At 46.2% G+C, this 70,731-nt stretch overlaps 6 protein-coding genes across 10 annotated transcripts in view; 3 read left to right on the top strand and 3 right to left on the bottom strand.

Moving 5' to 3' along the window:
• Window positions 1–44,955: 44,955 nt before the first annotated feature.
• LOC123113744 (OVARIAN TUMOR DOMAIN-containing deubiquitinating enzyme 4) lies at window positions 44,956–48,550 on the bottom strand. Of its 4 annotated transcripts, none has more exons than XM_044535054.1 (7): window positions 48,234–48,550; window positions 47,064–47,581; window positions 46,805–46,926; window positions 46,676–46,716; window positions 46,451–46,549; window positions 45,840–46,037; window positions 44,956–45,322 (listed from the first exon to the last, which is right to left on the bottom strand). In XM_044535054.1, exons 2-6 carry the CDS (start codon window positions 47,560–47,562, stop codon window positions 45,887–45,889), a joined length of 912 nt encoding a protein of 303 aa, XP_044390989.1. In that variant the 5' UTR covers window positions 47,563–47,581; window positions 48,234–48,550; the 3' UTR covers window positions 44,956–45,322; window positions 45,840–45,886. The 4 variants fall into 4 exon arrangements, with proteins under 4 accessions (XP_044390989.1, XP_044390987.1, XP_044390988.1 ...); XM_044535052.1 differs by having other exon boundaries at window positions 44,956–45,290; XM_044535053.1 differs by having other exon boundaries at window positions 44,956–45,290; window positions 48,238–48,550.
• A 977-nt stretch (window positions 48,551–49,527) lies between these two features.
• Window positions 49,528–52,490, bottom strand: LOC123113743 (phosphatidylinositol transfer protein 3). 2 transcript variants are annotated; one of them, XM_044535050.1, is made up of 3 exons: window positions 52,184–52,490; window positions 50,124–50,419; window positions 49,528–50,041 (listed from the first exon to the last, which is right to left on the bottom strand). In XM_044535050.1, exons 1-3 carry the CDS (start codon window positions 52,283–52,285, stop codon window positions 49,687–49,689), a joined length of 753 nt encoding a protein of 250 aa, XP_044390985.1. In that variant the 5' UTR covers window positions 52,286–52,490; the 3' UTR covers window positions 49,528–49,686. The 2 variants fall into 2 exon arrangements, with proteins under 2 accessions (XP_044390985.1, XP_044390986.1); XM_044535051.1 differs by having other exon boundaries at window positions 50,124–51,586; window positions 52,184–52,488.
• A 4,056-nt stretch (window positions 52,491–56,546) lies between these two features.
• LOC123115136 (uncharacterized) lies at window positions 56,547–57,833 on the top strand. The gene is made up of 4 exons (XM_044536386.1): window positions 56,547–56,791; window positions 57,045–57,262; window positions 57,380–57,544; window positions 57,654–57,833. The coding sequence occupies exons 1-4, from the start codon at window positions 56,572–56,574 to the stop codon at window positions 57,831–57,833; spliced, it is 783 nt and encodes a 260-aa protein (XP_044392321.1). The 5' UTR covers window positions 56,547–56,571.
• Window positions 57,834–57,946: 113 nt separating this feature from the next.
• LOC123117239 (uncharacterized) lies at window positions 57,947–58,966 on the top strand. The gene is made up of 2 exons (XM_044538045.1): window positions 57,947–58,127; window positions 58,239–58,966. The coding sequence occupies exons 1-2, from the start codon at window positions 58,006–58,008 to the stop codon at window positions 58,798–58,800; spliced, it is 684 nt and encodes a 227-aa protein (XP_044393980.1). The 5' UTR covers window positions 57,947–58,005; the 3' UTR covers window positions 58,801–58,966.
• A 4,020-nt stretch (window positions 58,967–62,986) lies between these two features.
• Window positions 62,987–67,875, top strand: LOC123113742 (uncharacterized). Its single transcript, XM_044535049.1, has 2 exons — window positions 62,987–63,294; window positions 67,307–67,875. The coding sequence occupies exons 1-2, from the start codon at window positions 63,094–63,096 to the stop codon at window positions 67,514–67,516; spliced, it is 411 nt and encodes a 136-aa protein (XP_044390984.1). The 5' UTR covers window positions 62,987–63,093; the 3' UTR covers window positions 67,517–67,875.
• Window positions 67,876–69,421: 1,546 nt separating this feature from the next.
• LOC123113741 (uncharacterized) overlaps window positions 69,422–70,731 on the bottom strand; it is a 2,334-nt gene continuing 1,024 nt past the window's right edge. Inside the window, exon 1 of the mRNA XM_044535047.1 lies at window positions 69,422–70,731. This exon is cut by the window's right edge and continues 1,024 nt beyond it. Within this exon, the coding sequence (XP_044390982.1) occupies window positions 69,798–70,731 (934 nt within the window). The 3' untranslated portion in view covers window positions 69,422–69,797.

The raw sequence follows: 70,731 nt of genomic DNA, 5'->3' as shown, positions 1-70,731 counted from the left end.
ATATTATTTTTAATTCCTTTTTTTTAACAAAACGTTCTGGGGCTGGGGCCCCCATGTTAGTGGCCCCAGGGGGCCTTAACGGGTTAGCGGGCAGGAGGGCGACGGGCGCCGGGGCGAGCGCTCACCCGCACGGAGTGTGGCGAGGCGAGGCCAGTGGCCAAGGCGACCGCGGTGGCCGGCCGGCGTGGGGAGACGAAGTGCGGGGCCGGCGACGAGCGAGCTCGCGGGCGACAAAGGAGGCGCCGCCGGAGTGGGGCCGTGCGGACGGGCTGGCGTGAGGGGCGAGGCCACGGCAGCTGCAGCAGTGGGAGGCGCGGGCGCGCAGGCCGGCGAGGCCGCATCGCTGGTGAGGTGAGGCTGCGCACGCGCGGGCGGTTGCGGGGCGCGCCCCGGGCGCGTCGAGGAGAGGGCGTGCACGACCGGGCGCACCTACAGGCGCGGTGAGCGCGTCGAGAGAGGCGGCGGCCAGCGGCGACTACGAGCGTTGCACAGCGATGGGAGCAGAGGAGAAGGGAGGGAACGGATGGCGGAGCTCACCAAGCCCTATAGGTGTGCTTAAGTAGGCTCGAGGAGGAGTCGGGGAGGTCCGGCGACGAAGAGGGCGGCGGTGGTGGAGACGACGACGTCCGAGGCGAGCGCGGCGATGGCGGTTCGGCGTCGAGATGGGATCGGGGGGGGGGGGCTGCCCCGATCCAGATCGGGCAGGGAGGGAGATGAGGGAGCGAGGTGGAGGGCGACGGGGTCCTCAGGCGGGGGGAGGGGGCACTCCGGGCGGCGTCTTGGCGGCGGCGATCGAGCCCCCGATCCAGATCAGATCGGGAGGGGGAGGGGAGAGTCGTGGGGAGTGGGGGGTGCGGTCGGGGGAGTTAGGGTTTTCCCTAGAGGGGATATGGAGGGGGGTTTGGGCCGGTCTGGTTGGATGGCCAGCTGGGCCGTCTGGCCCAGTTAGCCAGGGGGCCTCTTCTCTTTTTTTTGTAGTTTTGTTTTCTGTTTTTATTGTTTTCCTTTTTCTTTATTTTCTCTACTGTTTTAGCTCATTTTTAAAAAATATAGGCCTTATATAAAAACATGGTTTCTTCATGACAAATAGTTAGGGAATATTTTCAACACATCGAACATTTTAGTTTTGACTTTTGAAAACTTTAATAGTTTTAACTTTAATTCAAATTTAGAATTTGAATCCGTTTCGATCTAACATGGAATTATCAACAATAACCGAGGTGACGTGGCATCATTAACATGGGATTACTGTAGCCTGATTACCCGGGCGTCACAAATCTCCTCCACTACAAGAAATCTCGTCCCGAGATTTAAGAGGGGGACTAGGGGGAAAGGTCTGGTTACGAAATCCTAACGAATCTTCTCGTCTTTGGTTGCTCTTCTCGAAGAGGTCGATCCATTACATTGATGTCTTCAGTTCTCCGCTTCGGGTCATCATGATGAAGTTATCGTCCTTCCTTGGGGATCTTCATCGTACTTACGGAAAGGATAAGGGGTAGCTTCAAAAGGACAGACCTCTACAAGGTTGACTATCTGGTCGATAACACCGAGGAAGGTGGCGGAAGTTACTCTCGAATTGAATCTTAAGAAAATATCGAGAGCAAAGTAAGGAGGTACCATGAGAAGTTTCAAACGGATAGGCAAGTGTTCGATGCCTAATCAGCAGGTGAAAGGGGTTCAGGGCAACGAGAATAAGTATTGCGTCTGATACCAAAATAGATCACTTGGGACGGCGGTCCGTGAATTACATACGAGTCCACTCGCGAGGAATAACTTTGGGAACAGGGGTTGTACAGGAGAGTCAGGTTTCGATCCTGTGAAACTGTGGGTTATGGGCCCACCATGTGGATTAACAGTAGGAAGGGCGGTGACGTTTTGCACGATCATGATAGCAAGGCATGTCAGAGAGTAGCATGTCAGTTATGTCGACAACAATGTTGGTACCAAGGGCGAGGGACGAAGAGAACCATTTTCCTGCTCGTTGAAACGAGGCGGGCCAAGAGGCAAAGTTCTCATCCATCGGCGGTTACCGAAATGTCATCAACAATAGAAACAGGGTCTCACTGGCAGAGTTGTACACCAAGGTGTTTACATGAGCAGAAGAATCTTACTGTTTAGATCAGATAGATCACAAGAAAGGTTAAACAAACCAATGGAAAAGAAAATGTGATCCTCAGGTTAAACAGAACAAATGGAAAGGAAAAATGTGTTTAAACACATATTTCAGGGGTATATCCTTCCCAAGGACAAGCAGAGCATGATATCCTTGATAGGATATAAGGTAGAAAATCCTTTCAGGTAAGGGGAGAGAAATTTCATGACATTACTCACACAACGGTGTTAGGATAAATGATAAATAAAATTTAGCATCGTGCTTCAAATGTTCCTGTTGAAAATCGGAGTACCATTGACATGCTTCTAGATAGCATTGACAAGGTCTTCAGGTGAAGATCAGACTTTGGAAACACGAAGGATCCATCAGGAATAACTTGTAGAATAAGTCTTACAATTTCCTCCAGGAAGAATGGTTGTCCTTGCAAAAGAAATTATAACGATAGGTCCTCCACCCAGCGGGGGGGGGGTGCTAGGCATGACATCATGTTACCGGGTCACGTAGAGATCAATGTTACAACTCTTGGAGGTATGTCCCAACCATCATATCTGACCGAGATTCAGATCCGGTTGGTGTCAGGATACCTCAGACTTAGGATACCTGAGAAGAAAAGGTGCAACGCAAATTGACGAGATGACATTGTAAGATTCTCGGGGAAATGAACTGTGAAGTGATTTCCGTTATCAAGAGTCCATCATTAACCCAAGGAGAGGACAAGGAGGTGTCTGGTGAACTCAACGGCAATTCACCGAGATTCCTAAAAGATGGATGTCCACAATTAAGTGAACAAGGAGATAACATTGGTCAGATCAAATGATATAAGGAAATATGCTCGAGGAAAACATACACAATTAAACATTGGTTGAAAGGTGCGTCCGAAATATGGGTTGGGTTGCACGACCGACGTCGGAAATGGTGATTCAATAATCAATAGTCTAAGAATGAATGGCCAACCATTAACTTCAAAGCAAGAGGGTTCCTAGAAGGGCAGAATCCAAACAGCACCGCCCACTTGTTGGTACCCCGGTTGGAATCAACACGAGGACCCAAGAAAGAATGGTGATGGTGAGAAGTATCACCATACCAAGAATTCTTAAGAGGTGGTGTAATTCCCACGACATTCTTGACATAAAAGGTGGTAATATCCAAGGTAAAGAAGAACAATGCTGGGTAGCAAGGAACTCAAGGTACAACACAAAACAAGAACAAGTCTGTGTTGGAGGAAAGGTAGTAGAGTGGTCGATGATAACACTAATCATCGAGGGCAAGGATGGTATTTCTCATCATGAACTCAATTGACATCCTGGAAGAGCTCAGAATGCCGATGATGATCACGACACAATTGTTGAGAGATTTCATGAAGATGTAATCGGTCGGCGATGGCATCAAGCCAAAGGAATGATGAAGTGAAAGGTTACTGAAACCAAGGGTATGACACAAACTCGAAACAAGCTCGTAGTTCAAGGCGAAGTGTTAAGACGAGGAAGATCGACGTAAGCTTAGCTCATCGTCGAAAATTGGTGCTCCGAGAATAAGGACCAGGTAGCACGGTTAGAATCATCACGTCAATGATATAGCCAAACAGGCTAGGAATGGCGTGATCGGGTTCAAACTCGTACTTATAGAAGCTTACTGAAGAGTTGTTGAACCGTAGTGCGGACTTGGTTCAGTTATCGGTGTCTTTGAGTGTTTAATAACTCAGAGCCCGTGAAAAATTGGGATCAGTGGGAAGGTAGCACTTGATGAAGAACTCATAAGAGGTTATGCAGTTCCATGATAATCTCGAGATACCAGGGGTAACACTCAACGACAGATCAAAGTAGAGGTTGGACTGGGGTAATGCTCTGCAGAAGACAAGTACTCTAACTTGTCTGAGAAATAGAATCAAGGGAGAACAACATGGTCGGAACCACGGTTGCATAGGATCAATTCACAAATACCAGATGATATTTATCAAGAAAATAGTTATTATTACAAGAAGTTTCCATGATAGGATCTACATCGTGTCCATGGGCATGAACACAAAGTTCAAGGTCGACTCCCACTTCTTCAATGTATAACCTTCCATTCACTTCTCGCTTTGATAAAGGCATTGGTGTTGAAAGTTTTACCTGGTGAAATACCAGATGAGTACGACTCGTGAAAACTTCCGAGTTCACACATATAAAGGAAGGCATAGGTTCAACCCGGCAGGGTATCATGGAAACATATACCACAAGCTTCAATAGTAAATACCACCAGCTCGAAAGCAGAGCATGGTTGGCAAAAGGAAAGGATACAATTTACCAAAGGCATTATGTATCGGAGAAGGAACTCACAAAGTGATTAATTATGAAGGACACTGTCAGATAATAATCCAACAGTGGATATGGCGATCCACGATGGGGCTGATATGAGTATCGATACTCAATCAGAGGAAGAAAGATTGCAAATGCATCGGTTTATAGAACAGCTGAATAGTTCAACGCTTAATTAGCAAAGTAATTATGATTTTCAAATCAAGGGATCAGGAGCAAATGCTCTGATCAAGAATGGATAAGCTGAATAGAATTAGGGATACAATCAACGACAATTGGACTGGTCGAGAACCAATTCCAGTTAAAAGAATGGCAGCTCAGCCAGAAAGGTAATTTATAAGGATCAATGATGATTGCGTGTATTCGCAAACATATTGAGTCATTAGACCCAAAATGATAATGACAAGGAATGTCAATAAGACTACGAGACTTATGGGATTAACCATAATGCGAGCAAGCAAGAATTTCAAGAGCCAAAGGCTCCAGAGGATTTTCGGAAGATCGAATAGTATTTAGACTTTTGTGAAACACATGAACAACTGGGGATGAGCGGATACTCGATAAGTGCGAGAATTATCCATAGGGGTATTCAGGTGACAAGGAACAGCAAGGCGATAAGCTCAAAGGATTATCGAGACAACGACGAGTGTTTCGAGGTATCTGGTAATAACAAGACCAACTGGGGATGAATGTAAGAATAACAACTGCAAGTAGTTATCCATAAGGGTTGACGGTGGAAGGGGAATTGCAAATGCGATGAACATAAGTTCTCGGGTTAACAACGGAGAGTATCTTCAGGGTCTTCACGTGCCGCAGACGATCATCATTAATAAGGGGCTCTCCGGGTGAAAGTGATAACGAGATCCTAATGTTGGATTTAGCAAAAATCATTTAACCCGAATAGAAGAGAAATAAGAGTCCCAGAGTATAGGTCGAGGAATAAAAGATCCTAATACCACCCAATGGCGACGTGGGCCCGTAAGGCACACAGCCAAGTTAGTAAAAGTTTTGCAATGGCTAGACTCAACTTCGGCCGAGGAGTTGGAAAGGGGATTCCTACAGGCAGTCGGCTCTGATACCAACTTGTGACGCCCCCGATTTAATCGTACACTAATCATGCATGCAAATGTGTACGATCAAGATCAGGGACTCACGGGAAGATATCACAACACAACTCTAAAACATAAATAAGTCATACAAGCATCATAATACAAGCCAGGGGCCTCGAGGGCTCGAATACAAGTGCTCGATCATAGACGAGTCAGCGGAAGCAACAATATCTGAGTACAGACATAAGTTAAACAAGTTGCCATAAGATGGCTAGCACAAACTGGGATACAGATCGAAAGAGGCGCAGGCCTCCTGCCTGGGATCCTCCTAACTACTCCTGGTCGTCGTCGTCAGCCTGCACGTAGTAGTAGGCACCTCCAATGTAGTAGTCGTCGTCGACGCTGGCTCCTGGCTCCTGGACTCCAGCATCTGGTTGCGACAACCAGAAAGAAAGGAAAGGGGAAAAAAGGGGGAGAAAGCAACCGTGAGTACTCATCCAAAGTACTCGCAAGCAAGGAGCTACACTACAAATGCATGGGTATATGTGTAAAGAGGCCATATCAGTGGACTGAACTGCAGAATGCCAGAATAAGAGGGGGATAGCTAATCCTGTCGAAGACTACGCTTCTGGCAGCCTCCGTCTTGCAGCATGTAGAAGAGAGTAGATTGAAGTCCTCCAAGTAGCATCTCCAAGTAGCATATCCAGGTAGCATCTCCAAGCGCATCTCCAGTCGCATCGCATAGCATAATCCTACCCGGCGATCCTCTCCTCGTCGCCCTGCGGAAAAGCGATCACCGGGTTGTCTGTGGAACTTGGAAGGGTGTGTTTTATTAAGTATCCGGTTCTAGTTGTCATAAGGTCAAGGTACAACTCCAAGTCGTCCTGTTACCGAAGATCACGGCTATTCGAATAGATTAACTTCCCTGCAGGGGTGCACCACATAACCCAACACGCTCGATCCCATTTGGCCGGACACACTTTCCTGGGTCATGCCCGGCCTCGGAAGATCAACACGTCACAGCCCCACCTAGGCAAAACAGAGAGGCCAGCACGCCGGTCTAAACCTAAGCGCACAGGGGTCTGGGCCCATCGCCCATAGCACACCTGCACGTTGCGAGGGCGGCCGGAAGCAGAACTAGCCCCCTTAATACAAGAGCAGGCTTACGTTCCAATCCGGCGCGCGCCGCTCCGTCGCTGACGTCTGAAGTGCTTCGGCTGATACCACGACGTCGGGATACCCATAACTACTCCCACATAGATGGTTAGTGCGTATAGGCTCGTAGCCGACTCAGATCAAATACCAAGATCTCGTTAAGCGTGTTAAGTATCCGCGAACGCCGAACAGGGCCAGGCCCACCTGTCTCCTAGGTGGTCTTAACCTGCCCTGTCGCTCCGCCACAAAGTAACCGTCGGGGACCGTCGGGAACCCAGGCCCACCTCTACCGGGATGGAGCCACCTGTCCTTTCAGCCCCCAACTCCGTACAGTATCACAGGTAATGTAACAGTGTAAAGTATATAGTATATGCCCGTGATCACCTCTCGAAGTGATCACAGCCCAGTAGTATAGCATGGCAGACGGACAAGAGTGTAGGGCCACTGATGGAACACTAGCATCCTATACTAAGCATTTAGGATTGCGGGTAAGGTATCAATGACTGTAGCAGCAATGACAGGCTATGCATCAGAATAGGATTAACGGAAAGCAGTAACATGCTACACTACTCTAATGCAAGCAGTATAGAGTAGAATAGGCGATATCTGTTGATCAAAGGGGGGGCTTGCCTGGTTGCTCTGGCAAGAGAGAGGGGTCGTCAACTCCGTAGTCGAACTGGTCAGCAGCAGCGTCGGTCTCGTAGTCTACCGGAGAGAAGAGGGGGAAGAAATAATGAATACAGAGCAAACAAAGCATCACAAAATATAACAAGGCAATACGCGGTGTTCGGTGTGCCCTAACGCGGTAGTAGGTGATACCGGTGAAGGGGGAAAAACATCCGGGAAAGTATTCCCGGGGTTTCGTGTTTTCGGGCAGAGGAGCCGGAGGGGGAAAGTTGCGGGATCGATAGGTTAGGGGTGTGTGGCGGACGAACGGACCGCATATCCGGATTCGTCTCGTCGTTCTGAGCAACTTTCATGTAGAAAGTATTTTCATCCGAATTACGGATTAAAAGATATGATTTTCTAAAGATTTAAATCATTTTCTGATTTTAATTATTTATTTAAATTCAACATTATCCAAAACAGTGTTTGCTGACGTCATCATGACGTCAGCATGACGTCAGTAGTCAACAGAGATGTTGACTGGTCAACTGACGTGTGGGTCCCACTAGTCATTGACTGTTTAGTCTAATTAGTGTGTAACTAATCTAACTACTGTTTAATTAAACTAATTAGTTAGTTAGGTTAATGTAATTATGATTAATTAACTTAATTAATTTCTTAATTAAATTATTATTATCTATTTATTTATTTTATTTATTTTATTTATTTTATATATTATTTTTAATTCCTTTTTTTAACAAAACGTTCTGGGGCTGGGGCCCCCATGTTAGTGGCCCCAGGGGGCCTTAACGGGTTAGCGGGCAGGAGGGCGACGGGCGCCGGGGCGAGCGCTCACCCGCACGGAGTGTGGCGAGGCGAGGCCAGTGGCCAAGGCGACCGCGGTGGCCGGCCGGCGTGGGGAGACGAAGTGCGGGGCCGGCGACGAGCGAGCTCGCGGGCGATAGAGGAGGCGCCGCCGGAGTGGGGCCGTGCGGACGGGCTGGCGTGAGGGGCGAGGCCACGGCAGCTGCAGCAGTGGGAGGCGCGGGCGCGCAGGCCGGCGAGGCCGCATCGCTGGTGAGGTGAGGCTGCGCACGCGTGGGCGGTTGCGGGGCGCGCCCCGGGCGCGTCGAGGAGAGGGCGTGCACGACCGGGCGCACCTACAGGCGCGGTGAGCGCGTCGACAGAGGCGGCGGCCAGCGGCGACTACGAGCGTTGCACAGCGATGGGAGCAGAGGAGAAGGGAGGGAACGGACGGCGGAGCTCACCGAGCCCTGTAGGTGTGCTTAAGTAGGCTCGAGGAGGAGTCGGGGAGGTCCGGCGACGAAGAGGGCGGCAGTGGTGGAGACGACGACGTCCGAGGCGAGCGCGGCGATGGCGGTTCGGCGTCGAGATGGGATCAGGGGGGGGGGGCTGCCCCGATCCAGATCGGGCAGGGAGGGAGATGAGGGAGCGAGGTGGAGGGCGACGGGGTCCTCAGGCGGGGGAGGGGGCACTCCGGGCGGCGTCTTGGCGGCGGCGATCGAGCCCCCGATCCAGATCAGATCGGGAGGGGGAGGGGAGAGTCGTGGGGAGTGGGGGGTGCGGTCGGGGGAGTTAGGGTTTTCCCTAGAGGGGATATGGAGGGGGGTTTGGGCCGGTCTGGTTGGATGGCCAGCTGGGCCGTCTGGCCCAGTTAGCCAGGGGGCCTCTTCTCTTTTTTTTTGTAGTTTTGTTTTCTGTTTTATTGTTTTCCTTTTTCTTTATTTTCTCTACTGTTTTAGCTCATTTTTAAAAAATATAGGCCTTATATAAAAACATGGTTTCTTCATGACAAATAGTTAGGGAATATTTTCAACACATCGAACATTTTAGTTTTGACTTTTGAAAACTTTAATAGTTTTAACTTTAATTCAAATTTAGAATTTGAATCCGTTTCGATCTAACATGGAATTATCAACAATAACCGAGGTGACGTGGCATCATTAACATGGGATTACTGTAGCCTGATTACCCGGGCGTCACAAAAACTCTAGAGGGATCGGTCTTATCGAAGGTCGAACAACTCATGATCAACTCGCAGAGTGGGACATTGAAACATCTCTTGAGCTGAGACACAAAGCATTCGTCCATAGGGATGGAGTGAAATACATGACAAAGGTTCACTAGGTAGGCAATAATTCCACACCTAAGAAGGTGGTGAACGGTTGTCAACGTAGCAAGGAGTTGAGTTGCCATGATACCATAACGATGCACCTTAGGGAAGGTGACTCATAGAAATATCCCCTTAAGTGGCAAAAAGAATTACCTTTGATTCAGAGATCATTGAAACTCTTTATACCAGCTTAAGGCAAATCACAATCGATCATTTGGAGGAGTTCGGTAGAATAACATACTCGGACTAGAATGGATGATGTGGATTACCTTGTTGTAAACAACACAAGGGATGTTTGTAGTAACTGGGGAGAAGCTCAACAGTAGAGAGTGAGTCCACTGTTTGAAAAGTTATAGCATAACCGAGGAAACTGAGAGGAATCCCAGTTAGTGCCGATGATAACACCTAGCGCTTGTGCGTGCTCTCAAGAACTTGAGCATTTCCATATTCATCAAGGTTTTACCAACATCCGTGTCAAGGATCCTGCAACACAACGTACTACCATGATGAACAGCGATGGATGATGCAGATGCAAAGGAAGATGACCTTCTCAGATTTCACCTTAGCGGGGCCAAGGGAATAAAATCTGGATGATCGACCGAGAGACATTTAGCACTACGCTTCTAATGTTCTCCTTGATGTGCTACCGTAACCCATTCATAGATATGGTTTGATATCTAGAACATCAAGTAAAAGGTCGGACTTCGGGAGCACAAGAATCCATAAGGGACAACTAGGGAGTAAATCCTATGAAATCCTTATGGGTAGTGACCAAACGACTTAATCAAGATACTACAATAATAGTACTTCCAGCTAGATGCGTCCACTTCACTGGAACCTATATCATAGTTCTTGGAAGAAGTTCCAACCATCATATCTGCCTGAGATTCAGATCTGGTTGGTAACAGGATAATTCAGACAGCATGTCTGGAAAAGAAAGTTTGCAACACAAATCGACGAGATGATGTTGCGAGATTCTCAGGAAATAAACTACGATAGCAAGCTCCAAAACATGAGTTGGTTCTGCTACAATCCTGTGAACACGCCGTCCAAGACAAGCATGACCACATAGTAGTCTTATAGTAAACACTAGCGAGTTCAAGTGGGGAACCATCATTGAAATAACAAAGTCATGTGCATGTCATTCTGGGCCCTTCGGGAATAGCATTTGAACTTCTTATCCTTGAACAAATCAATCACTGGCTTGGTGTGCTAGGGACACATATAAAATGAAGGTTGCAAGTCTCCAAACCACAAAATACTTCGCACGTATGCATGACTGATTGGGATGATTCCAAAGGAGGCAAAACAAACTTTCTCGAATTCACGACGGCAACTTGCATCAGATGCATGTGAATTAGAGGAAGTCAGATCTTTCATCCGGACATATGCTTCATGAACGGAACATGAAGATAATGCATATATAAGTTTCCAACACTAGCTTAATGTTCAACAAAATTATGGAGAAGACAAGGATGTTGTCAATGGGTTCGACAACAATTCATCCAGGTTTCCATAAAAATGGAATTTCGTTATTATGAGAACAAGTGATAGTATTGGTCAGACCCAAGATATAATGGTGTATGCTCGGGGAAACAACCACGAGTAAGACAACATTATGAATATCGTTGGTTCTGATTTGATTTGGCGATAACCCATACCCAAATCAAAGATTGGACAAGATGATAGATCCATTAACTGATCACGAGGGTCAATCGATGAAAATACCATCTTCCTTCAATACGCACACACAAAGATATCCCTTGGAATGAACTGAGTTGGACAGGTTTTTATCTTCCAACTCTCCAAGTTGTTTTTTAGCTTAACCAACTAGCTCAGGGGTATCCAACACAGATCCTTGGAGAAGGGGTGGTTTACAGAAAAACCAACTTGCTCATGAGCTCAACATAGCGGTTAGGTGACGACCTGGTGATACTTCTGAGAAGATATTCAGAAAATCACGAACCACTGATATGTTAATAAGCTCGAGAACAATCTTGCCTTTCAGAGCAAGATGATATGAATAATAGAGCGAGGAATTGACTCAATCCTAACTCATTGATCGGAGAGTGCACCGAAAATAAGGACTAGGTAGCACGATTAGCCTTAGGGTGATGATTCAATAATCAATACGCTAAGAATGAGGTTATTGTCCAATTAACTACCAAGCAACGGAGTTGCTAGAAGTATTGATTTCATACATCACGGTTCACTTGTCGGCATTCCGGTTGCAACAACACGGGAGCCGAGAAATGAATAATGAGGGCGAGAAGTATCACTGTATCAAGAGTTCATAGGATGGTGTGCAATTCCCATGACATTCTTGATGTAAAGATGGTAATACTCCAAGGTAGGACAGAACAAGAGCTAGATTAGCATTTTGATGCGCGGAACACAACTGTTTTGACCCAATCCTAGAAATGGATAAGGTACTGGAGTTTGTTTCTCCTAGTCATTCCGGAATAGAATGGTTTGACGGACCACAAGGGTAATAAGCATCGATGAATGAATGCATACATACGCTTGACGATCAATTGATAGATGAAGGTCAGAAGACAACTAAAGGGGGACAACTCAAAGGAACATATGATTTTCTGAGTTATGGATGCATGGATTAGCATGTCGAACCAAGTTCAACATGTTTCTTCCGGATAACCCATGCAGAGAGGTAGGTTTGGCAGAATCGTAATATAGAGGGGGAACTTATCGAGAGCACTCTTGTCATGATCTCTTGGTTCAAGGAACTTCTGCCAAGGATGGTTCATGGTATTTAGAAGAATGATATACCACGGACCTCGAAGACTGTCGCAAAGGTTACTAATATCCTAAAGGTATGAGCAACACTAACAACATGAAGTAAGTAGGGAAATCTCGGGTTCAGAAACCCAGGAGTAGAATACCTACTACTAAGTGGCATCACGGGATGCTTTCGTGAATGATGGCCAGAATCATCACAATGGGAACACAAAACATGGCTAGATTACTAGATGATCCCCTAAGACACCTAGGGTTATAATAATAATTCCAACACATATGTCGAGGCAATAGAATACCTCAACTCAACAATTAGTGTGATTAACCTGGCCTAAAGGAACATCGAAACCAGAGGGAAAGGATTTTGCAAATGCATCAGATTGTTTAGAAACCTGGGATGACTCGGACAGCATAACGGCTGTAAATGCTCAAAATGATTTGAGACATGCTACAAAAATGGTGGCATAGCCACTCAGAAGCACAATATCAAGGTTCTGAGGCCGGCTATGAATACACGGAAGTAGTAGGAACCAAATTGAAGCTTAGAACCGTCAATCTTATAAGTCCATGGATTAATAACACGTGATCCTGATAGACAGAAGAGAAAGCCTAGTTTCTTAACCCCGAAGGAAAGATAAGATGACTCAGATCAGAAGGCATAAGGTATAAGGAGTAAAAAGAGCCTTACGTTCCATCCCACAATCAATTCTCTTATATAACTAAAGAATTTCTAGACTCAACTTCGACCAGTTTGGCTTGGTAATCCTACAGGCAGTCAAGCTCTGGTACCAAAACTATCAGGACCCCGACTCAAAGCCACACCGATCTAGCATGTAACACCTCATATCACTTTGCGGCCTCACCCACGGTATTCCCATGGGTGTCGCCTTACCTTGCCCGGGACCGTTTGTGCCTTTTGGCACACGTATATGATAGTGTCGCTAGCATCCATATGACCAGGAGCCCTGGCTGACATGGCTAGTCATGAACCCAAAGTGGCACTAACTTACAAGGACAGGCATACATGACCCAACAACAAACGTGTCGGTCATCAGCGAGTGAATCCGGGCTGTAGCAACTGGGCTAGCAGGACTCCGGTAAACACCGCGTGACATTTCCCCGAAGGGACAGACACATGAACGAAGAAGGACACATGCCGGCCAGCCTAAGTGTTCCGGAGCAGTAGCAAGCTACCACCAGTGGAAGCACTAGGAGACATTTCCCGGTAAGAGAGGCTACCAAGGATAAACAACTAGGTTGTCAGATCCCACACATACCAAGCATTTCAATAACATACACACAATATGCTCGATATGTGCAAATACAACATGGCATCACAACATGACTCTACGACTCAAGTATTTTATTCAATAGGCTACGAGGAGCGAGATATTACAATCATGGGTCGTGACGGTGTCCTGGACTAGGGGGTACTCACCACGTCGTCTCCTGATCAGTTGGATTGGGCCGAGGACCCCCATGGCCGTATACTCATGGGCCAGTCCGAACAGCTGCCGCATACAAGGAAGAATCAACAAGACTTGGCGATCAAGACAAGGACTCGTCCCCCACCGGCGTATTCGGCTAGGACTCTTGTTATCCTAGGCCTCTGGTGCATTATATAAACCGAGGCCAGGCTAGTCGATAGATATACAACAATCAAATCATAGGCTAGCTTTTAGGGTTTAGCCTCCTTGATCTCGTGGTAGATATACTCTTGTAATACCCACATTATCAATATCAATCAAGCAGGACGTAGGGTTTTACCTCCATCAAGAGGGCCCGAACCTGGGTAAAACATCGTGTCCCTTGTCTCCTGTTACCATTGATCCTAAGACGCACTGCTTGGGACCCCCTACCCGAGATCCGCCGGTTTTGACACCGACATTGGTGCTTTAATTGAGAGTTCCACTGTGTGATCGACGAAATGATCAATGGCTCAACTGCAGGTCAACTGCGACGTCGGCTTCTTCGTCACCAGCTCGACTGGTCACCTTGGCTTGACCGAGGACTGCGGCCTACCTCCGATTGTCATGTTCGGATGAAGGCCTTTATCAACACCAACTCCGATCTCTATCAAGATCATGGAGGAGTCATCAATGGACCTCGGGGGCTCAACGTCAACATTACCCTCAGGCGACCGTGCTGTTTTTCTGGACAGCAAACTTGTATCCGCTGCCACCGCCTCCTCGAGTGTCGCTTAAACGATTACTTCGGTGGAATTATGCGGAATTAAGTCTACAACGACCCTGCAAAAATTTCGTCGAGTTCCGATGGAGGAATCTCCGGCAATCTCCAATATACTGGAGCCCTGTTGAATCTGGACAAGAATCTGGACGAGTTTAGGGCGTGGTGTCCGGCATCTAGCTCGGATGTACTTTGGAAGATCCAACCGTTGATTTGCTGCGGAATTACCATATCTACCACCTGCCAAAAATTCAGCTCGATCCGACCGTCCAAACTCCGGGAAACATCCGATTAGTGCGTCACTTTTTGGATCTGTTTTCTGCGCGAGAACGAATCCGACCCAAATTCGTGTTCTTTATGAACGGGATCTCGAACATCCTTTTTGAAGGAAGTTTTCATATGGGGTGTTATGTTTTATTCTCAAACACATCCCAGTAGTATTAAAAGTATTCTTGCAATACGAACTTCACCGTCGCGCCGGTGTCAAACCAGCCCGACAACATCACTCCACGGCGGCCGACCTGCGTTAGACACGTCGTCGCTTTGTTGAGCCGAGCTCAATTTCTTCGGATCATCATCTTGACAAGCCGAACAAGAGTCCGGCATCGCGAAGGATAAATCATCACCAACATCGCCACCCCACGGATTACACGGAGCAGGCATACCGGCATTGCCGCACGGTCGCTTCATCAAGCCGGCATCGACCACGTCACGACCTGCATCGGCAGGGCCGCGCTATTGCTTCTTCAAGCTGGTGTCCATCACGCCGACCTACTTCAACATCTCGGCTGGACCAGGGGCTTCGCCATCTCTTCATCAACCTACTCCGGACACTTCGGCGTCACTAGTCGACTAGGCAATGGGTGCGCGGATCGAGTCCCAATTTTGGGAGTCACCTTCCTTCGGATTGCTACAACAAATAAACCAGGTGCTATTAATCCTAGTATTTCTTTTTGCTTGTTTGGGTTAATTTTTTCCAAGGAATTATTACTCTGGTTAGTCCATCATATGTACACAGGTCTATCAAATACTGGCCGCATTATCGACGGTCGCACGATAGCTCGGTCAGTTTCCGTACATAGTCCGGCGAACGCCGCATCTGGAACTCGGACCGACCTGTGAATCCAGGCTTTGCCACGCCTTTATTGCATTACGCCGACGACCTGCATCGACATCGACTTCGGCGACAGGCCATATTTCTTTTATTACTCACTTTGCATAAATTATTTATTATGCAACGATTTTTTTTACTATTATCTCTGGTTTGCACTATTTTTTGTGCACAGGAAAATGATCCAGCCGGACTATATCCTTTGACGTCACCTCGGCTGGACGGGGGGGCTTCGTCAACACTTCATTACCCCATGCCAGGGACTTCGGCATCACTCTGCCGTCCTGCATTGACCATGCTATGTCACCACTTCACAGTGCCGAGCTCTTTGCTCCGCCACCTCGGGACCGGCTTGGGGGATGGAACCTTGTCCCGCATCAAGCTCGGACCGCATCGTCAATACCGAACACATTAACCAGCTAAGTTGCCTTCATGCTCAAAGTTTTAAAATTTCTAACTTGTGTTCGGTTCGACCAAGCATTATACTTTCTCGGGAAAAAGTTGCTTATCTTCCTTGTCGAAACTTTGTTCACACACACTTGACGCGCTACCCGCGCTCATTATACCTGGGGGCTTCTTTAACAGAAGCTTATTAATTCGGGCTTTATGCCCAACACATGTGTCACACTTCCGCATGTACCTTTTATTCACCATTATATGCATCGATATGACTTAAGTTTTGGCCAAGCTGGGTTGCCTGGCTCCTGTGCTTACCCCTACGTTCCCGATTGTTTGGCTAGGTGGTAAAGGGAGCACCTCTGCGATTGTTACTGCCGGGTCAGCCGGATGTGTACCTCAGACTGGGTGAAGCCGAAAGCTAGCGTTCTTAAGGGAATACTCGGTCGGTGAACTAAAAGATGATTTCTTACCTATTTATTTACCTGCCCCCAGATGTTTTTCTGCTCTTTTCGCAGTCCGGACATGCACTTTAGGGCATGCCTCCCAGGGAAAGGAACCCCTAACGGAACTATTCTTCCTGGAAGATGTTTCTTACTAACCATGTAATATAACATAACTAGTTGGGCACTTGTCTGATAAAGCACTAATGACCCCTACGCCTGGTGTCCACGCATGCCCCGGTTTTTATAACCGCGAGGGTATTCGGACATACTCCGGACTATTGGGTCCAGAGGTTGAAGCGAAAAGGTCCGCTACGACAAACGATCTACAATCCGGCTAGAAGGCATTCTACATGTCACCTTACATTATCAACTTTTACCCAAGTCACTTGGGGGCTCTTATGTTTATTTGAGCCATTTCATACTAAGTGTTTCTCTTCCTAGTCGTTGCAAAGTTATTATTATTATTTATCACTCCTTTTTTCGACACAAGTGTGCGGTCACTAGCCGGGGAGCCTAATTTCTCTCTCAAAGCCGCTAGAGTTTAGTTTGCTAAACTGGCCTAGTAATAAGTACTCCGTCTCCGGGATAGGAGGTTGAAGCCGTAGGCTGACCCGCTTGAAGTTTTGAGATAGGATGTGTCATGTTAAAGCACGGCAGAAGCACCTTTTTTTTCTAAAGTCCAATTTTCGGATTAGCACCGAACACTTGATCTAGTTCAGACATTAATCTTTTGAATAAGTTTTTTGGCTTTTCGAGCCCATGGCACTTTTAAACTATTTGTGTGTTTTCAGCACAAGTCTTGCAGTGCAACGCCGGACACCTTTTGAGATTCGGCAAAAACATTCTCGGATATTGCTATATATGCATCAGTTTCGAATTGTGTCTTCGGTCAATAGTTGGGTTGCCCGGCTCCCGCGCTTGCCTCCTACGTCCCGCTTTGTTCGGCTAGGTGTGCAAAGGGAGAACCACTGCGATTGTGCTTCCAGCTCGCATGGTCAAGCACCTCAGTAGAGAAAGTCGAAAACTGACTGTCACAATAGGTGTAAACTGGGCAGCGATCCGATGACTATATTAAATGACGGGCCATTCATTGGCCGAAGTGTTTCCGGCTTGACCTCGATTGTCGCCGAACACTATCGGGGGCTATTAACTGGCCTCCCAAACTAAATCCTCGATATTTTGCTCTTACATTGGAGCAGAGGTTTCATGATCATGCTTAGCATGACAACCCAAAGAAAGGAACCGATAGTGGGACTATTTTCTCTGGAAGACATTTCTTCTGTTAAACAGTAATATAACATGTCTCTCCGCGTACCTTTGTTTATAAAATTGTGTGGCCAGATTGCCTTGTTTGTTGTAAATCTTTGCCCTCATAAAGGCTTTATAAAGTAGGACAAACACTCCTCGACTATTGGCTGAGGAGGTGGAAGCCGATGGTCGGTCAATAAAGTTTTGTACAATGCGGATCCGAGCATTAGTGACGTAAAGTACTTGGATACATAGAGTCATTACACATAATTTGTGATTTTACTATGGATATCGATCCTTAATTCGGCCTCCCGTGCCCGCATTAAGGCTCGGGGGCTACTGGGCTTCGGGCTTATTATTTATACAAATATTAAAGGGGCACATCGATCCCCTGATCTGGTATTGCCACCCGACCAGTGTCTCGGGGGCTACTGCATTGCCTGTTTTATGCAGAAAATTTTAAGTGCAATACAGTTTCCGAGGAGATTTTGATCCTCAGGTTGGTCGGCCGCACCCAACCCGAGTCTCGAGGACTGAGCACGCCGCTTTTTGTGTCCCGAAGTATTCTGCCGAGCTAGGACTTGATCCTCAGACCGATTTTGCAAATCAACCTGAGTCTCAGCGGCTACGGGGATCAGCGGTCTTATGTCATCCTTCATGTGCATCTCGGGTTTTAGACCGATACCCACCATGAGGGCTACTGGCTATATACCTCGTCAGAGAATAAATTGCATCAATAAAAAACATTGACCAAAAATCAGCCCATGACCGAGGTGCTTAACCACCTCGGAAGCAGTCCGGCATAAAGCTCGGGCGCTAGTGGCTGGCTCCATAGAGGGCATTTCCGACATTAAGCTCGGCTAAACTCCTTCAAACTTCTTTGAACCAAGGTGATCTACGACACCTCGGATACAGTCCGGCGTTGGAGCTCGGATACATAGTTCGGCGTTAGAGCTGGGAAGCAGTCCGGCATTGGTGCTCGGCTGCAAAAGATACCTCGAATGCAGTCCGGCGTTGGAGCTCGGACGCAAGAGGACGTTGCCGCCCGGGAACAACTTCAAACCCGAGGTGTGGCATAAAAATAACAAGGCATTGATAAAGGCCGGAAACTTAAAGGGGCTCCTCGGATACCCGATGTATAAACTCGTCGAATGCATTTCGACGATCCTCAAGATCGAAGATGAGAAGATTTGTTGAACCAGTTTTCAAGACCGGCAACCGAAGATGAAGAACAGTTCGGAAGAATCGAGGAGCGTCCCTAACTTGAAGACCGGTTCAGGGGGCTACTGATGGTGTCCTGGACTAGGGGGTACTCACCACATCGTCTCCCGATCAGTTGGATTGGGCCGAGGACCCCCATGGCCGTATACTCATGGGCTAGTCCGGACAGCTGCCGCATACAAGGAAGAATCAACAAGACTTGGCGATCAAGACAAGGACTCCTCCCCCACCGGCGTATTCAGCTAGGACTCTTGTTATCCTAGGCCTCTGGTGCATTATATAAACCGAGGCCAGGCTAGTCGATAGATATACAACAATCATACCATAGGCTAGCTTCTAGGGTTTAGCCTCCTTGATCTCGTGGTAGATCTACTCTTGTAATACCCACATTATCAATATCAATCAAGCAGGACGTAGGGTTTTACCTCCATCAAGAGGGCCCGAACCTGGGTAAAACATCGTGTCCCTTATCTCCTGTTACCATTGATCCTAAGATGCACTGCTTGGGACCCCCTACCCGAGATCCGCCGGTTTTGACACCGACAGGTCGCATGACCCAACATTCAGAGCATGCAAGTCAAAGCACACATGGAAGCTTAACATGTCTGAGAACAGACAACTATAAATGGAAAAGGCTGAGAAGCCTGACTATCTACCAGATCCTGCCGAGGGCACAAGATCGTAGCTGAGGTAACAAGCTAAACGTCGAAGTCCAAGCGAAACTACTAGCGAGACTGAAGTCTCTCCGCAAAAACATAAAATAGGCAAACGTGAGTACAAATGTACCCAGCAAGACTTACATCAGAACTATCTACATATGCATCAGTATCAACAAAGGGGGTGGTGGAGTTTAACTGCAGCAAGCCAGCTTTGACTCGGTGGCTATCCTGAACTACGACTGCAATGTAACTCTTTTGAGGTGGCGCACACGAGTCCACATATTCACCATATCAATACACCACTATGGATCCGCTCCCGTCTCCCTACGAGAACGCCATCCATGGCACTCACGCTTATCTTGCGCATTTTAAAGTATCCACTTCAAGTTATCTATGAACTGTACAGGCAACCCAGAAGTCCTTTACCGCAGACACGGCTATTCGAATAGATAATGTTAACCCTGCAGGGGTGTACTTCTTCACACACACTCTCACCACTTATCGCCGTTTACACGACATGTACTCGGCAACCTTCAAGCGGAAGCCCCGCGAGGGTGTCGGCCACGACCTGTCTAACCACACAAGTCTCTCGTCCAGGTTTATCGCCTATTCGGGTTCCATTCGCAAGGAGATCCGCCCGGGGTGTCGCTCACGGCCCCAAACGATGTGAGCAGGGTTCCCAAGCCCACCTCGACGGGTGGATCTAGGCTTGGTACACCGTGCCATGGTGCCTAGTCTGTCCCAAGCCCTCCTGTACCGGGTGCCACTTGGTAGACTACTAACACTACCTACAAACACCAGAAACTAGTTGCAACTCCTGGACAGAGATCATGTTGATTAATAAGTCGAGAGGGGCACTTAAGCATTCCAATGTGTGGTAGTAGTTGTTCATGGATCACAAACACAGAACTCAGTTCCTAAGGACGGCTTCAATGAGACAACCCACCATGTACTCCTACATGGCCTCTCACCGCTACCTTTACCAAATCGTGTTCACACACTTAGCTCACACACAGTAGGACATGTTTCACAACATTCCAGTTCATCCCCGATGAATCAGGCCTGACTCAACTCTAAGAAATAGCAGGCATGACAAACAAGCATGAATGAGTAGGCACATCAGGGCTCAAACAACTCCTACTCATGCTAGTGTGTTTCATCTATTTACTGTGGCAATGACAGGTCATGCAGAGGATAAGGGGTTTAACTACCGCAACATGTAGCAGTTGAATCATTGTTGTCCTAATGCAGTAAAAGAGAGCAGGAGCGAGAGAGTGGGATTGTATCAGAATGAACACGGGGGTTTTGCTTGCCTGACACTTCTAGAGAAGATATAGCTCTTCATCGGTGTCATCGAACTCATCGTCAGAACATCATCTACTAAGAGGGGACAAATACCGGCAACACAGAAGGAAACACAATCAATGCAATGCACAATATGATGCATGATCATGACATGGCAAAATGAGTGTGTTGGCCTAGTGCAACTACAACCAGATGGATTTGGGTCATTTTGAACCAAAGGTTCAATCCCAAACTCAAATTATGAATTTAATTAGTGCCTTATCATGTTTTGATATAAACAACAGGTTTAAGTTGCTTTATCATGCATGAAACCAGTGCAGATGGATAGATTGGATTTTTTTGATCATTTTTCATATATAATTTATCTCATTTGGAGTTACGGTTGATTTTATATGATTTTTAGAAGTTTTGGATATTTTCTGAAATAAATAAATCATTTTGATTTATTTTAATTCCAGAAAATACTTACTGCGTCAGCATGACATAAGGCTGAGGTCAGCAGGTCAACGGGCGGTCCAGGTCAAACTGACCAGTGGGTCCCGTCTGTCAGTAGTTAATTAAACTAACTAAGTTTAGTTAGCGTTTAACTAATACTAACCTAGTTTAGTTAGTGGCCTAGGGCCCACACGTCAGTGACCCAGGGGGTCAAACTGGGTCCACCCGGGGTCAACGGTCAGCGGGGTCAAACTCGCCGGCGACTCGACGCCGGCGAGGCCCGAGACGGCGGCGCGGCTCGGAAATCGCCCACGGGTGTCTAAATGGGCGGCGGAGAGGCTCTACGGGTGCAGCGCGACGAGGCGCGTCTAACGGGGCAAGCGGGAGCAGCTGGGGTGGACCGAAACGACGGCGACGTCGAGCTTTGCGGTGGCCAGAGTTTGGTCAACGGTGGGTTAGGCGATGCAGGGAACGGCAGGAGCCACGGGTGGTCGCGGTCGACTCCTGGGAACGTGCTGAGCACGGTGGCGCGCTCGGTTGCGAGCTTGCACAGCTGTGGCCACGACGGCGACGTGCGGTGGCGGCGGCGGGTGCGGTCGAGCTCGGTGCAGTTACTGTGGTGCTCGAGAGCGAGAACGGGAAGGGGGAGGAGGAAGAGGAGCTCACGGGGAGTGGGTTGAAGCAGACGGCGAGCTCGGGAAGGGGCCGGAGCAAGCGGGGCGGCGATGGCGATCTCGGCGGACCGAGGTTGAAGAAGACGGCGGGGACGGCGATTCGGGGCTTCTGGCATCGCTTGGATCGGTGCAGAAGGCGTAGGCGACGGTGGCGAGCCGATGGATGCGTCGGGGAGGCGAGGAGGTGGCTCAGGGCGCGGCATCGATGAGCGGCGGTGACAGTGGCGCTCGGGCGCGAGAGGGAGAGAGAGCAGAGGAGGGGGGAAGCACGAGAGAGAGTGAGAGCGATCCAGAGGGGGTGCGTGGCGCTGCGAGAGACGTCCAGGGGGGAGGAGGCAGCCAGGCAGGGAGGAGGTGGCCGGCGTGTGGCTGCGCGCCGGGCACGTGCCCCTGCCTACTGGCGCGAGGTGGAAGGCGACAGGGAGGAGGCGGTGGTGGACTGGGCCGGCCAGCTACAGTGTTGGGCCGGTTGGTGGCGCCTGGTAAGTTTATTCTCTCTCTCTTTTATTTTTCTTTTCTATTTCTGTTATTTTGTTTTGATTTATTTAGAACATCAAATCATTTTTATAACTTTCTATAAATTGTGATGTGAGCTCAGGTCTAGCCCAAGTCACATGCAACTTACAAAAATGTTTGAGCTATATTTCTTATATAATAGAAATAAATCCAACTCAAATATGTCATTGATTTAATTCAAAAGGCCCAAAATAAATATTTCAGTCACTCCAAAAATATTGGTTTGCATTTTACCTCATGCCAATATTTTCATAGAATAACAGGAACATTTTCTTGGACTCATTTGATGAGATTTAAATGTTGGTTATTTTTACAGGTCTTCTGAGGCTTTTGAAAATTCCTCAATTCAAATTTCATTAGAATTTAGACATGATGCTCACATGAAGGGCTAGCCTAGTGCATACCAGAACTAGGGATGTGACACTCGACCTCTCTTGTTTTTGTAAATATGATGAGTTCATCATTCCTAATTCAGCCTATTATGAATAAACATGTTTGAAATAACAATTAGAGATTATAGTTGCTTATGCCATGCTAAATTAGCCAGGAGCTTATAATGGTTTACCTTGCGTGCCAACATGTTATTAAAATGGTTCTGATGTGGTATGATAGGGTGGTATCCTCCTTTGAATGATTCGAGTGACTTGACTTGGCACATGTTCACGCATGTAGTTGAAACAAATCAACATAGCCTTAACGATATTTATGTTCATGGTGGATTATATCCTACTCATGCTTGCACTCAGTGTTGATTAATTTTAATGCATGTTCATGACTGTTGTCGCTCTCTTAGTTGGTCGCTTCCCAGTCTTTTGCTAGCCTTCACCTGTACTAAGCGAGAATACTGCTTGTGCATCCAAACTCCATAAACCCCAAAGTTATTCCATATGAGTCCACCATACCTTCCTATATGCGGTATTTACCTGCCGTTCCAAGTAAATTTGTATGTGCCAAACTCCAAACGTTCAAATGAAATTCTGTTTTGTATGCTCGAGCAGCTCATGTATCAACTAGGGTTGTCTGTATCTTCCATGCTAGGTGGGTTATTCTCAAGAGGAGTGGACTCCGCTCCTCATTCATGAGAAAATGGCTGATCGGGATGCCTAGTCCCATGATCAAAAGATCAAATCAAATCGAAATAAATTAAACAAAACTCCCCTAGGATTGTTGCTAGTTGGAGGCACCCGTTGTTTTGGGCAAGCCATGGATTGATGCTTGTTGGTGGTGGGGGAGTATAAACTTTACCATTCTATTTGGGAACCACCTATAATGTGTGTAGCATGGAAGATATCGAGATCTCATAGTTGTTATGTTGACAGTGAAAGTATACCGCTTAAAATGTTATTCATCTCTATTTCAAAATCGAGCTCTGGCACCTCTACAAATCCCTGCTTCCCTCTAAGAAGGGCCTATCTATTTACTTTTATGTTGAGTCATCACCCTCTCATTAAAAAGCACCCGCTGGAGAGCACCGCTGTCATTTGCATTCATTACTATTAGTTTATATTGGGTATGACTTGACTGGATCTCTTTTACCATCAATTACAATGTTTATTCAGTCCTTGATCTTTAAAGGTGCTCTGCATTTATGTTTTGCGGTCTCAGAAAGGGCTAGCAAGATACCATCTTGTTATATCATATCATGATTGTTTTGAGAAAGTGTTGTCATCCGAGTTCTATTATTATTGCTCGCTAGTTGATTATGCCATTGATATGAGTAAACATGATACCTAAGTGTTATTGTGAATATGGTTAGTTCATAATCTTTGTTGGAAACTTGAATGCTGGCTTTACATATTTGCAACAACAAGAGCAAACAGAGTTTGTAAAAGTTTTTCTTTATCACTTTCCGTTTATCAACTGAATTGCTTGAGTACAAGCAAAGGTTTAAGCTTGGGGGAGTTGATACGTCTCCAATGTATCTACTTTTCCAAACACTTTTGCCATTGTTTTGGACTCTAACTTGCATGATTTGAATGAAACTAACCCGAACTGACGTTGTTTTCAGTAGAACTGGCATGGTGTTATTTTTGTGCAGAAATAAAAGTTCTCGGAATGACCTGAAAATCCACGGAGCAACTTTTCAGAATTAATAAAAAATACTGGCGAAAGAAATAGCGTCAGGGGCCCCACACCCTATCCACGAGGGTGGGGGCGCGCCCCCTCCCCCTGGGCATGGCCCCCTGCCTCGTGGGACCCCTAGACATTCACCGACCTCAACTCCAACTCATATTTGCTTTCACGGAGAGAAAAATCAGAGAGAAAGTTTCATCGCATTTTACGATACGGAGCCGCTACCAAGCCCTAATCTCTCTCGGGAGGGCTGATCTGGAGTCATTTCAGGGCTCCGGGGAGGGGGATTTGTCGCTGTTGTCATCATCAACCATCCTTCATCACCAATTTCATGATGCTCACCGCCGTGCGTGAGTAATTTCATCGTAGGCTTGCTGGACGGTGATGGGTTGGATGAGATTTACCGTGTAATCAAGTTAGTTTTGTTAGGGTTTGATCCCTAGTATCCACTATGTTCTGAGATTGATGTTGCTATGACTTTGCTATGCTTAGTGCTTTTCACTAGGGCCCGAGTGCCATGATTTCATATCTGAACCTATTATGTTTTCATGAATATATGTTAGTTCTTGATCCTATCTTGCAAGTCTATAGTCACCTATTATGTGTTATGATCCGACAACCCCGAAGTGACAATAATCGGGATACTTCTCGGTGATGACCGTAGTTTGAGGAGTTCATGTATTCACTATGTGTTAATGCTTTGGTCCGGTACTCTATTAAAAGGAGGCCTTAATATCCCTTAGTTTTCACTAGGACCCCGCTGCCATGGGAGGGTAGGACAAAAGATGTCACGCAAGTTCTTTTCCATAAGCACATATGACTATATTCGGAATACATGCCTACATTACATTGATGAATTGGAGCAAGTCCTGTCACCCTATGTTATAACTATTACATGAGGAATCGCATCCGACATAATTATCCATCACTGATCCAATGCCTACGAGCTTTTCACATATTGCTCTTGCTTTTTTACTTTACCGTTGATGCTATTACAATTACTACAAAACTGCTACTGTTACTTTTGCTACTGTTACCGTTACTTCCATACTACTTTGCTACTAAATACTTTGCTGCAGATACTAAGTTATCCAGGTGTGGTTGAATTGAAAACTCAACTGATAATACTTGAGAATATTCTTTGGCTCCCCTTATGTCGGATCAATAAATTTGGGTTGAAAACTCTACCCTCGAAAACTATTGCGATCCCCTATACTTGTGGGTTATCACCGCCTTTGGTGTATGTGTTGGGTGTAGGAGTGGAGTGAAGCACCGCGAGGAGGGCCGGATCCCAGGGTGCCGGCGGGAGAGCGGCGGCCGTAGCAGGGAGAGCGGCGGCCGCACCAGGGGGCGCGGCGGCGGGGTACCCCCCGAGGCGACGTACATCGCCTGATGAGCGCCGGGGCGGGGGCCGAGTATGCCGGCCGGGACAGGGGCCCGCGGCACGGGTATCGTGTATGCGTGGACCACCCTTGTCTAGGGGTTGGGCGCGGCCGCTCAGGGGGGCGGGGGCAGCTTCTGCTGATGTGGATGCCCCCCCCCCCCGCGGCGATGATCAGGGGCAGGGGGCGGCGGCTGGGGCGCTAGGAAGTAGGAGGTCACTGGCGGCGGTGGAAGCCGCGGTGGCTGCGGAGCCGTGGGTGGCGCGACGCGAGAGGTTCCCGCGGCGAGCGTGATACGTCTCCAACATATCTATAATTTTTGATTGTTCCATCCTATTATATTATCTGGTTTGGATGTTTAATGGGCTTTAATATGCTCTTTTATATTATTTTTGGGACTAACCGATTAACCGGAGGCCCAGTGCCAATTTCCGTTTTTTTGCCTATTTTAGAGTTTTGCAGGAAAGGAATACCAAATGGAGTCCAAACGGAATGAAACCTTTGCGATGATCTTTCTTGGACAGAAAGCAATCCAAAAGACTTGGAGTCGAAGTCTGGACCACCACGAGGAAGCCACGAGGCAGGAGGGCGCGCCCAGGGGGTAGGCACACCCCCACCCTCGTGGGCCCCTCGTAGCTCCACCGATATACTTCTTTCGCCTATATATACTCTTATACCTTAGAAACATCAGGGAGAGCCACGAAACCACTTTTCCACCACCGCAACCTTTTGTACCCGTGAGAACCCATCTTGGGGCCTTTTCCGACGATCTGCCGGAGGGGGAATCAATCACGGAGGGCTTCTACATCAACACCATTGCCTCTCCGATGAAGCGTGAGTAGTTTACCACAGACCTTCGGGTCCATATTTATTAGCTAGATCGCTTCTTCTCTCTCTTTGATTCTCAATACAAAGTTCTCCTCGATGTTCTTAGAGATCTATTATATGTAATACTCTTTTGTGATGTTTTTGCCGAGATCCGATGAATTGTAGATTTATGAACAAGATTATCTATGAATATTATTTGTTTCTTCTCTGAATTCTTATATGCATGATTTGATATCTTTGCAAGTCTCTTCGAATTATCGATTTAGTTTGGCCTACTAGAATTATCTTTCTTGCAATGGGAGAAGTGCTTAGCTTTGGGTTCAATCTTGCGGTGTCCTTTCCCAGTGACAGTAGGGGCAGCAAGGCACGTATTGTATTGTTGCCATCGAGGATAAAAAGATGGGGTTTATATCATATTGCTTGAGTTTATCCCCCTACATCATGTCATCTTGCTTAATGCGTTACTCTATTCTTATGAACTTAATACTCTAGATGCATGCTGGATAGCGGTCGATGTGTGGAGTAATAGTAGTAGATGCAGAATCGTTTCGATCTACTTGACACGGACGTGATGCCTATATTCATGATCATTGCCTTAGATATCTTTATAATTATGCGCAGTTCTATCAATTGCTCGGCGGTAATTTGTTCACCCACCATAATACATGCTATCTTGAGAGAAGCCACTAGTGAAACCTATGGCCCCCGTTTCTCTTTTGTATTATATTACATCTTTTTTATTTACATCGCATCTCATTTACTATTTTGCAATCTTTACTTTCCAATCTATACAACAAAAAATACCAAAAATATTTATTTTACTATCTCTATTAGATCTCACTTTTGCGACTTACCGTGAGGGGATTGACAACCCCTTTATCGCGTTGGTTGCAAGGTTCTTGATTGTTTGTGCAGGTACTAGGTGACTTGTGCGTTGCCTCCTACCGGATTGATACCTTGGTTCTCAAAAATTGAGGGAAATACTTATGCTACTTTGCTGCATCACCCTTTCCTCTTCAAGGAAAAACCAACGCATGCTCAAGAGGTAGCAAGAAGGATTTCTGGCGCCGTTGCCGGCGATCTACGCCAAGTCAAGACATACCAAGTACCCATCATAAACTCTTCTCCCTCTCATTACATTATTTACCATTCGCCTCTCGTTTTCCTCTCCCCCACTTCTAAAACGATTTTTGAAAACTTTTGCCTTTTCTTTTGCCCTTCTTCCGTTCGATCTTGTGTTACCATGTGTCTTCTTTTTGCTTGCATCTTTGCTTGCTAAAAGTTTATGGATCCTCATCCACTCGCTAATCTATTTAAGAGATACAATTATGATGAACCTATTGCTAGTGAGTTGAGTGCACTAGATTATCTTTATGAAGTTTTGCTTGAAATTCATGAATCTAAAAATTGTGATGAAGAAATCTATGAAGTGATTCATGATAGCTCCTTGAATAAAAAGAATGATCACAATGGTTTTACTATAAATTCTGTTTGTGTCAATTGTGCTAATAACATGCAAAACCCTAATCTTGGGGATGCTAGTTTTGCTATGTCCACTACTTGTTGCAATGATCATGATTGGGATGATTCTTCTTATAATCTTGAAAATTTATTTAGGCCCCGTGATAAATATGAAATTGATAATAATGTTTGCAATAATATTGAAAGTGGGTTTGAGAGAGTGTCAACTTTAGATCCCACATATTTGGAGGATGTTCAATCTTATGAAATTTTTGATAAAAGTGGGTTTGGAGAGGTCACGACTTTATTTTATGATAGTCCCACTATTTGGAAAGAGTGTCAACTTTGCATGCATGAGGATCATGAAGAGAAAAATGTATGTGATAGTTATATTGTTGAATTTGATTATGATCTCACATGTAATTATTATGAGAGAGGGAAATATGGTTATAGAAATTTTCATGTTACTAAATTACTTCTTGTTATGTTGTGATTGCTATTGTTTCTTTTCGCTTCCTTGCATATGCTAGTTTTTGCTTGCCTTGATAATTTTTTTGCGTATAAGATGCCTATGCATAGGAAGTATGTTAGACTTAGATGTGTTTTTCACGTGTTTTATGATGCTCTCTTTGTGCTTCAATTCTTGTCTTTCATGAGAGCATCATTGAAATCTCTTTGCCTAGCTAGGGGCGTTAAACGATAGCGCTTGTTGGGAGGCAACCCGATTTTATTTTTGTTCTTTGCTTTTTGCTACTGTTTAGTAATAAATAATTCATCATGCTACTGTTATGATTGTGTTTTTTGTGTTTTAATTAGTGTTTGTGCCAATTAAAGCCTTTAGGATCTTATTGGATGATAGTTGTTTGATCTTGCTGAAAAAGACAGAAACTTTGTGCTCACGAAAATAATTTTCATAAATCACAGAAAAGAGATTTTGCCCTGATTCTTTTTTATAAGATTAATAGACAAATTACCCTGGTCTTCCTAATTTGGTAATTTTTTTGGAGTTCCATAAGTATTTGAACGTTATAGATTGCTAAAGACTGTTTTGTTTTTGACAGATTCGGCTTTTCGTGTGTTGTTTGCTTATTTTGATGAATCTATGAGTAGTATCGGGGGGTATGAACCATAGAGAAGTTGGAATACAGTAGGTTTAACACCAATATAAATAAAGAAAGAGTTAATTACAGTACCTTAAAGTGGTGGTTTATTTTCTTATACTAACGGAGCTCATGAGTTTTCTCTTGAGTTTTGTGTTGTGAAGTTTTCAAGCTTTTTGGTAAAGATTTGATGGATTTTGAAATAAGGAGTGGAAAGGGCCTGAGCTTGGGGATGCTCAAGGCACCCCAAGGTAAAATTCAAGGACAAGCAAAAGCCTAAGCTTGGGGATGCCCCGGAAGGCATCACCTCTTTCGTCTTCGTCTATCGATAACATTACTTGAGGCTATATTTTTATTCACCACATGATATGTGTTTTGCTTGGAGTGTTTTGTATGATTTGAGTCTTTGCTTTTTAGTTTACCACAATCATCCTTGCTATACACACCTTTTGGGAGATACACGCATGAAACGTAATTTATTAGAATACTCTATGTGCTTCACTTATATCTTTTGAGCTAGATAATTTTGCTCTAATGCTTCATTTATACCTTTTTAGAGCATGGTGTTGGTTTTATTTTATAGAAATTATTGATCTCTCATGCTTCACTTATATTATTTTGAGAGTCTTTTAGAACAGTATGGTAATTTAGTTTGGCTATAAAACTAGTACTAATATGATGGGCGTCCAAGATGGGTATAATAAAAACTTTCATATAAAGTGCGTTGAATACTATGAGAAGTTTGATTCTTAATGATTGTTTTGAGATATGAAGATGGTGATATTAGAGTCATGCTAGTAGAGTAGTTGTGAATTTGAGAGATACTTGTGTTAAAGTTTGTGATTCCCGTAGCATGCACGTTGTTGGAAATATGCCCTAGAGGCAATAATAAATTGGTTAGTATTATTATATTTCCTTGTTCATGATAATCGTTTATTATCCATGCTATAATTGTATTGATAGGAAACTCAGATACATGTGTGGGTACATAGACAACACCATGTCCCTAGTAAGCCTCTAATTGACTAGCTCGTTGATCAATAGATGGTTACGGTTTCCTGACCATGGACATTGGATGTCGTTGATAACGGGATCACATCATTAGGAGAATGATGTGATGGACAAGACCCAATCCTAAGCCTAGCACAAAGATCGTAGTTCATATGCTAAAGCTTTCCTAATGTCAAGTATCATTTCCTTAGACCATGAGATTTTGCAACTCCCGGATACCGTAGGAATGCTTTGGGTGTACCAAACGTCACAACGTAACTGGGTGGCTATAAAGGTGCACTACAGGTATCTCCGAAAGTGTCTGTTGGGTTGGCACGAATCGAGACTGGGATTTGTCACTCCGTGTAAACGGAGAGGTATCTCTGGGCCCACTCGGTAGGACATCATCATAATGTGCACAATGTGACCAAGGGGTTGATCACGGGATGATGTGTTACGGAACGAGTAAAGAGACTTGCCGGTAACGAGATTGAACAAGGTATCGGTATACCGACGATCGAATCTCGGGCAAGTACAATACCGTTAGACAAAGGGAATTGTATACGGGATCGATTGAGTCCTTGACATCATGGTTCATCCGATGAGATCATCGTGGAACATGTGGCAGCCAACATGGGTATCCAGATCCCGCTGCTGGTTATTGACCGGAGAACGTCTCAGTCATGTCTACATGTCTCCCGAACCCGTAGGGTCTACACACTTAAGGTTCGATGACGCTAGGGTTATAAAGGAAGTTTGTATGTGGTTACCGAATGTTGTTCGGAGTCCCGGATGAGATCCCGGACGTCACGAGGAGTTCCGGAATGGTCCGGAGGTAAAGATTTATATATGGAAAGTTGTTGTTCGGGTTCCGGAAAAAGTTTGGGTTTTTTCGGTATTGTACCGAGAAGCTTCCAGAAGGTTACGGAGGATTCCGGAGGGGTCCGGAGGTCCGGGAATTGTTCCACCACGTCCAATACAGTAGCATGGGCTGTAGGGGGGCGCCCTAGCCTTAATGGGCCAGGGGCACCAGCCCCCCCAAGGCCCATGCGCATGGGAGGGGAAAACCCTAAAGGGGAGGGCCTCCACTTGACTTGGGAGGCACTCCTCCCCCCCTTGGACGCCGCCCCCAACCCTAGATGGGATCTAGGGGGGCCGGCCCCCTCTTACCCCCACCTATAAATAGTGGAGGGGTGGGAGGGCAGCCGCACGACAAGTTCTGGCGCAGCCCTCCCCCTCTCCCAAGTACTCCTCCTCTCCCGCGGTGCTTGGCGAAGCCCTGCAGGATTGCCACGCTCCTCCACCACCACCACGCCGTTGTGCTGCTGCTGGATGGAGTCTTCCTCAACCTCTCCCTCTCTCCTTGCTGGATCAAGGCGTGGAAGACGTCACTGGGCTGTACGTGTGTTGAACGCGGAGGTGCCGTCCGTTCGGCACTAGGATCTCCGGTGATTTGGATCACGACGAGTACGACTCCTTCAACCCCGTTCTCTTGAATGCTTCCGCTTAGTGATCTACAATGGTATGTAGATGCACTCTCCTTCCCCTCGTTGCTAGTTTCTCCATAGATAGATCTTGGTGACACATAGGAAAATTTTGAATTTCTGCTACGTTCCCCAACAGTGGTATCAGAGCTAGGTCTATTGCGTAGATTCTTTGCACGAGTAGAACACAAAGTAGTTGTGGGCGTTGATTTTGTTCAATATGCTTACCATTACTAGTCCAATCTTGTTTCGACGGTATTGTGGGATGAAGCGGCCCGGACCGACCTTACACGTACTCTTACGTGAGACAGGTTCCACCGACTGACATGCACTTGGTGCATAAGATGGCTAGCGGGTGCCAGTCTCTCCCACTTTAGTCGGAACGGATTCGATGAAAAGGGTCCTTGTGAAGGGTAAATAGCAATTGGCATATCACGTTGTGGTTTTGCGTAGGTAAGAAACGTTCTTGCTAGAAACCCATAGCAGCCACGTAAAACATGCAAACAACAATTAGAGGATGTCTAACTTATTTTTGCAGGGTATGCTATGTGATGTGATATGGCCAAGAAGAATGTGATGAATGATATGTGATGTATGAGATTGATCATGTTCTTGTAATAGGAATCACGACTTGCATGTCGATGAGTATGACAACCGGCAGGAGCCATAGGAGTTGTCTTTATTTATTGTATGACCTGCGTGTCATTGAATAACGCCATGTAATTACTTTACTTTATTGCTAACCGGTAGCCATAGTAGTAGAAGTAATAAGTTGATGAGACAACTTCATGGAGACACGATGATGGAGATCATGACGATGGAGATCATGGTGTCATGCCGGTGACGATGATGATCATGGAGCCCCGAAGATGGAGATCAAAAGGAGAAATATGATATTGGCCATATCATGTCACTATTTGATTGCATGTGATGTTTATCATGTTTATACATCGACGGTAGTAAATAAGATGATCCCTCATTAAAATTTCAAGAAAATGTTCCCCCTAACTGTGCACCGTTGCGAAAGTTCATCGTTTTGAAGCACCACGTGATGATCGGGTGTGATAGATTCTTACGTTGACATACAACGGGTGTAAGACAGATTTACACACGCGAAATACTTAGGTTAACTTGATGAGCCTAGCATGTACAGACATGGCCTCGGAACACAAGAGACCAAAAGGTCGAGCATGAGTCATATGGTAGATACGATCAACATGAAGATGTTCACCGATGATGACTAGTCCGTCTCACGTGATGATCGGACACGGCATAGTTGACTCGGATCATGTAATCACTTAGATGACTAGAGGGATGTCTATCTGAGTGGGAGTTCATGAGATGAACTTAATTATCCTGAACATAGTCAAAAGATATTTGCAAATTATGTCGTATGCTCGCGCTTTAGTTCCACTTTTTAGATATGTTCCTAGAGAAAATATAGTTGAAAGTTGACAGTAGCGATTATGCGGACAGTAGATAACTTATGTCCTTAATGCACCGCTCAGTGTGCTGAACCCCAAACTTAGTCTGTAGATGTTGCGAACATCGGACATGCACGTTTTGATAACTACGTGATAGTTCAATTAAACGGTTTAGAGTTGAGGCACCAAAGACGTTTTCGAAACGTCGCGGAACATATGAGATGTTTCGAGGGCTGAAATTGGGATTTCAGGCTCGTGCCCACGTCAAGAGGTATAAGACCTCCGAAGATTTTCTTAGCCTGCAAACTAAGGGAGAAAAGCTCAATCGTTGAGCTTGTGCTCAGATTGTCTGAGTGCAACAATCACTTGAATCGAGTGGGAGTTGATCTTCCAGATGAGATAGTGATGTTTCTCCAAAGTCATTGCCACCAAGCTGCTAGAGCTTTGTGATGAACTATAACAAATCAGGGATAGATATGATGATCCTTGAGATATTCACGATGTTTGACACCACGAAAGTAGAAATCAAGAAGGAGCATCAATTGTTGATGGTTAATGAAACCACTAGTTTCAAGAAGGGCAAGGGCAAGAAGGGGCACTTCATGAAACGGCAAATCAGTTGCTGCTCCAGTGAAGAAACCCAAGGTTGAACCCAAACCCGAAACTAAGTGCTTCTGTAATAAGGGGAACAGCCACTGGGGCAGAATTACCCTAGATACTTGGTAGATAAAAAGGCTGGCAAGGTCGATAGAAGTATATTGGATATACATTATGTTAATGTGTACTTTACTAGTACTCCTAGTAGCACCAGGGTATTAGATACCGGTTCGGTTGCTAAGTGTTAGTAACTCGAAATAAAAGCTACGGAATAAACGGAGACTAGCTAAAGGTGAGCTGACGATATGTGTTGGAAGTGTTTCCAAGTTTGATGTGATCAACCATCGCACGCTCCCTCTACCATCAAGATTAGTATTAAACCTGAATAATTGTCATTTGGTGTTTGCGTTGAGCATAGACATGATTGGATTATGTCTATCGCAATACGGTTATTCATTTAAGGAGAATAATGGTTACTCTATTTATTTGAATAATACCTTCAATGGTCTTGCACCTAAAGGAATGGTTTATTGAATCTCGATCGTAGTGATACACATTTTCATGCCAAAAGATATAAGATAGTAATGATAGTACCACTTACTTGTGGCACTGCCATGTAAGTCATATTGGTATAAAACGCATGAAGAAGCTCCATGTTGATGGATCTTTGGACTCACTCGTTTTTGAAAAGTTTGAGACATGCGAACCATGTCTATTGGTGTATACGCATGAAGAAACTCCATGCAGATGGATCATTTGGACTCACTTGATTTTGAATCACTTGAGACATGCAAATCATACCACATGGGCAAGATGACTGAAAAGCCTCGTTTTCAGTAAGATGGAACAAGATAGCAACTTGTTGGAAGTAACACATTTTGATGTGTGCAGTCCAATGAGTGCTGAGGCATGCAGTGAATATCGTTATGTTCTTACTTCATGGATGATTTAAGTAGATACTGAGTATATTTACTTGATGAAACACAAGTCTGAATTATTGAATGGTTCAAGTAATTTCAGAGTGAAGTTGAAGATCATCGTGACAAGAGGATAAAATGTCTATGATATGATCATAGAGATGAGTATCTGATTTACGAGCTTTGGCACGCAATTAAGACATTGTGGAAATTGTTTCACAATTAATACCGCCTGGAACACCATAGTGTGATGGTGTGTCCGAACATCATAGTTGCACCCTATTGGATATGGTGCATACCATGATGTCTCTTATCGAATTACCACTATCGTTCATGGGTTAGGCATTAGAGACAACCGCACTCACTTTAATAGGGCACCACGTAATTTCATTGAGACGACACCGTTTGAACTGTGGTTTGGAGAAACCTAAGTTGTCATTTCTTAAAAGTTTGGGGCTGCGACGCTTATGCGAAAAGGTTTCAGGTTGATAAGCTCGAACCCAAAACGGATAAATACATCTTCATAGGATACCCAAAATGGTTGGGTATACCTCCTATCTCAGATCCGGAAGCAAAAGTAATTGTTTCTAGAAACGGGTCCTTTCTCGAGGAAAAGTTTCTCTCGAAAGAATTGAGTGGGAGGATGGTGGAGACTTGATGAGGTTATTGAACCGTCACTTCAACTAGTGTGTAGCAGGGCACAGGAAGTTGTTCCCGTGGCGCCTACACCAATTGAAGTAGAAGCTTATGATAGTGATCATGAAGTTTTGGATCAAGTCACTACCGAACCTCGTAGGACGACAAGGACACGTACTGCTCCGGAGTGGTATGGTAATCCTGTCTTGGAGGTCATGTTGCCAGACAACAATGAACCTACGAGCTATGGAGAAGCGATGGTGGGCCCGGATTCTGACGAATGGCTCAAGGCCATAAAATCCGAGAAAGGATCCATGACTTTGGAAGAAATACTTGATGGTCGTAAGGCCATTGGGTACAGATGGATTTTAAAAGGAAGACAGACAATGATGGTAAGAATCACCATTAAGAAAGCTCGACTTGTCATTAAGATGTTTTTCGACAAGTTCAAGGAGTTGACTATGATGAGACTTTCTCACTCGTAGCGATGCTAAGATTCTGTTGGATTTATATTAGCAATTACTGCATTATTTATGAAATCTTGCATATAGGATGTCAAAACATTGTTTCCTTGACAGTTTTCTTGAGGAAAGGTTGTATGTGATACAACCAGAAGGTCTTTGACAATCCTGAAAGACGCTAACAAATATGCAAAGCTCCAGCAATCCTTCTAAGGACTGGAGTAAGCATCTCGGAGTTGGAATGTATGCTTTGATGAGATGATCAAAGATTTTGGGTTTATACAAAGTTTGCGAGAAACTTGTATTTCCAAAGAAGTGAGTGGGAGCACTATGGAATTTCTGATGAGTATATGTTGTTGACATATTGTTGATCAGAAATGATGTAGAATTTCTAGAAAGCATATAGGGTTATTTGAAAAGTGTTTTTCAATGGAAAACCTGGATTAGGCTACTTGAACAATAAGCATCAAGATCTATATGATAGATCAAAATGCTTAATAATACTTTCAAATGAGCACATACCTTGACATGATCTTGAAGGTGTTCAAGATGGATCAGTCAAAGAAGGAGTTCTTGCCTGAGTTGTAAGGTATGAAGTTAAGAGTTAAAGCTCGACCACGGCAGAAGAGAGATAAAGGATGAAGGCCGTCCCCTACGCTTCAGACGTAGGCTCTATAGTATGCTATGCTGTGTACCGCACCGGAAGTGTGCCTTGCCATGAGTCAGTCAAGGGGTACAAGAATGATCCAGGAATGGATCATTGGACAGCGGTCAAAATTATCATTAGAAGAATAAGGAAATGTTTCTCGATTATGGAGGTGATAAAAAGTTCGGCATAAAGGGTTACGTCGATGCAAGCTTTAACACCTATCTGAATGACTCTGAGTAGCAAACCGGATACGTATAGTGGAGCAACCATTTGGAATAGCTTCAAGTGGAACGTGGAAGCAGCATTTACAATATGACATAGAGAATTGCGAAGTACATACGGATCTGAATACTGCAGACCCGTTGACTAAAACTTCTCTCATAAGGAAAACATGATCAAACCCCAGAACTCATTGAGTCTTAATCACATGGTGATGTGAACTAGTTTAGTGACACTAGTAAACTCTTTGGATGTTGGTCACATGGCGATGTGACCTATCAGTGTTAATCACATAGCGATGTGAACTAGATTATTGACTCTAGTGCAAGTGGGAGACTGTTGGAAATATGCCCTAGAGGCAATAATAAATTGGTTATTATTATTATATTTCCTTGTTCATGATAATCGTTTATTATCCATGCTATAATTGTATTGATAGGAAACTCAGATACATGTGTGGGTACATAGACAACACCATGTCCCTAGTAAGCCTCTAATTGACTAGCTCGTTGATCAATAGATGGTTACGGTTTCCTGACCATGGACATTGGATGTCGTTGATAACGGGATCACATCATTAGGAGAATGATGTGATGGACAAGACCCAATCCTAAGCCTAGCACAAAGATCGTAGTTCGTATGCTAAAGCTTTTCTAATGTCAAGTATCATTTCCTTAGACCATGAGATTGTGCAACTCCCGGATACCGTAGGAATGCTTTGGGTGTACCAAACGTCACAACGTAACTGGGTGGCTATAAAGGTGCACTACAGGTATCTCCGAAAGTGTCTGTTGGGTTGGCACGAATCGAGACTGGGATTTGTCACTCCGTGTAAACGGAGAGGTATCTCTGGGCCCACTCGGTAGGACATCATCATAATGTGCACAATGTGACCAAGGGGTTGATCACGGGATGATGTGTTACGGAACGAGTAAAGAGACTTACCAGTAACGAGATTGAACAAGGTATCGGTATACCGACGGTCGAATCTCGGGCAAGTACAATACCGTTAGACAAAGGGAATTGTATACGGGATCGATTGAGTCCTTGACATCGTGGTTCATCCGATGAGATCATCGTGGAACATGTGGGAGCCAACATGGGTATCCAGATCCCGCTGCTGGTTATTGACCGGAGAACGTCTCGGTCATGTCTGCATGTCTCCCGAACCCGTAGGGTCTACACACTTAAGGTTCGATGACGCTAGGGTTATAAAGGAAGTTTGTATGTGGTTACCGAATGCTGTTCGGAGTCCCGGATGAGATCCCGGACGTCACGAGGAGTTCCGGAATGGTCCGGAGGTAAAGATTTATATATGGAAAGTTGTTGTTCGGGTTCCGGAAAAAGTTCGGGTTTTTTCGGTATTGTACCGGGAAGCTTCCAGAAGGTTCCGGAGGATTCCGAAGGGGTCCGGAGGTCCGGGAATTGTTCCACCATGTCCAATACAATAGCATGGGCTGTAGGGGGCGCCCTATCCTTAATGGGCCAGGGGCACCAGCCCCCCCAAGGCCCATGCGCATGGGAGGGGAAAACCCTAAAGGGGAGGGCCTCCACTTGACTTGGGAGGCACTCCTCCCCCCCTTGGCCGCCGCCCCCAACCCTAGATGGGATCTAGGGGGGCCGGCCCCCTCTTCCCCCCACCTATAAATAGTGGAGGGGTGGGAGGGCAGCCGCACGACAAGTTCTGGCGCAGCCCTCCCCCTCTCCCAAGTACTCCTCCTCTCCCGCGGTGCTTGGCGAAGCCCTGCAGGATTGCCACGCTCCTCCACCACCACCACGCCGTTGTGCTGCTGCTGGATGGAGTCTTCCTCAACCTCTCCCTCTCTCCTTGCTGGATCAAGGCGTGGGAGACGTCACCGGGCTGTACGTGTGTTGAACGTGGAGGTGCCGTCCGTTCGGCACTAGGATCTCCGGTGATTTGGATCACGACGAGTACGACTCCTTCAACCCCGTTCTCTTGAACGCTTCCGCTTAGCGATCTACAAGGGTATGTAGATGCACTCTCCTTCCCCTCGTTGTTGGTTTCTCCATAGATAGATCTTGGTGACACGTAGGAAAATTTTGAATTTCTGCTACGTTCCCCAACACACGTATGGTGAACCATTATGTGATGAAGTTGGAGCATGATCTATTTATTGATTGTCTTCCTTATGAATGGCTGTCGGGGACGAGCGATGGTCTTTTCCTACCAATCTATCCCCCTAGGAGCATGCGCGTAGTACTTAGTTTCGATAACTCATAGATTTTTGCAATAAGTATGTGAGTTCTTTATGACTAATGTTGAGTCCATGGATTATACGCACTCTCACCCTTCCACCATTGCTAGCCTCTTTAGTACCGCGCAACTTTTGCCAGTACCATAAACCCACCATTTACTTTCCTCAAAATAGCCACCATACCTACCTATTATGGCATTTCCATAGCCATTCCGAGATATATTTCCATGCAACTTTCCACCGTTTCGTTTATTATGGCACGCTCCATCATTGTCATATTGCCTTGCATGATCATGTAGGTGACATCGTGTTTGTGGAAAAGCCACCATCCATAATTTTTTCATACATGTCACTCTTGATTCATTGCACATCCCGGTACACCGCCAGAGGCATTCATATAGAGTCATATTTTTTTCTAAGTATTGAGTTGTAAGAAAATAAAAGTGTGATGATCATCATTATTAGAGAATTGTCCCGTGTGAGGAAAAAAATGGGGAGGCCAAAGAAGCCAAGAGAGAGAGAGAGAGAGAGAGAGAGAGAGAGAGAGAGAGAGAAAAGAGAGAAGGGATAATGCTACTATCCTTTTTCCACACTTGTGCTTCAAAGTAGCACCATGATCTTCATGATAGAGAGTCTCTTATTTTGTCACTTTCATATACTAGTGAAAATTTTCGTTATAGAACTTGGCTTGTATATTCTAATGATGGGCTTCCTCAAAGTGCCCTAGGTCTTCGTGAGCAAGCAAGTTGGATGCACACCCATTTAGTTTCTTTTGTTGAGCTTTCATAAACTTATAGCTCTAGTGCATCTGTTGCATGGCAATCCCTACTCACTCACATTGATATCTATTGATGGGCATCTCCATAGCCCGTTGATATGCCTAGTTGATGTGAGACTATCTTCCTCCTTTTTTTCTTCTCCACAACCACCATTTTATTCCACCTATAGTGCTATGTCCTTAGCTCATGCTCATGTATTGCGTGAAGATTGAAAAAGTTTGAGAACATCAAAAGTATGAAACAATTGCTTGGCTTGTCATCGGGGTTGTGCATGATTTAAATATTTTGTGTGATGAAGATAGAGCATAGCCAGACTATATGATTTTGTATGGATAGCTTTCTTTGGCCATGTTATTTTGAGAAGACATGATTGCTTTGTTAGTATGCTTGAAGTATTATTGGTTTTTATTTCAATATTAAACTTTTGTCTTGAATCTTTCGGATCTGAACGTTCATGCCACAATAAAGAAAATTACATTGATAATTATGTTAGGTAGCATTCCACATCAAAAATTCTGTTTTTATCATTTACCTACTCGAGGACGAGTAGGAATTAAGCTTGGGGATGCTTGATACGTCTCCAACGTATCTATAATTTTTTATTGTTCCATGCTATTATATTATCTGTTTTGGATGTTTAATGGGGTTTAATATGCTCTTTTATATTATTTCTGGGACTAACCTATTAACCGGAGGCCTAGTGCCAATTTCTGTTTTTTTTGCCTATTTTAGAGTTTCGCAGAAAAGGAATACCAAACGTAGTCCAAACGGAATGAAACCTTGGCGATGATCTTTCTTGGACTGAAGCAATCCAGAAGTCTTGGAGTCGAAGTCTGGAATGCCATGAGGAAGCCACGAGGCAGGACGACGCGCCCCCACCCTCATGGGCCCCTCGTAGCTCCACCGACGTACTTCTTTCGCCTATATATACTCTTATACCCTAGAAAAAGTCAGGGAGAGCCACGAAACCACTTTTCCACCGCCGCAACCTTCTGTACCCGTGAGATCCCATCTTGGGGCCTTTTCCAGTGATCCGTCGGAGGGGGAATCGATCACGGAGGGCTTCTACATCAACACCATTGCCTCTCCTATGAAGCGTGGAATAGTTTACCACAGACCTTCGGGTCCATATTATTAGCTAGATGGCTTCTTCTCTCTCTTTGATTCTCGATACAAAGTTCTCCTCGATGTTCTTGGAGATCTATCCGATGTAATACTCTTTTGCGGTATGTTTGCCAAGATCAGATGAATTGTGGATTTATGAGCAAGATTATCTATGAATATTACTTGGTTCTTCTCTGAATTCTTATATGCATGATTTGATATATTTGCAAGTCTCTTTGAATTATCGGTTTAGTTTGGACTACTAGATTGATCTTTCTTGCAATGGGAGAAGTGCTTAGCTTGGGGTTCAATCTTGCGGTGTCCTTTTCCAGTGACACTAGGGGCAGCAAGGCACGTATTGTATTATTGTCATCGAGGATAAAAAGATGGGGTTTATATCATATTGCTTGAGTTTATCCATATACATCATGTCATCTTGCTTAATGTGTTACTCTGTTCTTATGAACTTAATACTCTAGATGCATGCTGGATAGCGGTCGATGTGTGGAGTAATAGTAGTAGATGCAGAATCATTTCGGTCTACTTGACACGGAAGTGATGCCTATATTCATGATCATTGCCTTAGATATCTTTATAATTATGCGATGTTTTATCAATTGCTCGGCAGTAGTTTGTTCACCCACCATAATACATGCTATCTTGAGAGAAGCCACTAGTGAAACCCATGGCCCACTGGTCTCTTTTCTATTATGTTACATCTTTTTTATTTACATCACATCTCGTTTACTATTTTGCAATCTTTACTTTCCAATCTATACAACAAAAAATACCAAAAATATTTATTTTACTATCTCTATTAGATCTCCCTTTTGCGAGTTACCGTGAAGGGATTGTGTCGGTGTCAAAACCGGTGGATCTCGGGTAGGGGGTCCCGAACTGTGCGTCTAGGCGGATGGTAACAGGAGACAAGGGACACGATGTTTTACCCAAGTTCGGGCCCTCTTGATGGAGGTAAAACCCTACGTCCTGCTTGATTGATATTGATATTGTGGATGTTTACAAGAGTGGATCTACCACGAGATCAAGGAGGCTAAACCCTAGAAGCTAGCCTATGGTATGATTGTAATGGTTGTCGTTGTGTCCTACGGACTAGAGCCATCCGGTTTATATAGACACCGGAGAGGGCTAGGGTTACATAGAGTCAGTTACAATGGTAGGAGATCTACGTATCCGTATCGCCAAGCTTGCCTTCCACGCCAAGGAAAGTCCCATCCGGACACGGGGCGAAGTCTTCAATCTTGTATCTTCATAGTCTTGGAGTCCGGTCGATGATGATAGTCCGGCCGATGATAGTTCGACCGATGATGGTAGTCCGGCTATCCGGACACCCCCTAATCCGGGACACCCTCAGATTGACAACCCCTTTATCGCGTTGATTGCAAGGTTCTTGATTGTTTGTGCAGGTACTAGGTGACTTGTGTGTTGTCTCCTACTGGTTTGATACCTTCGTTCTCAAAAACTAAGGGAAATACTTACGCTACTTTGCTGCATCACCCTTTCCTTTTCAAGGGAAAATCAACGCATGCTCAAGAGGTAGCAGAGCGCCGTGTGTGTGGCCCGGGACTTCACCATCTTCATCCTCCTCTCCTCCAAGCGAAGGTAGGCCACAACCCTAGGAAAGGTTGGGTCCGGAAGAAACGTGAGGTTGGAGGCCGCGTTGCTAATTTTTTTGCTCGGGCCGATGGTGAGCGTGCTAAGGAGGAGCTCGTCGGAGACCCTCTCCCCGAGGTCGCGAAGCTCATTAGCAAGTTTCTTAAGGCGCATACAATAATCGTCGATAGACGAGTCATGTTGATGGTAGCCAAAAAGTTCCTGCTGAAGGAACACACGGCGCTGGAGGGCGTTGTCGAGGAAGAGCCCGTTCAACTTCGGCCACACCGTCTGCGCGTCATCAGTGTCGCACACAATGGTGTGGAAGATGTCCTTGGAGATGGTTTGGTACAGCCAGCGGGTGATGGTGGCGTCGATGGTCATCCAGGCGTCGTCCGCGAACATGAGTTCGGTGTCGACGGAGCCATCAACGTGATCGATGAGGTGGTACTCGCGAAAGACGAGGGAGAAGTAGGTTTTCCAGGCATAGTAGGTGGAGTTGGCGTAGTCGAGGATGACGGGCACGCGAGTGAAGATGTCAAGATCGTGAACGAGTTCCACCGGAGGAGGAGCCGGACCGTCGAAGGGGTTTGAAGGGATGGACACGGAGGAGTGGGGAGAGGCCATCGGGAGGGTTGGGTGGTGCGGCGCGGCGACCGAAGGGGCGGCGGCGCGGGTGGGTTTAGGCGGTAGCGGCTCGGGTGGGTGGCGATCGGGAGAGGGAGAGAAGGTGGCGATCGGGGGAGGGGGAGGGAAGGGAGGCACGCGCGGCGGCGGAAGGCAGCGGCGGCGCAGGGAAGGGGCGGCGGCGGCGAAAGCGGGGGGCTGCGGCAGTGGCGTGGCTAGGGTAGAGCGGAAGCTAGGTTAGGAACGGGAAGGAAACTGATACTATGTTGAAGGCAATGCGACTCTCGATATATTGATCGAATGCATAACGCATGTATATAAGTACAAGGAGAGCCCTCAGCCTCATCTATAAAAGAAATTAGAGGCGGAGCCGGTAGGAGATTATTCTAATCATATACATACACATAACATGTTCAACAGGTACCGCGGGCACGACGGCTACACCAGCTGCACCTCCATGTCCAAGCTCTAGGTAGCTAAGATCGAGTGAAATCTCATTTAAACTTTAAGGTTGTAGAACTCGCCAAAAATGAATCCTCACCTTCAAATCTCCAAAGTCGGTACCCTGTCCTTTGTAATCACGCTCGTTTTTAACGTCCAACTTGTTAGTGGGTCCCACGGAATCGACCCACTAACACCGAGAGTGATGGGTTCCGGCGGTGCGTGCCGACTGCCGAGAGAGGCTTGCTTCTCGCGGAAGTTGTTGGGCAACACCGTCCGGGACGGAGTTCAAGTTCATGTCGTCGCCGCGACACCGCCGCCCCGCCACCATCGAGCTCTGCCCGCGTCGATCCGCGTGGCCACGATGCCTTAGCGTGAGCCCCGCACACCAGCGTCCTCCTGGGCCGCGCAACGCCACCCCCGACGGCCGTCATCCCAAAGGCCGGCCACCGTGCCCCGCACTGGAGATCCTCCAAGGCATGACCTCCCTCCAATCCAGTGTGTAGAAAGGTGTGCGGCGGCGCACCACCGACTCGTCTGTGGCAACGACGCCTCCTCCCGCGCACCTCGCTCTGGTCCTGGTCGTGAGGATGCCAGTCCACCTGCATTGAGAGCGCGGAGGACGGCCGCAGGCACAGAGCGGATGGCACGGAGCGCGCGGAGGCCGGGACGCCGAAACACCACTGCTGATCCCGGTGTACACGGCCGCGCAAGTAAGCAGCGGCCGTGTTGGTGCAGCACACCAACGGCCACGGCCACAGAGGACTTGGCCGGGCTCCCGAGTCCCGCCCGTGCTGCTGCACCTGTTGCTCGCCTCCGCTTCGTGCCGCTGCCGCGCGTGGATGCATCATGCATGGGATGTCGGACAGCGCTGCTTCCACGTTCGAAGCAGGGGCCGTCCATCTTGTATCGCTCCGGCCATCCGAGCTCGCCCAGCTTCCGCGCCGCCGTTCTCGCTCGAGAGGTGCTCGTAGATCAGCAGTAGGCTCGCTACGCCGTCCTCTCCTCACTAGTCATGCTGCACAACAGCAGCTTCACCACGTTCCGTTCACGGACTGGACCGAGCTCACCATGCACACTTGAGCGTCGAACTCGTGGCATGCATGGTCCAGGTGGGCAGAGATGCCGCACGGCGCGACGGGCGAATTCTTGATGCACAATGGGCGGGGCTCCACTGTGGAGAGCTCCGCCTCCGTGCTCGGTCCGGTGATGCTCCCGTTCGTGCTCGCTGAACCAGCCTCTCGTCACGCGCGCCATGGCAAAGAAGGGGGTGGGCGACTGGGCGTGGAGGTGGCGAGGGACGACGGCGACGCATGGCTGTGGTGGCCGCGGTGCAGCTAGCACCATCACGTGATGCTAGCTTCGAGCTCGGCTGCGTCGCCGTCGGTGCGCAGGGCGAATGCATGCAAGGTGCTCGGTAAAATGCTGCTGCTGTATAAGAGAGAGATTAGAGGAGAGAGAAAATTCTTGTGGAAAAAAGTCAAAGTGTATAACTACTTTTTTAATTAATTACAAGCATTTTGTTTCTTCTCATCAAAGATCGTCTTATACACATGAAGATAGATTCTAGATGATCGAACCCTATGTTACGATTAAACCGCGAGCGTGCGGTGCTTCATAACAATCTTGATGGCCGGCGGCAGTGGATCATACTGTACATAACTGACGATTTACATTGACGTACGTGCAGAACTTGCGCCTGGCTACATAATCCGTAGTCTTTGTTATTCTCCACAGCAAGATAGATGACATCAAGCTACAGCACGGCATATCGACACCCTACACCCTACGGTGAGGTGAGTACATGAACAACACAACAACAACAGGATTCAGTCCTGTCCTGTCCAAATTTTGCTCCTTCGGCGGATTCATACAGATAACGGAATGCCTTGTATCTCTTGTCATCTTCTACGAGCATGTGCTTGCAGACAAAGTCATCCAGGCTCCAGGCTATTACACACGATCAAATGCTTTTGAAACGGCGCCTGCCAACAAAGTTCAGCCTCAAAGATGCATACTTTTGAGGGAAATGGTATCTACATCAGAGGTTCAGTATTCATAATAACTTGTTATAGATATGTTATAGGTGCATTAGACTAGATTGTTTGAAAGAAGGGTATAAATGTGTCATAGGTACAGTCATGTGGTCACTTTTCCAGGTTCACAAATGATAATAGTTGATGATGTTGTGAGGGATGAATAACTACACTAACCCTGATTCGTGATTTCTTTTATCACTACATTATTATTACGAAAAACCTAATGTGAAGTTTTTTCTTTGCAACACACGTACTCCCTCCGTTCGGAATTACTTGTCACAAAAATGGATGTATCTACAACTAAAATACATCTAGATACATTCATTTCTTCGACGAGTAATTCCGAACGGAGGGAGTAGTAGTTAATAATGCAGCAAAGCTTAATAATACTTATCACTGACGCTATATAACAATCACTCTCGCCGTCTCACTCATCAGTATCTCAACTACTATATAGACATGGGAAACCTGGAAACCAGAATACTTTGGCCTTACCTTCTGAATCTCGAAGTTCCAAATTCTAAATTATAGTCTTCGGACCCCTATGTCTTCTGAATCTGTAGGGAATCATAATGGCCAAAACCATGATACAGAACTTGTATTGGATCTTCTTTACCGTACTCTTGGCCATATTCAGCAATAGTTATTAAGCCACCCACATCTTCGTCATGCATATACACAGTTATTGGCATCCTGTGTAAACAAAGTAATTAAAGGCTCTTCTTGCTTCATGGACTGTACGGCTTAAATGCATGTTAACCGAGTACTGGGCATACATCAAATAAAGAAGGAACCCTCTCTTTGCATTAACATGAGAACTTCTTAGCTATCTAATTTTAACTGTCACTGGAATTTAGCCAACTTCACTGACTCTGTCTTAGGAAGCAAATATTTCGAACATTATCCCTACTGGTATCTGTCCTTCGTAAATGATTTCACATAAGCATAGTAGGAAAAGACTGCAAACAAAATAGAGCTTCAAAAAACACCTTATATTTTGAGACAGAGGGAGTATTAGCTAATAAAACATAAGCCTGCCTATTTCATTGCTGGTAGCCACCCTTGGTATCCATGAAGAAGAATGCATAACAGGTCCAATTACTTACTGGAGAACATGTGAAGCCATGAACAGTTCTGGCTCACCACCCCACACATGTGGCTGCCTAATCTGGGAAACGTATGTATCAAAATCGCCCTCAACAAACCTGTCCGTCATTGATGCAAGGAAATGCAGCAGTTGAAAACGTACCAATAATAATTATCTATATACCGCATTTACATTTTAAAATGAAGAAGAGCAAACATAACAGTAAGAGTGTGCATCAACTAACCATTCAGTCTCTTCTCGTCTAGTGACAAATTCATCAGCAACCTGTACAAAGAAGGATTTGTATAGAAGCTTTAGAGAATGAAAGGCAATTGCACCAGGAACAAAATACCTAGAAACACTCCAGACATACCATTGACCTCAATTCATCAGCTAGCTTTCTCTGAAGATCTTCATTAGGGATAGGTTTCCCTGAGCGGATGCATGCCCCATGAACCACGGAGCGGAATAAGCACCTCCCATCTCCTGGAATCCCTGCCAAATCCAGATAAAACAGTCACAAGCAGTAGCTTAATGGCATGCTGACGTATCCACGAAATATAAATTTCATAAAGGCACTCTATTTTTGTAACAGAAGCAATTATTAAGCCAAACACAAATGCATTTCTCACCGGTGACAGAATAATTCGTGTAGACTTTCTTCCCATGGGAAGATGATGCTGAAGTTTCTGCACAGTTGATCTTTCTGTCCACAGGCATCTCGGCTTTTGCGATCCCTGAAACTGAAAAACCAAAGCAGAGCCCACCGGCCGTAGCTCCTATCTTTTGATGGACGCCTCTCCATTTCCAATTAGTACCCGACATTCTGTCGCGTGAAAGCATGTCGAGCTTTACACTTAGACTGCCCTCTCTGGTTGACAATCCGCGACGCAATCGTCGGCCCACTAAGCTGACAAAGTACTTCAGACTCTGCGCTTCAGAAGTTCTTATATTCTTATTATGAGAAGAATCGGCTACGCCCAATGTCATATGAGAACGGCTTGACTGCGGTCGGGAGCAGTTCCATAAGACCATACTCTGTGCGGCTCCTCCTTGAAACTGATTCGAATGAGCGTACATACTACTTGAGGCAGATCGCCCCAAACAGATTGCAGGTGAATAGAGCAACATCCAGCTCAAACAGTATCAGCTGCACATATACAGACAAATGACAGTAAGAATTAGTGGAACATGACACCGCTGTTTTAGACTCAAAACAAGATAATACCATCGCTCGGACTAATAAGTGGATCAATCCTAGTCCAGCTGACATCTACGAGTAGTACTCAATACGCGACGGTGAACACCAGGAATTAACAATGTATTCAGCCGAAACACTGTCCACAACAAGTATTAAGATAAACTGCACATATGCACTCCCAAGCATTCTGTCAGCAAAGTTGTGGACTGAGAGACTTGATTGCCTAGCAAACAACACAAGGCGTGGTATCATTTGCTTGCTCTACATAATCCAAATTTGATGTCATCTCGAAGAAACACTAGAAACTGAATTATAATTCCCAAACAGGGAAAGCAAGGGATCATGGGCAAGAGTGCTGGCTAACATTCAGATGTCATCGGATTGCCCTCGGCAACAGAACCGCACCCAAAACGACAGATGCCGGCACGATGCTAATCATACCAGCGGGAGCAAGAACGCTCGGCGCCGCCGTTGTACTAAAAAAATGCAGGTAAAATCTCTTCTGAATAACGCCGCGTCGCGCCATGAACCGAATCGGAATTCTCGTGAAAAACACAGATCAGTAACAACAACGGGTGCGCGAGACAGAAGCGGGCGTTACCGACGTGATTCGAGGGAGAGAGAAGTCCCAATGACGCGGGCGAACGGGGAGGAGGAGCGGGGTTCAGGTCTATGAGATGAGATTTGGCTTCCCCTTCCTTGGGCGGTGGGGAGAAGTGGGTGCGAGGCGAAATGGTAAGCGCTTCGGCGGGGCAACGAACCAAGCGGGCGGGCGTTTGCTTGGAGGCGGCACAATGGCGGCAGGACAGCAGGAGGAGGAAGAGGATGGGAGCAAGCGGCGAGCTCGGGTTTCCCAGGCTCCAGACCCAGAGGATTCCAGAACCAACTTTTCTTTTTCTTTTTTGAGAAATATTCCAGAACCAACCAGGACGAGGAAGAAGGAAGGCATGGGCGGGCTTCATCCGTAGGAATGGGCTTCATCTCTGTAGAGCTGTAGTGGGCCATACATGGCCCGCCCGAATGTATGGCCCACTGCAGCTCTACAAACAAGGGCAAATCCTATATGGCGCCTTAAGCGCCGGATTTAGCACGCTTGCGTCCCAAATATTTTTTAGCTTTTCCTTTTTCCTTTTTTACTTTTCAATTTCGTTTTACATTTTTACTTTTTATTTTTCCATTTTTTATAATTATTCAAATGCATGAACTTTAAAAAAACACCCAAAATTGATGAACTTTTTTCAAAATTCGAGATTTTTTTAAAAAAAATCGATGAAATTTTTCCAAAATTTATTAACTTAAAAAATGTGGTTTTAAGAAAAATCGTTAAGCTTTTTCAAAATTAATGAATTATTTTCAATTGTGGACTTTTTGAAAATCTCTGAACTTTTTCTCAGATTTGTGAACTTTTTTCAAAATTGATGAACTTTTTAAAATTTTTATTTTCCTGAAAAGTTAACAGCCAACTATTTGACTAGTCAACTAGTCAATGGTCGGCTGGTTGAACCAGGCGAGCGAGCTTTTCTTTTGGACCCCGATAAAATCCGAACATTTGGATTTTTAAGCATTTCATCCCAAACGTTTTTACATGACAACTTTAGTTGACGCGAGGTGGCAACTTTAGTTGTTAAGACATGGCAACTTTGTCTCGGTTCGTTTTTTTTGTCAGAAAATTGCAATATTTGCCAACCTCATGTGAACTAAAGTTGCCATTAAAAACATTCAGGTTGCCATACTTAAAATCCGAACGTTCGGGATTTATCATTGCCTGGCGCCACAAGTGTCGTATAGGAGCTCCCCGAACAAGAATGCATGTTCCTACTCCATGTGCAGAGAACAAAAAGAGCACGCACCGGACCACCTGTCCGTTATACACAGTACATGGCATACTGGCCTGGTCTTTGAACATTCAGCATGCATTGCATTGCACGTTCACAAATCATTAACCTGCTGCTGTACACAAACATCTTTTCATAAACACAGTACAAAATTGGTTACACCAGAAGACACCTAACCATGTGAGTTACGCTCGCCCATATACATATATTCGATCTTTGTTAATTGGACGACGACGGTGGCGACAAATCGTTGTAGCCCCGAAGCTCAAGCATGCCCCCGTACACCTCGGGCAGCTGGGACTCGTCGATGGAGTCACGAAACGTGGCATCGAGGTCTCTGTCGGCGACGAACACAAACTTCTCCTTGGTCTTATCATCAATGAAAGGGTACAACATCTTCCATGCCGCCATGAACACGTAGGGCACATGGATCAGGAGCACCCGCCCCAGCCGCTCCGGGTAGTAGCTCTGCATGATGTCTAGTGCCGCGACATATGCTCGGATGTCGCAATTCGCATACCCCCAACCCCGAAGGTCCGCCACCACCGCAAACTTTTCTTGCCCTGCGTGCAACCTGTCTCAGCATATCAACACACATGCCTACCAATATATAACCATTGTTAACCAGCGGCATTCAACTAATTGAACCCATATACCTGGTGCAGGTGTTGTCGAGGATGTAGATGGCGTAGCGCTTGAACTCATCGAGGTCACGCTTGGCGGGGAAGTGGCGGGCGAGGAAGAGGTACACTAGCGGGCGCCCCTTCTTATCCAAGCCCTGCATATAGAGCTTCTCCTGCACGAGCTCACCTTGCACCTCATAATCGGTAATGAAACCGCGTGGCTTGGTGGTGCGTTTCCAGCTCAAGTACTTGAGCAACATCGCCGATGCCTTGTCGATGTTGTGGTCACGGGCCCGTAGGAACCTCCATAGAGCAAAGTCGTCTTCCTCCTGCATGCATGTGCCATGTATGTATGCAAGTATCAAAAATGGAAGCAATGTCACTGCACATGCTTAGTAGATAGTACTACCTTCCTTCTGCAGAATATATTAGCTTGTTTACTTTGACCATCAATTGGATCAGTAGTTTAAAGGTATGCTTGTCGTGATATATAACTTGCATTTGTTAGTCGAGATATGTTAGATAAAAATATGTGCACCGCTTGTGAACCCAGAAGATGGGGCAAACAGTGTTCTACATAAAGATGACCGATCATTTGATCGAGCGGCCAATTGAATTTTACGTCCATGAAGAATTAAATAGCAAAAAAAATCCAGGTCTCCTTAGGTTAGAGGAATTTTGTAGAATTATATCCTATAGGATAGGATTTTCGTTGGAAAATTTCTTTTTGAGTCATTTGGTTTGTAGGAATCTATTCTTATTCCTATGTAAAATTGGTTCCTATTCTTCACATTTCAAATTTTTAAAAGAAACAAAAACATTAGCTTAGATCTGGAAAAAGGTTATCCTATGAACCTTTTTTCTTGTAGGAATTGAGATATATGGCATCTCATTTTCTATGATTTTTTCTATTCATACGGTACGGTGTTCCTATGGTATGAACTAGACGAGGAGGCCTCAAAGATTTGCTCTGTTACGGTTAACCGTAGTATGTCAACGTCTGCGTAGGTAGCTCGGACCGAAGAGAGGATGGGTGGCACATGGCAGTAGCTGGTCCTGTGCTTTGACGAGAAGAGCGTGTCCGTCTCACGTCATCAACGCCAAAAGCGACCGGCAACCACCCGGATCGACTTGACCAGCAGTGTGGATCAGATAAAACCTGGTGTCAACACGTGTATCCTAACCTGAATACTTCTAGTGGCTCGGTGTCCGTTGGTTAGCCATGTACGTACTCGAAGGTGCAACACAAGTGGAGCTGTGATCTCATCAGTGTGTGTGAATTGGCTGATTGCCATGAGAGGAAACGAGTTCTGTGAAGCGAGGTGCGTGTGAGCTGCATGCTATGGGAGCCAACTGAACCAAGAAGCTAGCCGATCGCGGACAAGGAGGGAGAGAAGTTGGTGAGGAGGAAGGAGATGATGGTACCTTGGCAGCGGCGTCCTGGGCCTCGACCACGGCCCTCAGCTTGTGAACCCAGAAGATGGGAAAACAGTGTTCTACATAAAGATGATGGATCATTTGATCAAGCGGCCAGTTGAATTTTACGTTCCGTGAAGAATTAAATAGCAAAAAAAAAAAAATTCAGGTCTCTTTGGTTTATAGGAATTTTATAGAAATTTTATAGGATATGATTTTCATAGAACCAAATGTGAAGAATAGGAACCAATTCTTATTCCTCAAATTTTTAAAAGAACCGAAAACATTAGCTTAGATCTGGAAAAAAATTATCCTATGAACCGAAGTCCAAATGACATTGTTTTTCTTATATAGGAATTGAGATATATGCCACCTCATTTTCTATGATATTTCTATTCATATGGTATTCCTATCGTATGAACTAGATGAGGAGGCCTCGAAGATTTAGTCGTGCTGTGATCTCATCAGTCCGTGTGTAAGGCCGAATGGGCTGATGGACTTAGAGGAAACGAGAGTTGTCAGCACCGAGAAGGTGTGAGCTGCTATCTATGGTAGGTCGGAGGAGACTAGCCAACTGAACCAAGAAGCTAGCTAGCCAGTAGTTGTGATGAACCAGTCACGGGAGTCGTTCGTGTTCAGGGAGGGACATGAGTTGACGAGGAGGAAGGAGATGGTACCTTGGCAGCGGGGTCCTGAGCCTCCACGACGACCCTCAGGTCGGCCACCTTCTTCCACTCCGCCGCGTCGCCGCCGTTCTGCTCATCAGCACCGCGATCCATATGTGCCGCCGCCCGGCCTCCTCAATCGATCAGCCGGATCGATTGCCGGAGAAGAGAAGGCTGGGCCCAGGCCGAGATCGGGTAGGAGCTCCGGCAGGGAGGAGTGAGAGATATATGGGGGTGTGGCCGTGTGGGTGCGCTGCTAGCTGTATGCGCAAAGGCCGTGAGCGAGCCCGTGCGGTGCTGTTTCGTCTCCATGGATGGGGTTGGGTGGAGTCCAACTGAAATTGACGCCAACCTGCCGCGTCACCTACTCACCGCTCGCCGACTATTCATGGAGCGCGGCGCCGGCGCGTAGGGCGGGAAGTGACACGGACGCACGACCGTACGTGTTTTTCTTCTTCGGTTCTTCGAATTAAAGCCCGTCCATGTCGTCGGATACCCAAAATCTGCAGCAAATTAATTCAGATTGCTGCGGCACTTTACCTACTTCTCTTTTTTCACAAAGTCCCAAAGTCAAGGCCATATATTATAGTTATTCAAGCCTTAGATAAGAAAACACAGGTGCTTACAGCATCTACGGACGGACAACCCAAACCCCCCTCAAACGTCTGGACAGACGGTTCGATCAGTGACAAGTAAAGGAAACTCCAAACAGGCATCTCAAACGGGCCTCAACGCCCAAGCTATCAGCACCCCTCATATCCAACCCAAATATGAGGCGGATACGAGGAGGCCTGGGTGCATCCGCCATGTCGGACTGACGATGGGGTCCCCTACGGAATCGCCTGGAAACCCAACAGTCCGACGGACGTCTCCTCCAGTGGGTGTGTGAACGCCGTGTGGCGCAGCTCTGGCTCGCCGCCCGAGGCCAAATCCGGTTATTTAAGCCGGCCGACGTCCCCCAACTCTAGCTACATCCACCTCCTCCCTCTTCGCGCCGCCAGCCCGAGCCCATCCACCTCTTTCCAGCTCCGTCGCTCTTCCCATGGCGTTCGACTATGCCATGGCCCAACAAAAGAAGACGATGTATGCTATGCTCACACCAGAGCGCCCATTCCAGATTGAGGAGGAGATCCGGGTGAGGCGCGTCGCCCACATCGCAGCCGTTCTGCCTCCGAACTCGCCGGAGCTGGAGGTGCGGGAAGGGGATGAGCAGGAGGAGCCGGTTCCGATGTGGGTGGCGGATCCGGAGGAGGAGGATTAGCCGATTCCAATCGAGGTGGCGGATCCGGAGAAGGGCGAGGCGGAGCAGCCGGAGGATGATCTGGTGCCTGTTGTGGGCTTCGGCACGAAGGACATCATGGCGGAGTTCGCGGTCGCCCAACGGGCGGAGATGGCAGAGCAACATGCCATCCTGGAGTCCATCCAAAATGAGGCCTATGTCGAGGCTAACCGGCAGGAACGAGATGCGACCGATGCACTTTTCGCTGAACTTGAGGCGGAGTAGCTGCAGGAGCCGGAGTTGCGGCTGCTGACCATGTACCGGGAACCAGGCACAAAGATAGTGAAATCTCCAACGAGGATTAGTGTACTATATCGCATGCTTTTCTATGGATTTAATGTTTCAAATATGAAGTATCTGGATGCAGAGGAGTAAATTTGAGGTGTGACTGGACGTGTCTGCGGGCATTTGAGGGCCCGGATTTGCCAAATCCGGCTGTACATGCTCTTAGGTATATTGATATGATCTTCCTCCTCCACTCCTTGACTGCCATGACAAAGCTCGATGCCGCCTCTTGATCTCTAGAGCGCCCTCGCAGTTTGGATAACATTGTCTAACGTAGCGACTGAGGATTCCTCGACCGAAGATAGACGACCTGAGGTCCTGAAGAAGTAGTAGTAGTAGTAGTAGAAGAAAGCGGGACAACCATCTCAAATCCGGTTGGACAAAACTATGGAGGCCCAGAATACATCATCAAGGACGAAATGATTTGGCCGTCCATTTGGGTGCGGACTCCCTTTGCTGTAGACACATCTCCCCTTTATTAGTTTCTAATAGTAAATAACAAAAAACTACAACATTTGAGGTTTATGTCCTGCAGAACTACCACTTTTTACGGCAAAAAACTATCGCTTTTGCCCCATTTTTTCTGCAAATAACTACCTCTTCCTGTTAGGTACTGTTAGAGCTGAAATAACCACAATTATGACCGGGTGGCCCACCCATCAGGCTGATCATTATGTTTGACCATTATGACAGGAGGGCCCCACACTTCAGTAGTTTCTATCTCCTTTATCCACTCCAGTCATCTCTCCAAGGAATTCTCTCAAACACCATGCAGGCGCACCCTTGACAAGCTTCTTGTCATCACCAGCCATGTCCACGCGCTGGTCCGACGGCGGTGAGGTGCTGAGGCTCACTCCAACCTTGGACGACCGTGAGGAGCACAGGGTGCTAGGTGCGCTGGCGACAAAGAGTACATGAGGGAGGGAGAGAGAGAAAGAGGAGGTCGAGGCGTATGGAAGGATCACCAGGAGCACGCAGGTGACACGTGGGATGTAGGGAGCAGGTCACGACAGAGTTGATAGTCGTAAGCAGAGGCATCAGGCTCGTCAGAGTGGAGCAAATTGATGACAAGGATGTCAACAGGAGGAGCTGGGGAAGATTAGAACACTGTGCTCGAGTAGGTTGTTGTTCATGCGGCGGCGACGCAAGTGGAGAGCACCGGCTCAACGCGACTATTGTAGAGTGGGTAATGTTAGAGCGCCACAAGGGGGGAGATGCTGAGGCCTGAGGCGAGGTAGGTGTGGTCATGGCTGCCTGGCCGTTGCCTTACTTTCTTCATGGAACCTACAGGTGGGCCCCACCTGTAATAACGACCAAAACGGAGTTGACATTTTGTGCGATGTCAGACCTGATGGGTGGGCCATCCCTGCCATAAACGACATTGTTTGTGCTGAAACGATACCTAGCAGAAAGAGGTCGGTATTTACAAAAGATTAGAGAAAATATGGTACCTTTTTGGCTATAAAAAAGGTGATAGTTCTGCGGGACAAAAACCCCAAATCGTGATAGTTTTTTGCTATGGCTACCAATTATCCATCACATTGGCATGCTTGAGATTAGATTGTGTATAACCAAGAGTAACAAAAACCCACCCATGCACCCATTTTTTTTTGCCTTTATCGGTCTTATTACATCTAGCACACTTAGCATTCTTCTCATGAAGCATTTGCTTCATAAAATCTCACATTTGCATTTCGCATCTCCTTCACCGAAGATCTCAGCTTGCCATTGTCCTCCTTCAAGCCCAAGAGTAACTGAGAGAAGATTTTGAATTATCCGACCTGCAAAAATAACAGCCACTAGCCTAATACATGCTCATAAAACAAGGGAAGTAATAATCCAAGAGTTTGAGTCTTCAAGCCCACCAATTATGTGCGAACCAACGTGTGTCTGGATGGTCAGGAGGACAGTGGTATCTCCAGCCCACTAGAGTTCAAGTCCTAAATTTGATATTGGTGCTCGCATTTTTCTGAATTTATTTTAGGCTTCCTGGTGATGTTCATTCAGTGGGAGGAGACGTTCCCATCAACTATGAGGCGTCTGCGATGACTTCGTCAATCTCAAGATGCTACACCAACTAAGTCTTTTGGAGGTGCTCATATGGGTAGAGTATGCGTGTGTCGATGTATGTGTTCATATAAATGAGTGTATGCTTGTATATATGAGCGACTTTAATTGTACCATGTTTTTTTAAAGCCCACCAATTACGTGCATACTCCAATACGAGTCTTTGTACACCACCGACGACCGCATCAAACCATAGGTTCTGCAATTCAAAACTCTCACCTCTTATGCATGCAAGCATCCACTTTCAACACCGTAAGTTTGAGCCATTCAAATATACTTCTGTTAAACTGGACGGGCATGACAACGCACACATGTACTCTCTCGTCCGGAAGTACTTGTCATCAAAATGGATAAAAAGAGATGTACTAGATACATTTCTTTTTTATTCATTTTGACGACAAGTATTTTCGGACAGAGGGAGTATGTTCTTGTAGACTCAAACAGCCAGAGAGAATCGTGTCCGGGCGACGCACATCAGATGGCTACCGGCTCGTTCCGTTCTATACCAAAAGAAAGAGCGTTCGCCAATTAATTTTTCCTAAAATACCAAACACATATTGGACTTCTGCGAAAGCCAAGGCGGCTTTTTTTTTCGTTTCTTTTGGGGTTCCCGCATAACAAAAAAAAAATCCAAAAATTCAAAATATGGATGGGATCCATTCGCTCCATCGTCCCTTCCATATGTACCGAACCCTATAAATCCCCTCCACCAAGAACCCTATCTAGAAGAGAGAGCAGATCAGATCCGAGGCGGCTGCCCTACTACGCGATGCCGAGCCACGAGATGGACGACGACGAGGAGGAGCTGTTCGACCGGTACGACCCGGAGGTGCTGGCCGCCAACGGCATCGACTATCAAGAGCTGAGTCGTTTTCCTTTTGTGGATGAGAGGATGGACATCAAGTGGTGGGCTTTTCTGATGCAAGTGGAGGGTAGGTTGACTCCTGCTCGCATGTCGACACCTCCGTTACGGGTCATCAGGTACCCAGGTATATCTGCAGATCCATTCTTTCTCTCAGTTGCTTCCCTCGCTTGTGCTGTGGAAATCCATCACCTTTCCTTCCTCGTGTATGCGTCGTATTCTCTGGCTGGAGTTACTGATGCCCAATTTGTTGCCTAAACCTTTGCTATCGTTCAATATCAGTTGACTTCACCCTAACTAATTAACAGCTGAATTCGTATGTAATTGTGTTCATCTGATACTATCTTTGCCTCTGCGTACTTTGATGATGTGATGGATAGATCTCATGGAGAAGGGATGGGGATGGTGGAGATTACTGCCGATCTATCGGGACATGGATTCAGACATGCCGCTGTATCGGCAATACCTCTGCGAGTACTACCTCCGCAATCCTCCTGAATCTGTTGATGGCATTGGCGCCACCTTCACCGAGCAAAAGGTCGTGGTGCGATCTGCATGGACTAATGAGAGTGGCCGCCTCATTCCTCTTGCCAACAAGGTAATCAACTTGGAAGCCTCCTGCGGCTTGCCTTGAGATGATCGTGTGGTCATCGATTCTTCAATTGCTTACTGATTTAAATGCTTGTATCAATTGCAAAACGGTGGCTTCAACAAGTGCCTTGAAATGGAGGCCAAGCTCTTGTATCTGTGTGATACGAACATGACAAAACCAACTGACAAGGAGACTGCCCTGAGCCGCGGCATCAAGGGGCGCGCGCATGACATAATCAATGGAGCGTGTGAATACCTTGGTGCATATGCTGCTGCCGCTGCTTTGGTGGTATGTACTATGTGCACGTCTACTGAATCTGTACCATCAGTCATCGTTCGATTTACTACTACTTACAGTAGCTTTCTTTGCACTAACTACAGTTTTATTTGGTCTCAAGTGTATCTCCAAAGAGGCCGAGTTGATGTGCGAGTGGGTTACAAGTCGGGAATACAAGTCCTCTTACAGAAATTGCATGGAGAGCAACCAGATCAGAGAGCATGCCTTGAGCCTCATGTTGTACAAAGGGTCTGGATCCATTATGGCCGCCGCTGGCGCCGCCATGGTGGTAAGTGCCTGACGTACTCGACCAAATGAACAAGCTGCAGACCATTTATCTTCACTATGTATTTATATAGATCTTTACACATCATTTGGAATTTATTGCAAAACGATGATTCAAGCAGGGTGCTGCAGAGGAAGCCAAGCTGTTACTTCAGTTTCTGAGGCAAGACCAAAGCATTGATAAATCGATGTGTGATGCTATCCGGGAGGAAGCCTGCTGCATTCTGCAGGACATGTGCACTGAAGCTTTTGGTGCTAATGCGAAGAACAGCTTTGTTGCTGCTGGTGATGGAGTAGAGGAATCTACATGGTATGATCTATAAAAGGGCATATATATGGTTTGTTCTTGTTTAGGGTTTTTGAGAGGCATCATGTGCATGTATGTAACATTAATGTATGTCATTTTGTGATCCATCGTCAGCAGGATCAACACTGTCGGAAAATCGCCTTGTCGTGAATCTAATGACAAGGAAGATCCTAAAAGGGAGTTAGCAAGTGAAGGGTGCACAGAAAAGATAGCGCTGAACGGGAAGGAGGGTAATATGGAGAATGGGATCAAGGAAAACACGGAGAAAACCGACAACTACACGCCTAGTGGCAAGGACAATCGGGTACCAGCAGCCACTGATTCTGAGAGTGTCACATCCCTGACCGCACCTGCTGCCATGGAGCATAGGGACTTGACAGAGAGGGCTGATGTTAAAGCCAGTGCTCCTGCACTTCCTCCTGCTCCTGAGAGCACCAAATTGACTGTAGAGGCGAAGATCGACATGATCTTCGGCATGGTAATAGGGATGGCTAAGGACATTGCGATCATTAAGGGGAGTCTGGAGAAGATGCATGCAACGCCGAGAGAAGCGAGTGAAGTGCCGGTAGGATCTGAATTTGGAGATTCGGGTGTTCGCACTCCCTCGCATCGATCTTCTTGCGGCTCGGACAACACGGAGTTCACCATGGTTGACTTTGATTTCGCCAAGGACTAGACTCAGCTTGCATCATCCTCGTGCACCACTACAACTCCACCATCATGATGAACGGTAAAATCGAAAGAAATGGCAAACAAAATCAAAAAAATTCGAGATTTTGATAAGTCTTAGCTCGTCTAGTAGTAGTTATTTTATAAGTTAGAAGACTTGGATTTTGTTCATATTTTTTCAGGTCTTTTGAAACTCTATATTTTCATGAATTATGTTTCATGCTATAGTCCCTTCACCCCGTAACCGTAGGTGGCATGGCCCTTCTCTTGGAGAGTTCCTTGTGACAACTAAAATTAGGAACACAATCAATTCCCGATTTTACCATGGGAGGGTTTCTATTTTATTTCTTCCTTTACTAGCGTGACACATAGAATTAGGAAAACAATCAATTGAAACAACACAGAAAAGAAAAACCAACAACAGCCACAACCAACACCTAACAATCTCCATTGATGTCAATTATTTGTAACTGAAGTCTGAGATGAAACAAAGACAATGTCGAAGGACCAACGGTAGGGACGCTCCCAAGCTTATCAACGCTCTGACCCAATGCCACCAGTCGTGAGGTGTTTGGATAATGACACCGAGCCAAGCATCATGTATACTAAGAAAAACATGGTCCATCTTCATCCACAACCATCTAACATAAGAGTCAATGTTGCGAACACTTTCAACATGCCTCCATCGAACAATGGCAATGGAGTACCCTTGGCCCGAGAACCCCTCGAAAGAAGATTATCTGGATTGCAGCTACCGTGCCATGTATGCGGATGGAGAGGGATTGTGGCTGGGGTTGTCAAATTGGGGGATGGTGGCGGTGGAGGAGAGCAAGGGAGGATGCGATGACGGATCTAGAAGTCGAGCATGACACAAGCTTAAGGCGGAGAGGCAACGACTGGTGAGCTCGGGCGGGATGTGAGCGGCCGTCTTCCACTAGGGTTTTTGAGAAGATAAAAAGTGGGACTCGCAAGTGGTCCCACATGCAAGGAAAAGATTACAATTTTTATTATAAACCTAAAATTGAATGATGGCTCTAAAGTCTAAAGCCTTTACTTTATAAAGGCACTCTATACCATTATATAGTCTCGTGATTTAACATCTTATATTTTCTCTAAAGCCTTTAGATCGAATGGATACGTCGCATCCTCGGGCCCTTCCCTCTAGGTGAATGTCAGGCGATTGATTCCACCTTTGAGTGATCTAAGTCGTTAGTTTGGAAAAGTAGGTCTAGTTATTGTTATCTTGGCATGTGTTCATTCTATTATTGATTGTAGGCACCACAATATTCTAACGAAAAAGGCTTTCGCCCCGCTATATTGATATAGCAACCGCCCGATACAACAAAGAGTCCAATGCTGGGGCAAACAGCACAAGCATGCCCAAAAGAAACAAAAGAGAAAGAAGAGAGAAAATAATGTCCACAACGTCGGATCGACGAAAACGATGATAACCCAAAACCGTTGCGCCCACCGGAGATGTACCACCTCGCTCCAGGCACCTCGAACCTCCGCATACCAAGCAGCACCTTCAGGAAGGAACACGACGATGACGACGACGCTGCTGCCCGGACAGGTCCTAGGGTTTCCTCCGGTACGCGGAGGGGCGTGGGGAAGGGGAAGACCCGACGCCCTTCAGGAAGGAACGATGGCGCCCACGGGCGTCACCGCGTCGGTGCCGGCAAGCCGGCCCGAATTTCTCCCATCCGCCAAACACCCACAACCCCGAACGGTCCGACGCGCACCACCAGACAAGCCACCCACGAACGTGCGCCACCACGGACTTGCCATCATCACCGCCGCTTCACCGTGGTCATCGAAGCGAGACCGACGAGGACGAGAGGGAGCAGCCGGGAACGAGGAACGACAGCGAGAGCAGCCACGCCGGAGGACACAACCTCCACCGCCATCGGCGGTCACCGACCGGACGCAGCAAGGGGAGCGTACCAGGCCCTCGAGGCCCGGCCGAGCCCAAAAGGGGCTCGTGAAGCACCCGTCGCCGAGCTGCAGTAGACGTGCCGCCGTCTCCACCACCCCCCGCACGAGCCGCACCACCACCGCCCCCGCCGGAGTCGCCGCAAGCGAGACCGAGTCAGGCCCGCCCAGACCCAGATGGGGCCCAAAAGGGCCCAGATCTGGGCCGGGCGGGCGCCGCCACCATCCACCACGCCAGCGCGCCGCCAAGGGGCTGCGCCGCCGCCTCTAGGCCACCCGGAGCTGCGCCGCCGGGAGCAGCCGCCGCTGCCGGAATCACCGTTGACCGAGGAGCACCGCCGCGGGACGCCACCACCCGAGCCGTGGCACCGCGCGCGGGGAAGGGACGGCCGCCGCCGCCGCCAACACCACGCGGGCAGGGCCCGGTGGCGCAGGCCGACGGCGACGGGAGGAGGGGAACGGGAGGGGGAGGCGCTGGAGGGGCGGGGAGATGGGCCCCCGGTTGCCTCGCTCGGGGAGGCGACGCGGAGGGCGGGCCGGGAGGGAGTAGGGAGGCGGGGCGCGGCGCGGCGCACGCGGCTGGAGGTGCGGGAGGGTGGGGGAGGGGGCCGACGGCGGCGGCGGAGCGGGGTAACCCTAGGAGGAGCGGAGCGGGAACCCTAGGAGGAGCCGGTGAAATGGGGTTTCGGCACCACAATATTCTAAGCCTGTTGTTCAGTGATACTAGCAAACAATACCCCAATAGCAAAGTACTAGTCAATGGTAATGGACAAGATCGGGCGTAAGGATAGGAATATGCCAGCCCAATCTAGCCTAGACCTGGTCCCATTGGCCAATCTACTAGGACATGGAGCTAATCCAATGGTCCGGGCGTATCTATATCTTGCCTCCTGCAAGTGGGGCAGAGCGCTCACCCACGTCTGCGTTGGTGGGCCGGCCCATTACATTGTTTGATCTAGTTGTCGAGGTGTTTCTACCCTTTTACCTTTTTGTTTTTCCGTTTCCCCTTTTATATATATTTCAAAATACTCCACCAATTATACATTTAGAAAATATTTCTATTCTAATAATTTCAAAAAATCTTCATTGTGTATTAATAAAAAAGTTCACCAGGTTCTACCAAGAATGTTCATTGTGCATTAATTTTTTATTGAGTATTTTCTAAAGGTAGAGTATATTTAGAAAGTTCATAGGGTAAATACTAAAGTATTTGTAGTGTATTTAAAATGTTCAACCTATATAAAAAATGCTGACAGCGTATTTAAAAATATTCATATGTACATAAAAAAAATACTCATGGTGTATTTCCCAAAGTTCATATATTTTTTAAAAACTTTAATAAGAAAAGTCATAAAAACGAAAACTAGAAAAAAAAGAAAAACTCGTGTACTCTTAATAAAAATGTACAGATAGTACGAAAAATGTGCACATACTTTTAATGAAAATGTTTCCGCTGTTCAAAACTTTTGAAGACATGTTCACTTCAAAAAACATGTACTTGAAAATAATATTATGTACATTTTAAAATATGTTCATATAGGTCTTAAGAATACTTGTATGTTACCATGAAGAATAAATAAAATCGAAACAAAGTTAAAAATAAAAGAACAAAAAATAGTAATTAACAAAAAGTAAGAAAATTATAAAATTTTAATAAAAATAAAGACCAATAAAGAAACAAAAACGAAAAAACCAAAGAAAAAAATATGACAAAAACCAACTGCAAAATAACCCATGCAAAAAACTAAGCACAGATTAGCTGGGAAAAAAAATCTACGTGTAAAATGATAAAATCTTTCAAGCATTGCTATTGTGCTTGGTCAGCGCGGGATATGTTCTATAAGTGAGATATCTAACCTTTGCACAATGGTCTAGCAACGAGTCAACGGCTGAGCTTGTTCCATTGAGCAACATGGTCCACCCCATTTAAATGGTATACTTGATTTGCCTCGAAATGAATAAATGAAATTCCAAATATGCACTATAACAAGAATTAGTTACAGAACAACTCACTTAAAATGGCAGTATTTAGAAACTTTTAGATAAGCTATGATATGAGCTTTTTAGGGTTTATATGAGTTTATTTTTTTGAGGGGTGTTTGTATGATTTTTTTTTGAGACAAATATATGTGCAACTCCGTTTCAACTTGTGCATAAATTGGGCTGGATGTCCAGTGGATGCCGTCGGCCCATTCCCACTTTCAGCCGACTGAAAGGCCTCTATCGGCTTACCAATGGGAAGGTTTTCTTCTTCAGAAAAAAAAAAAAACAAGACTGTTCCCATCGATCGAGAGAGAAAGAGAGAGCAAAACCTAGAACTCTGAAGGAAGCGGGGCCGTCGGACTCGAGAAGGCGGCGAGGGAGGGAGATGTCGATCCTGTGGGAGAAGAGCCCGGCGTGGCGGTGGCTGGTGGGGCGGACGCGGGACTCCAAGCCCTTCTTCTTCACCTTCGCCGCGCTCTGCGGCGTCGTCCCCGGCGTCGTCGGCTACGGCGTCATGCAGCTCACCAGCTCCCGCAACGACAAGCTCGAGGCCCACCTCCGCTCCAACGCCAGACCGGAGACCACGGTGCGTGCGCCTCCCCCCTCCCCCTCAATCGTTTAGCAGATCGTGCGCCGTCCTCGATTTGTACAGACGAGCAGAAGAATGTGACCAGAAAGGGGATAAATATATGCTTTTGAGCCCCTTATCGCTTAGCAGACTGTGCGCCGTGCTGGATTTGTCCAGACGAGTAAAATGGAACTTAGAAAGGGGATGTGATTTTGGGTTGGATTTCTGAAGGGTTCCTTCACTTTTCGTTTGGGAACTTGAGTCGTGAACAAGAACAGGCTCTGAATATAGGCACCAGTTGCCCTGCAGATTTTTTTTTTAGTGATGACAAGAAACAGACTCTGAATCCGGTAGTCCCAACTATGGATTGCAGTAACCTGTGGGTCATAGTAGCTTGCCATTTGCGGCATGAATCAAATCCTTTCAGTACTTGCCATTTGAACAAGATACTGTTATCCAAATGATTCTGCCTACAACAACCCATTATTCACCATTGCTTCAGTAGATGTCTAGGTATGGCATACAGTGCTATCGTTTTGGGATTCTGCCTTCTGCGTCGATCGTTGAACCGTGCTACCGTGGCAGGACATGTGAAAATAGAAGTAGGAAGAATAGGGGAAGAATGGGGGAAGAGCTAATTGTTGTTGCTTTTCTAAATAAACTGCAATTGCAAGGATTGTACAGCTCCATTTAATGTTTTTAGATATGAAATCAACCTATCACTCCTAGCCTAATACAATGTGGGGTTGACTAAACTTCTATAGTTATCTGACTCTAGCCAACAGGCTCAATCTGATTCCTAACCCTCTTTGTCATCCCGGTCATTCTCTGCCTGGACTCATGCACTATTTCTGCTTGGAGAACCTTGCAGCTGCTTCTCTGATATTGCCAACCTATGCATGTCCACAACACATGTGCATTGATTTGAGCTAAATGGTAAAACAGTGTGCTTGTGAAGAGAGTTCCATGCATAATTGCATATACATATTGATCCATTCAGTTTTTGGTCCAAATTTGCTGATTAGCGGACACCCAGCTGGATGCTCATGCAGTTGATGCCTTTGATTCAGGAGCCTTCCGATCTATCTGCTTGTTTTGGGCTGTCGTGCCCTGTGTTCAGATGCCTTTGTCTAATAGCAAACTGAGCACATGATTCTTTTTTGCTCATTCTCTCTATTTGTGTGCCCCCACCCCCTTTCCTCCTCTTTCATCCTAGGTTGTGTGCTTACACTTTCCGCTCATTTAGTGGCTGCCAGTGTCAATGCTGGAGCAATATGAGTTGCCTTTTCTTATGTGCTGCTGCTGCCTTGCCCTGTGTTCGTGGGTTATACCTGTGCGCACTATGCTGTCACAAGTGAACGTCCATAGATCAAGTTATAGTGGGTGTCCATGTGTTAGGTTGAGTTAAAGTTTTTTGTTGTTACTTGGCTATTTGAATAATATGACTTGGATGACTTAAAATTAAGTTTGAAGGAGGGGATACAAGTTGAAAGTGGTCTGATGTTGAGTTGAAAGTTTAGATCTGATGTGAAAGTTTCTACTTGTTAAGAGTGATTTCCCTTGAGAAATTATCTGTCTCTTGTGCGAAGTAGCAGCATAATCTTGTAATGAAACTGTAGCTAAGACTTGCTGATGTCTTCCACCTATGAATTATTACACGATAAATCTTGGATAGGCCAATGATGGTTCCTAATACGTCTTCGCTTTTTATTAGTTGAAATGTGCATAATGTCATCATAGTATGCATCATTTCACTTTCACCTTTGTGTGCTGTTGGTTTATAGCAATATAACACTCACGAATGTTATCTTGGACACCACAGACCATAGAATGCCGAATGTAATTAAAAAATTTGCCTTCATTATTTGCATCATGTATGCTTATCTGGTGATAGCTACAACCTTATGCCCCTATTCACACATGGGCATCCTTGTTCCCATTACTTTGCTACAATCTTATATCCCAGTTATTGAAAAATATTGTAATAGCTATCCGGACTGGGTAATCCCACTTGAAACGAAGATACACTGTCTAATATTGAAGAGGGAAAATGAGAAGACCATTTCAGAAATACAGAAGAGCAATGGCCATGCTTGAGGTCCAAACCTTTAAAAGATCATCTCAAAATCAATAATGGCCAGACCAAGAATTGACTTGCCAGCTTTTGACCAAGGATTCTTTGGGCCATGAGTGAGTTCTCATGGCATGGGCAGCCAAAATTTTGGCAACAAACGAAGGAAGAACAGAACATCATGGCTGCCAATTTTTTCACTTTCCTAATTTCTGCATCAACCAAATGGCCCTTAGCCCTTTAATCACAACATTTACAAAAATGGGTTTGGTAGCTACCACTGCATAATTTTGATCATATCAATAGATAATAAGTTTGCTGTGTGAACTATTATACGAACTGGCATTTCAGTGCCTCTTGTTTAGTATCAGTATATCTCATCTGTTCAGTTTTATTATGATAGAGAGTTACATGCATATACACATTGATTCATTCAAATTGGTCAAATAATTTGTTGATTAGCGGACATACAGCTGGATTCTCATGCAGTTGATGCCTTTGATCCAGGAGCCTTGCGATCTCATCTGATCATTTTGGGCTGTATGATGATTTTTTCCTCTTTCTCTCTATTTGTGTGCCCCTCCACCCCCTTTCCTCCTCTTCATCCTGGGTCGCGTGCCTACACCTCTTGCCCATTTAGTGGTTGCCAGTGTCAATGCTGGAGCACAGTGAGTTGCTTTTCTTATGTACTGCCTTGCCGTGTCAACGTGCGACAGTGTATAGGCCAATGCTGGTTCCTAATATGTCTTGGCTTTTATTAGTTGAAATGCGCATATGTGATTGTTATTTTTTCCTTCATTACTCTTCGCAATTTACATTATATGTGCTTATCTGGTGATGGCTAACATGGTGATGACTATTTGGACGGGGGCATCTTTATTATTGAAAAATATGGTGATGGCTATTCGGAAGAGGGAAAATGAGAAGACTATTTTGGAAATACAGAAGGGCAATGGCCATGCTTGAGCAACAAACCTTTAAAAGTTCATCTCAAAATCATAATAGCCAGACCAAGAATTGACCTGCCAGCATTTGACCACGGATTGTTGGGCCATGGGTGAGTTCTCATGGCATAGGCAGCCAAAATTTTGACAACAAACCAAGCACGAACCAAAATATCATTGGCTGCCAATTTTTTAGCATGCCTAATTTGGGCACCAACCAAACAGCCCTTAGCCCTTTTTAATCACAACATTTACAAAATAAATAAATCAATCACAACATTTACAAAAAAAGGGTATGCTAGTTACATTAAGTATGTAGACGTGTACCATAATCACTCCTGAATCACATCAGTAGATTATTGTTTTGCTGTGTGTACTAAAATATGCAACTGTCATTTTGACACTTCGTTTGTGCTGGGAGATATCATATAAGTGCCTCTTGTTTGTATATCTCATCTGGTCAGTTTTATTATGATAAGATAACTTCTTGGTCTACTCTGTCCGCACTGTTTATTCTGATGTGGCAAACTATCTGGAAGGGATGGTTGTGCATGAAGACGCTGCGAAAATATGCTTCTAGCAGAATCTTAGTGGGAAAAAGTTGTGTAGCTTAAATAAGTAAATATTCTGCTAGAATATCTAATATCTAGGTTGATAAATTCTGAGGAAGTTAAACACCCTAGCAGTTTGCTGCCGGTTAATATTTTCCTTGTCTACTCCATGCTTATACCATGGTTGAATATTTGCTGCATTGTGTCAAGCATTTTACTGTATGTTGCCAAACATTTTCTGGTTAGCAGCGCAGCATATAGTAACTCTCTTCGCCAGCATACCAAGGAGAATTTAGAACATCTATTTGCCCGGGAGATGTTTTAAATTTATGCTTACTTCCTAGCAGACTTATCTTGCACATTTGTTGTGGTTTGCTGGTGTTTCTCCTAAACATTTTATTGAGCCTTACAGCTATTGCATTTATGATTTCGTTTCCACTAACTTTGAACACTCAATGAAACAGATGATGGGGCAAGTCAACAGGGAGAGACTGGCAGAGTTTCTCGGTGAGATACAGAGGAAGGAGGACACAAATGACAGATATGTTGCTGCTCTTAAAGGGGAGACGCTGACAAGGAAGCGCTATGAACGTATTCAGCCCGTCCCCCAGCAAGCTGCACCGGAGAAAGCCAAGGACCAGCAAGCTACCAAGGAGAGCGCCAAGGCAAAGTGAATGGCGCATGTTTGATGATCGGGGTGGGTGAAATGTGCTTCTACTAAGTGAACATAAACGGGCTGTAGCTCCAAAAGCTTCAAGACTGGCGAATCATTTTTGTAAGCATCATTATCTACTTGCCTTTCGTTTAGTCGTGGCACTGCCCCGTACGAAAAAACTGAGAAACTCTGGTGATAGTGTTGAATCTTGTAAATGTTTTACCTGCGTATTACGTGGTAATATTTTAGGAACCTTCACACTGTTCTTTTGAGATCCTGGTGCATGGTTGCGTCATTTATTTATTTCACTTAGTGAAATATCCTGCATCTTACTGTTTGTTCTTGATTAAAAAATAAAACTTTGATGCTGGTGTTAAATCTTTATATATTTTTTTATCAGTGTGCTCTGTGTTAATATTTTAGCAAAATTCATACACTGTTCAGTCGGTATTCTATTATTTTTTTGAAGAACAAGGTCTCTCCCCGGTTCCATTGCATTTAAAATGAAACCACATCCTACATGCAGTTCAAATAACCTTCCATATCGTCCTGAACCCTTGAGGTCTCTTGCGAACTCCCGTGGCGTCTGGCTGGCCGAATCACGGACTCGAGGACTCTAGGATTGCTCATGAGCTGGGGATATGTTGCAGGCAGGCCAGAAATTTTGCTTGTTTTCGAAATTTTGGGTTCCCGCACTAAAACCATAATTCAAAACAGAGATGGAATTCCTATATATAAATCCCCTCCTCCTCCCTCTAGTCTAGAAAAGAAAAACCTAGAACCCTAGAACAGGGAGCAGATCATGAGATCCATGAGGCGCTGCGGCGACCAAGGAGAGGATCGTGATGCGATCTGCGTGGACGAATGAGAACGGCCGCCTCACTCCTCTTGCCCACCTGGTAATTGAGTTGGAATTTGACTGACTGGCAGTAGTTCATTCTTGGTTCTTGCCTATGTTATTTGCTGAATAATAATTTACTTTGTTCATCTCAAGTGTCTCGAGAAGGAGACCAGGCTCATGTCCCAGTGCGAGAGGCACAATCAACACTTGTCTGACAGTGAAATACTAGAGCTGAGCAACAGAATCAAGCTGCGCGCGCAGGACATGATCGAAGGAGAGGCTGAGGTCCCGATTGGATCAGTGGCGGTGCGAGAACTGCAGTCTTGTGTAGTCATTTTCAAATTATGTAGTTGAGTATATAAATTTGAACAAAAGAATTCAACATTTCTACAAGCATATGCTAGTTTCATCAAAAAGCTGGGTAGTCAATTGACTGCCCAGCTGATGAGTGGCTTCGCCACTGGATTGGATTGCCGGATATTTCCCACACCCGTAAACTTCTACACCTGCATATTACTGGTTCCCAACGAAATACATGGCACGGGTTGTATTTGTAAATCCGGTGCGCTGAGGTGTGTATCTGAGGAAACAGGCGTAATAATTACCATCGTGAAACAACGTTCCAAGCGCCAGGTCGTCTTGTCCACCGGTTTTGTTTACGGGGCTGTATTTTACAAGTGTAACCGGTCGATGGGGGAAAACATTTGCCTCCGTTTTAAACGCTTTAGTTCAAACAAATGAACTAGCCTTTCAAAAATAATTTGATTTTGAAAATTTGGGCCACTTGATTGGGTTGTAGGGTACTACTCCCTCAGTCTCATAATATAAGGGACAGAGGGAGTATTGGATTAGGGAAAAAAAATATTTTTGTTGTGGCCATGTAACTTGCACGAAAGAACAACAAGAACAAATTATCGGACTTAGGAAACCAATTTCTTGTTGGATACATACTTTCAACAAGATCAGCAACGTTCGTTCGACCAAACAAACTGATTCTTGCTACTGACGAAGCGAGCTATTACTGTTTGTCTTGATGACAGTCGGCACCGATGAGTTTCCGGTCAATTTCTCTTCATAATGAGCTACTGTAATTAAGCAGCGTGAGCCTCTTCTTAATTAGTAGTAGTACGTAAGTTTACACGTCGAAATCAACAACACTGCCTAACTTGGCTGTGCTCCGTACTCCCAACGGGACCTCCCATCTACTGCTACCCTTGCAACATGCCACTGACAGCTACCCATACAACAGCAAAAAAGAAAAAGAAAAAAAAAAGATCAGAACCTCTGTATGTAAAAAGTAAAAACAGACGATCACTAAAAGTTACAGAGACTAGGCTAGTAGTAGCAAGTCAAGCTCCTGCAGTAATTAATCAGCTCCTTCCTCCCGTTGACCAAAGTTCACCGAGTCAACTAAGAACCCGCTCCGCTCCCATGGATGATGGATGGACGGATACGAACGCTACTCACTACTCCCGTTGACCGCGCTTGACTCGGCCTGCTTCCGTGGCTCGCCGTCGGCGGGGGCGGCGTCCCTGAACTTGGCGTAGATGTCGCTGCGGTAGAAGTTGCGGGTGCGCCAGACGAGCAGGAGCGAGACGAGCGCGCCGGCGACGGTGACGGCCGTGATGATGAGGAAGGCGAGCTTGAAGCACTGCACGCCGACGCAGCTCTTGTCGCCGGCGCCGTCCAGCGTGCCGCCGTGCTGCCTGGCGGCCTCCACGTCGTAGAGGTAGCCCGCGACGCGCACGTTGAGCGCGTAGGCGCCGATGGGGCTGGCGACGGAGCCGAAGTTGTAGAGCGTGGAGTAGTACTTGAGTCCGAAGAGCTCGGAGATGATGGCGAAGAGCAGCGGCCACTGCGCGCCGAAGCAGAATCCGATGACGACGGAGGCGGCGTAGAGCGACTGCGGCACGCCGAAGGCGATGAGGAGGTGGCCGACGCAGGCGAGGAGGAGGACGAGCGTGAGCATGAGCGGGCGCGGGAACTTGTAGCGCGCCAGCACCGCCTCGGACGCGAAGCCGGCGGTGACCCGGCCGGCGTAGTTCCAGATGCTGATGAGGGAGATGAAGGTCTTGATGCTCTTGGGCGGGTAGCCCAGGGACTGCCCGATCTGGCCCATGTTGTCGATCGCCGTCAGCGTGCCCCCCACGCCGCAGATGGTCGCCAGGAACAGCACCAGCATGTCCACGCTCACCAGCGCCTGCAGGATCGTGTAGTCCTCCCCCTGCGCCGGCGGGTTGAACATCTCTTTCAAGCAGGACGACCCGAAGCAGCTGCTCGAAGACGGCGGCCGTGCCGGCGAAGCCAACGTTCCCGCCGACGTCGTCGCGTCCTCTGTTTCTGTCTCTGTTTTGGCGGCCATTTGGAGCGCAGCTGGCTTCTGGACGGTGACC

Source organism: Triticum aestivum, chromosome 5B (assembly GCF_018294505.1).
Source record: "Triticum aestivum cultivar Chinese Spring chromosome 5B, IWGSC CS RefSeq v2.1, whole genome shotgun sequence".
NCBI classification, from domain to species: Eukaryota; Viridiplantae; Streptophyta; class Magnoliopsida; order Poales; family Poaceae; genus Triticum; species Triticum aestivum.
This window is presented reverse-complemented; position numbering and strand designations above follow the sequence as displayed.

Bases quoted from the DNA above. Each gene is read 5' to 3' on its own strand.
- LOC123115136 (XM_044536386.1), top strand. From the start codon at position 56,572: ATGCCGAGCCACGAGATGGACGACGACGAGGAGGAGCTGTTCGACCGG. The intron at 56,792-57,044 runs GTATATCTGCAG...TGTGATGGATAG, and splicing joins ACGGGTCATCAGGTACCCAG to ATCTCATGGAGAAGGGATGG. The intron at 57,263-57,379 runs GTAATCAACTTG...GGCTTCAACAAG, and splicing joins TCATTCCTCTTGCCAACAAG to TGCCTTGAAATGGAGGCCAA.
- LOC123117239 (XM_044538045.1), top strand. From the start codon at position 58,006: ATGTGTGATGCTATCCGGGAGGAAGCCTGCTGCATTCTGCAGGACATG. The intron at 58,128-58,238 runs GTATGATCTATA...ATCCATCGTCAG, and splicing joins GGAGTAGAGGAATCTACATG to CAGGATCAACACTGTCGGAA.
- LOC123113743 (XM_044535050.1), bottom strand. From the start codon at position 52,285: ATGGATCGCGGTGCTGATGAGCAGAACGGCGGCGACGCGGCGGAGTGG. The intron at 50,420-52,183 runs GTACCATCTCCT...ACATGCATGCAG, and splicing joins CTCAGGACCCCGCTGCCAAG to GAGGAAGACGACTTTGCTCT. The intron at 50,042-50,123 runs GTATATGGGTTC...ATGCTGAGACAG, and splicing joins CTCGACAACACCTGCACCAG to GTTGCACGCAGGGCAAGAAA.
- LOC123113742 (XM_044535049.1), top strand. From the start codon at position 63,094: ATGTCGATCCTGTGGGAGAAGAGCCCGGCGTGGCGGTGGCTGGTGGGG. The intron at 63,295-67,306 runs GTGCGTGCGCCT...TCAATGAAACAG, and splicing joins ACGCCAGACCGGAGACCACG to ATGATGGGGCAAGTCAACAG.
- LOC123113744 (XM_044535054.1), bottom strand. From the start codon at position 47,562: ATGTTGCTCTATTCACCTGCAATCTGTTTGGGGCGATCTGCCTCAAGT. The intron at 46,927-47,063 runs GTGAGAAATGCA...TGGATTTGGCAG, and splicing joins CACGAATTATTCTGTCACCG to GGATTCCAGGAGATGGGAGG. The intron at 46,038-46,450 runs GTAAGTAATTGG...TTGTTTACACAG, and splicing joins ATGGCTTCACATGTTCTCCA to GATGCCAATAACTGTGTATA.